A 52,335-nucleotide genomic window follows, 5' to 3' on the forward strand; every position below is an offset into this window, starting at 1 on the left:
AAATTGGACTTTTTTTACCCTTTAACAATATTTTTACAACAATTTCATTAGTTTTCAAGTTTTTGAAACTATTTTATAAGCTAAGTGTCTCAAGATATTAGATTAATTAAAAAATAGTTTCAAAAACTTGACAACTAACGAAATTGTTTTGAAAATCCTATTAAATGGCAAAAAATAGTCGTTTGAGTTTGTTATTACTGTTAGTCCTTCCATCTTTTACATCGGTTAACTATTAAAAGGCAATTTATAATGCTAACAAATTATGAAAATTTCAATTTTATTTTTAAATGCAATATATAATAAAGAGCAATTATCAATTTATCATAGGGCATATGCCATAAGTTGAAATTTTATTCTATCTACAAAAAATATGTTTTAAAAAAAGTGCTACGTCCACAATATTTTTACAATAAATCATAGGTAATTAGCTGTTATTAGTTCTAATTTGAACTTACTATTGAAATTACATATTTGCCCCACCAACAACAACTCACAATCCGCAACAATTTGCCACTTAGAATTTATTGTAAGAATATCGTCAAAATGTTGTGGATATAACATTTCTCTATATATACATTCTTGTAACATCTATTTTTTGGACTTGGATTGAATCAACAAGTGTCTAAAATCTTAATCAGATATGAGGATAGGATATGGGAGTTTTAAATAGTATGTGGTGATTAAAAAAATGGTTTACATACCATATGCTACAAGAAAATTTAATGTCTCATTGTATTTACATGTAATCTATCGTCAGAAAGGACTCCAACAAATTATAGTGGATTTCCTTTTGTGACCGTCAATTTATATAATTATTATATATCTTTAAGTTAAATTACAAAAAAAACCTAGGTTCGAGGGAATGACACTCTACCTCAAAACTTAAGACAAATGATACTCTTGTTCCTTTGAAGTACGAAAGAAATCCACATATTAGGAACACCCTTTCTAAATAACAATAATATTTTAACAATTTTGTTAGTTGCCCTGCTCCGAAACAATGTATGAAAATAGCATCTCGAGTTTCTAAAACTCGAGATTCAATTGGAACTCGAGTTTTAGAAACTTGAGTTAAGTGTTTTTGTGCTAACCTTACATGGACAAAATTGCTAGGTGGAGCCACATAGATATCGAGTTTATAAGACTTAATATGCTGAAATATAACAGATACACAGCTCTCAACGAATCATTACAAAATCTGAATGTTCAAATACACACTCACTCACTCACACCCTTTCTCTCCGCCCTCTCAAACTCACTCACTCTCACTCACTCACTCATTCATTCATAAAGCAAATTCGTGGCCCTAATCTGAAGCAAATTCGTAGCCACTGTCGTGAATCAAGCAATCGGAGCTCATTCTCAACGCCGTTCGTAACCCACCGTGCTGAAGGTACTCTCTCTTTCATCTGAATGCTTTCTCGTTTTTGCTTCTTAGATTCCTCTGTCTCTCTTTCTCCAATTTTAGATTTTGGAATTTCATGATTTGACCTAGGGTTTTTCGGATCTTTTTGGGTTTTTTTTTTTTTTTGTGTTTTTTTTGTTGGTGTTCTGAGAATATGGTTATGTTTTGGTAGTGACATTAGTTTTTTGTGATTGTTAGAATTGAAAAAAAAAAAAAAATTTAAATGTGGTATTTAAAGGAAACCGAAGTACCCATTTTTGGATTTGATTCAAAGATGGCATTTTGGAACTTTGATTCACTTTTGAGGCAAATGCTTTGCTGAAATATTGTTTAAAGGAAACCCAGTGCTTTATTTCCAGCAATGACCATTTGGGAACGAGCACCCATGTTCTAAAGTTTTAGGAATTATACAAACAGATGGTTATGGAAAAGCATGTTGAAAGAATGTAATTTCTAAAGAGCACACTAAACATGTAATCCTAGATATGGGAATGTGAGATAACTTTGATTTATCATCAATGCAAGGCTAAGATATTGAATTTCATTTCACATAGTACCCTTATATTAGAAAGAAATAAACTTGTTTTTTGTTACCTTATGTTGAAATTTTAGTTCAATGGTACTTGCAAAGACTTTCTCTGCTAATTTGTAGATTTGTTATGAAGAAGGGGATTTTGAGAGCAGGGTTATAAATCTTGGCATCTTGGAATGCTTAAACATGAAATTTGGGGAATATAACGGCAAGAAAAAAATATGTAAGATTAGAAGTCTTAATTGTAGGACTCTAGAATTGTGCAAATTTAGTGGAACAAAATAAAATTCTTTAGTTGTAGGTCCATGGAAGAATAAAATCTTGTAGTCGTAGAACTACAACTATTGAACACAACTACACTTCTTACAAGAAATATATCAAAGACTTGACTGCATCCAGCGCAACCTTACTTTTAGACTGCGTCTATGCTTTTCTCTCCTAACCAAAGATATTGCCTATCTATGTTGTCCTGTTTGGCATATCACAGTTTCTTTAACAAGTACCTTAATTACAAAACAGTAGAAATCTTGTACTTTGAATTTCTGTCATTGTGACAAGCACTTAAAATACGAAACAGTAGCTCACACCATGATTATGAGTGCTGGGTAAAAAAAAAGTGCCAACACTTGACCCAAATGCCACAATCCCCTATCAGACATAAATTCATACCTCAAAGGCACTCATGACGCAAGTCATGAGTGGCAAACCTATAGAACTATCAGACACTAAGGCCTAAAATATACATGAACTCATGCAAGAATCAACATATGACAGAAATATTTTTTTTTAACAACATAAATCTTTCCAAGAAAATAAAAAAGTAGATAATCATATTGGATTCTAAATTTTTTTTTTTGGGGGGGGGAGGGGAAAGGGGACAAAATGCACTTACAATCCACTTAGAACTTTGATGGTGTCATAGAATAACCATTGCAAAGTGATAGCAGGTCCAACCAGCATTATCCTAATAGGAAGACTTCTTGTAAACAAATTGACAAGGCCAATTTTCTTCACTACCTGCTCATGTGAAATTGCAAATTAAACATTGGCCCCACTAGAACCTTTAAATTATATCAGCACCAACTTGGAATAACTTCAGGATATAATGTTTCAAATCTGTATCAATTACTGCAGAACCAACTAGGAATTTGTTAGAGTAAATATTCATACATGCAGGCAGCAGTGTGTGCCTATGTATGTATATCCTTGGACCCCCAAGTGGACAGGTCAGATGAATATATCACCAACTATGCTCAAAATCCTTGCCCAGGTACTTCAATTTATGCATCTCTTAAATTTAATCCCCATATCAATTGACCAGTTCAATGTGTTTATGTGGCAAAACCTCTTTAGCTAGAGAAAATGAACATGAAAACTTGCAGTGACCCAGTGATAGACGTGTTTCTCCATAAAGATTAATTATATTTCCCATAGAGGTTTTTAAACTGAAATCTATAAACAAAAGAAATTGCTAATAAGACTAGATTGCTTTATATAACACAAAAAAGCAAGAAAAGGGAGCTAGCACTCTTAATTAGACGAAGAGTTCTTCTTCACCTCAGTCTTGCAGTTGTCTTGAGATTTTTTTTTAATACTTCTCTCCTTCACGTTTCTTCATTTTATTCTGGAAGAGATCTTCTTCTCTTCCTCATTTTTTAAGTTAAAAAAAGGCATAATTGCATATGCTTCATTTTCACATGCATGCACATAAATACAAAGAGAGAGAGAGAGAGAGAGAGAGAGAGAGAGAATGGCTCATACCTGAATAATTCTATGCCATTCCTATTCCTTCTCAAGAACAAGCAATGCCCTCTTAAGAGATGCAATAGGAAAGTTTTGCTCCCATGCAACCCAGGCATCTAAAGTGCCATAAACAACCTCTTTACTATCCTTAATATCAAGAAGCTGCAGAATTAGGGTTATTTTAACAACTTGTCTAGATAGGCCTTGTAAGAGGTAGAAAAAAATAAAAGAAAAATAAAACCAAGCTCAATCTTTTGAACAACAAAAAGAAAAATAAAACTAACATACCATTATGACAACAAGGAGAAAATGTTTGGGAAACAGTAAAAATCTCACTGAAAAAATCAACCAAACATCATCTTATAAACAAGCAAGAAAAAACTTATAACAACAACATGAAAATATATTTGAGCAGAACTTAAGTGCAACAATTTGCTAATACATTTCAGCATTTCTCAAGAAAATAAATTGCATGTACATGGAAAAACAAAACATATTTGTAATAGTTACTATATATTAAGAACAAATAATAGTGATATAAATATATAGTTGACATATGAAGGCCTCAATCACCAAAACATAAGTTGTCTAATACCTTAGCCAAAATACACTACTGGTCTCTGAATTTTAGCCCAAGAGTGATTTTCTCCTTGAAGTTTAAAGTAGTCACTTTCAGTTCCTTAGATGACTTAGCCAAACTTAAATCTAACACATCATCACTTTATAGAGACTAAAAGTGATCACTTTAAGTTCATTAGAGACTAAAATTGACCACTTCAAGTTTTTTAGGTAGTAAAATCAACCTCTTTAAGTTTGTTAGGGACTAAATATTATCAATTTGCACTTCATTGACTAAATTGCTCATGGGCTAAGTTTTAGGGACCAACAGTATATTTAAGCCTACTTTTTTAATTGTCAAATCCATGATTAAGGACTGAAAAGCTACTAACTAAGAGCGTAAGTGTAATTCTAGTGAATTATACCACTTTCTAAACAACATAGAAAGTCCAGGTAAACTGTCTAAGCATAAGGATAAAAAGAGTTGTAGATGAAATCGTAGCAAAGCCTTATAATCATCCCTTCTAATGATCATGATACATTGTGTGAATGGATTGACAGGCTCTGCTGTGATTTACAATTGTTCCAACAGCTACAATGCATCATCCTGAATGGAACAATCCAAGAAAATTAAAGTATGACCATACCATAGGATTAGTTTGAGGTTTTTATGAAATGATATTTTTCCAAAGAAGTAGTCAAAAACAGAAAAGAGAAATAGTGACAAATAATTTACTTTCCATTTGGAATAAGCAGCTAGGTTGTGGTATATACTGATCAAGAAATGGCTGATAACATCATGTTCATAGAGCTCATTACATTCAACATATTTGAAAGATGCTTGCTACATTTCAGTTTCAAAGGTCTAAATCAATAATCACCATCGCTATCAAAAGTTAACATTCACAAAATTTCCACCCTATTAATAAAAGACCATAGACACTTGGCTATTGCGTTTATTTAAAAAAATAAATAAAAATTCATATGGTTATACTTACTGTATTCACAAGAAAATTGATCTTGTCATTTCTCGAAACGTTCTCCCCAATTTGACGCCCTTGTACAACTCCAGCATTCTGATCTGGAAACTGACTCTTAGCTGGGCTGTCATATTCATCGTAGAACATCACAAGTCATTGAGACAAACCATTAATCAAATCCCTTAGATTCTCATAAAAGCAAAATTACAAATATCCTATGAAATGACCCAAATTTTTTGTCCCAAAGCAATCTTTTTTATTTCCTGAATGAGTAACCTTTAATTAATTAATTAATTAATTTATAATATCTTTAATTGTATTATGTAGGAAAGTATCATTTGTAATGCATGACTGTTTGGTGGCAACCAATGTAGAGACTGAAAGGAGTTAGGAAATGCACAAAAGAAAGAATAATGTTAAAAAATATAATCTTATTTACTTACGAAAATAAGTTTAGAACAGGAATGTAGAAGGCCTACAAATTTTATGTTAAGGGCCATTCTCTTGCATGGTCAGTTGGTCACATTTTGCTGATGCTCTTAAAGCTTGAATGTTTCTGTAACTCTTTCTTTTTCACTTCAAATTTATGATTCCAACAAGTGTAAACTTTTATTTACCTATATGTTCTTATCTAGTTTGTATGCACTTGTAATGTTTAACTGTCATTTGAATCTTCTATATATATATATATATATATATAATTTTGAAGGTGATGGAATGAAAATATATGAACTCTTATCAGACATTGGCACAGAGAAATTGGGGTTTTCATAACCTTTTTAATTGTCTATACTCTTTGCAGTATGGAGCCTCGGATCGATGAGGAGCTAAAGATCTTGCACCTCGGTCTGCTTCAGAGGTCATTGTTGACGCGACAACCATATCATCGATCAGAGGCCATTTGGAATGGCGAGGTGAAATTTATAGTTCTAACAACTGCTTTAATTTTTACGTTGTCTTTGACTTTTAGTTAGCAAGTTCTCTCAAAGCTGTATTTCTAGTTCTAACAACCGTTATAATTTTTATTGATTTTGTAGGAGCCGGGTCCACTTATGTGCCGTAGTCGCACTAAGGAGATGGCAAACGTTCAGATGCAAGATAATCGGGTGATTGACATTATCAAATTGCTAAGGCTGGAAGGATTGTTTAGAGTCACTTCCAGAGAGATAGATCATTGCCTAATAACGGCCCTAGTTGAGCGATCGCGGCCAGAGACTCATACGTTCCATCTTCCACATGGTGAGATGTCAATCATCCTACAAGATGTGGAGGTGATTTTCGGACTTCCTATAGACGGTGAGGTCTTGGTTGGGCTGACTACTGTGGAGGATGGGGATTGGAGTCAAGTGTGTGGGGAGTTGCTTGGTTTTACTCCGCCGAATGACAATAAAACTTTGGTGGGGCAAAGAATTCTCATCAGCCGACTTGTTGAGGCCATTGCAACGCCACTGCCTCATGACGCAACGGAGATTCAGATACACCAGTATGCCCGGTGCTATATTTTAGCGCTAGTAGAGGATAAACTTTTCATGGACAAGTCAGGAGATAGGGTGCATCTGATGTTCCTGGACTTCATGCGTAACCTTCGTGATCCGCGACAGTATAGTTGGGGTAGTGGTTGCCTGGCCTGGTTGTACAGGGAGTTGTGTCGGGCAAGCGAGAAAGGGGCATCGCAGATTGGTGGGGCGTGCACCTTGGTCCAGTATTGGGCATGGGTAAGGTTGCCATTCTTATGCTCGAGGATAGAGCCCCCACTTGGATGTGATTATGGCCTATGGCCATATGCTCCACTTGCATTTAAGTAAGTCTTTTCCTAATATTTAGTGTGTTATGCAATGTACTCTTCTTAATAACTAAATTGTATTATCGTTCTTATGTTATTCGCTCGTAATTGTAGGTGGGTGCGGGTGCCAAGCTCGAAGAGTAGGCCATCCAACATGGCCTTGGTCCATTATCGCGAGCAATTAGTGACAATGCAGCTAGACCAGGTAATAATATTAAAAAATTCGATTTGCTTATGATAATTTCCCTTAAGAATATGATTGCTTCATCCTTTAACATATCTTTTGTTAAAATTTTGTTTTTCCCTTTATCTATGTATTCTCTCTTGTTTCACATTTTAAGATGCTATGATAATTGTTTTTTGTTTCTATTGGAGATTGTGTGGCAGCCATACGAGGCAGACTTCGGCTACCTTCTTGAGTTCTGCGTTGTAGGGAGGGATACGTGGACAGCAAGGGTGCCGCTTGTGTGTTTTTGCATAGTAGAGAGACACCACCCAGACCGTGTCCTTCGACAGTTTGGGTTGGCGCAGCAGCAGCCTGACGATGTTGTCTACGATGATAGACTGCATAAAATAGACTTACATGGGAAGGTGAAAAAGAATTGGAGGGAGGAGCATGGACTGTATATCATTTCATGGGAAATGAGACGACAACAAGTTTGTCATGCACCTCCTCAGATTGGTGAGATGCCCCACGATCATGCCTATTACATCTGGTACCGTCCGGTCACTCGAAAGTATGTCGACCACAATAACGCTAAATTAGATATAATGGTAATGCGTTCTGAAAGTTCAATTATGTGTATAAACACCCTTGAACGTTTAGACCCCTAAATTACAACTTAACCAATTCAAGCATTATGTCAAACAACTAGTGTGCGGAAACTTAACATAAGCTATAATATGGAATTGGTAAAAACTATCTAAGCCAAATTAAAACACAATCCACAGCAGATAATAAAAAGGCAAAGATAGAGAGAAAGGAAGATGCAAACACAAAGACAACACGCAATGTGTTATCGAAGAGGAAACCGAAGCCCTCGGCGTAAAACCTCTCTGCCGCACTCCAAGCGGTAAACAATCCACTAGAAAATACAGTTGGAATACAAGGACAGCAATAGACTCTCCAAGCCTAATCTACCCAGTGCACCTAAGCCCTCCAAGTTTCTTGCTCCAACGAGGTTGCGCCAAACCTTTTTCTTTTCTAGCTTCCCGGATTCTGCTACTAGACCGTAGCATCAACCAATGAAGATTGGTTCCTTCCTAACTGCTTCCCAGAAATCTAAACAGCTCTCTCACAGTAATGATAATGGTGAGAACCAGATTTAGTATAATGCCTCTCAAGGATTTGATAATGGAAAGGAAGAAAGTTGAGGAATTTGAAGAGACTCTAATGTATAGATTGTGGGTGAATCAATCTTGTTTTTCTTTAGGGTTTCTCTCTCAAAATTCTCTCTGGAAACTCTCTTACAATCGTGGGTAAAAGGGGTATTTATATTGGAGTGTGAGAGGAATGTGAAACGTCAGGTTTTACAAAACAGGGGTGTCTCGCGGCTTGACCTCGCAGCTTGACTAAGTCGCGAGATCCAGTCGCGAGATAACCGTATGGCTAGTTGTCCTGTTTTGTCCTGTAGTTCTCCAGCTTGCATGACTGTTCACCTTCCAGCATGCTTGGCACGTGTGCTGCGTCTGGCGGCTTGCAGCCGCGAGTCACCCGCGAGGCCAAGCCGCGAGTCTCTGTTTTCTTGCACACTCTTGAGCAAACTTCACTCTATCTCACTCACTACCCTTACATCAAATCCACCTAAATACAGGGTTACTAAATGCTGAAATACAAGCAAATTTGGTACGGAATAAAACCAATTAGATGGTTGAATAAATTCAACCTTACAATCTCCCCCTTTGGCTATTCCGTGACAAAACCCTAAAACAGACTCTAGACTTAACATGTGAGTTGGGAACAGTTGAACAAAACTCACTCACACCTAACTCTAGAAGCTGTGAAGCACTTGAATCATATGAACATAATACTCCTGAAACACAACAATACACCATGATCATTGTAAGCAGAAAATCATAAAATGCATATGAAACAGGCAATATGTGATCAAGCAAAGATGGAGTTAAGAAACAAACCATGGCTTGATCAACCAAGTGAACACCACAAGGTAGTGATCACAGTGCTCATTTACACTTGGAATGAACACAAGGACATACAAGTTAACAAGCCCAAGGCAAGATACTTGTATGCTCAACACTCAACCAATGCATAATACACAAGGTATATGCATCTAGGAACAATCCTATAAGGGCACAAGAGTGACAGTACATAAATCAAAATGCAAGACATTTAGATTAAAGTACTGATTTCAACATAGCAAAAAGACTGCATTAAGCAAGGTACATACCATAAAGCCTACAAACTATGCATAAAACATTAACCCTAAAAGCTTACAAAAGTACATGGGTACAAATAATAAAATATCCTGAATAACATCATCAAAATATATAAAAGATTAAACCAAGAGTATAGGTTAAGAGTTAGAAACAACTATACACCAAAACCACAGTGTATCTAACCCATATAAACACTAAAAGTCCAACAAAAGTAAACCTATAAGTTTAGAGGATAAGACTTAAAACAAAAGTATGTCAAAAGTATGTGTGTACTCCCCCTATCACTATGCACACTTCCTTTGAACTTTCTCCCCCTTACTGAATGCTTTATCTCCCCCTTTTTGGCACGAATAGCTAAAGGCTGTCGTCCAACTTTCGTTGAATAGCGTCTAGCTGATTCTCCATAGTCTCGAGACGCATTTGGACATGGTTGTTTGTGGAGTAGAGAATTGTCACAATCTCATCAATGCGTTTCTGAATATGCTCAAGTAAACTGCCTATTCTATCAGAATGAGGAGCAGTCTGTGCTTGCGGAATACTAGCTTGTGAAGCTTCAGGAACAGCACGTGAAGTAGATGTGGTATGTGCAGGTGTCTCTGACTCAGGGGCAGATAGAGTAACCGGAGAGATGTGAGCACTCCTTGGTGTTTTAGAGGAGTGACTTCTACTAGCTTGAAGAGTGAACATGGAAATAGGACGCTGACGGGTCAACATTTTTCCATCTGTAGGAGGAATAATGCCTTCACGAAGAATGAGCTTCATTATGAGACTGCAAAATGGAATGATTCCTCGAGCTGCAGTTCGAACCGTGGTCTTCCTCAAGGTGTAATAGATGTGAGCACATATATCAATGGGGGCTCCTGTAATAAGATCACAAAGGAATAGAGCTCTCCCAAGATTGATGAATGTAGTGTTGGATAGTGGGTAGAGATTGGTGAACATGATCAACTTCAGTGTGGTCAACTCTGGTGCAAACTTTGCGGTGCTGATGGATGTTCCTGTATTGGATACTTCATGATCGGATCCTAGGATCTGTAGAATTTCTTCAACCTCTGGAGTTCGATCATCGTAAGGAGTTAGATCCACATTCTGAGGTCTGGTGATGCCGAGAAGATCTGCGATGGAGTTTGGGGAAATGCCAAACTCTTTTCCTCTGACCCAGAAAATGAGTTTAACTCCAAGATCAGTTGCATTGGAGAAGCATTTTTTGACCAGCTCATCCATTGGATCATTAAAGTTCCCGAACAAGTTTGCCCAATCCCGTTTTTCAAAGATTCGAGGGATAAAAGTGGTTCCTAAGGTATTAAACTCCACCACTCGTTCCACTATAGGGGTTGACTTGTCAAAAATGTTTGAGTAGACGTGTGAGGTAAGCGGAGTTCTGAACCTATCCTCATTGGGGTCTTGAGATGCCTGTGATGATAGTTGAATCCTTTTAGCAACTGGTGTTGCTGGATCGTCAGCAACAATGTCTTTACCCCTGGAAGATCGACGAGACATCTGCAAGAGAACAGGCCTACAGCAAAGAACCAACAACAGTACCACACAAGATAAATGTCAACATGATTCAGTGCTAATAGAAGTAAAAAATTTCAATACATGAATACAAACTGAAGATAGTGCAGACCCAACCAAACTTCCAACAATACTAAGGAGCACAAAATGACAGGTGCAGCAAAATGGTGATAGCGCACAAAGGCATAGAGAGACAAAAACTAACAGAACTGTCAATGAGACAGTTTACCATGACCATGATATGCAAACAAATACAGCATTCGAACATTAAGAACAGATATCATAAAACATCCCACAAAAGATATGAACATGGAAATTTTTTTTTTTCAAAATGAAGTAACAGAGCACCCAAACTAGAGCACATGGTTGAGAGACACACATTATGTTAACATAAAAGCACAGTAAACCAATGCCGAAAACCAACATCAACACTCAAGCAAGTGAAATGAGCAAGTCATATAAATACCAAACCCATTTAACAAAAGATTTTCAGAATCAACAACAGGCAAAACACAGAACAATGAAAGGGAACAATGTGACCACTCAACATGAAAATGGATGATATCAACAACAAACATAACAAGTCATACCCATTACACAAAGAGAGGAATGATTCGAACACAATATCAATCCAAATGGTAAGCAAAACATCCATGAAATAGGGAAAATGAGATGAGGAAAAACAAGACCCATACCTGTGACTTGAAGAATTTGAGCAGAAAATATGCAACAATGGAGATTGGAAATGGGAGCACGGAGTGTTTGGGAAGGAGAAGATGAACAGTCACAAAAGTTTGAGGGAAAACTGAAAAAGATTTAAAAACTGCCCATATTTTTGCCAAACACGCGTTTTTCGCGACTTGATTGAGTCGCCATAGAGTCGCTAGTTCAAGCCGCCAAAACACTCGAGGACAAAAATTTGAAAAATTTTTCTAAGTGTTTTTCGCGACTAGAAGGTCTACCCGCGAGTGAGTCGCGAGCTGAGCCGCGAAAATTTCTGAGTAGCCCTCGCGACTGGACCTTCCACTTGCGAACAAGTCGCCAAAAATGACCCGCGAAGACGCGACTGAGGCACACGACTTGACATACCCGCGACTGAGCTGCCAAAACAGGGCAAAACTGGATTTTTGAAATTTTCAGATTTTTCAAACAAAATTCTTTCCAAAAACACCTAAAACACTCAAAAATCTTTTTGTGCTTGAATTAATAAAGATTGAGCATGTGAAAACACATTTCATCAAGTACAATCACACAAATGAATATGGCATTTGTTGAACATAAACTTGTGTGTTGTGTGTGGGTATCAACAATGAGATAGTCCTTAGTCTAATGTGAAGCTTCAATGATCAATTCAACCAAGACATACACAATTAGCACTAGATCATGTGACCCATCTCAATTATAGAAATATGTATATATGACCTCCCACAAAACTTGATAACATAACTTGGAGCTTTACATTTGACTCCACTTTTAATCATAACATTTGATCTTTTTGATCTTTTGAGGCAATCACCTCTCATTGTGAGAGTGATATTTGATATTTCACTTTAATGAACAAGCCTTTGGCTTTTTGAATAAACATTTTCTTTAATATAAGGTCGCTTATCCTTTTTCCTAGTCGAATACTAGAATGTGCGACAGGCTTTTGCAGCTCAATATCTCTTTTCATTTGGAGATTTACATTTGGTGAGCTCTTTTTAGCAAAACAAGTTTTGAGACAAAAACTCAACAATGTCAATCAAACTTTTTGATTTTCTAATTTTTATGTGATTTTTGGATTTTTGACACTAGAAGAAAAAGATTGATAAAAAACGAAATAAATTAAAAGTATGCACAAGTAAACAAGCTAACACCCAACAACAAAAATACCAAGCAAACAAACAAATATCGTCGCAAAGCATAGGAAGTATTAATGCATGGATATGTTGTAATGCTTATGCATGAGTACCCTTTTTCACCCACACGTCACTTGCGTTTGGGGTGATTTCCTTATAGGATTGGGTACGGGAGTTAGGGCTTTCAAACCTTCGTGAGAAGCTTTCCAAGCAATTGGTGAATGCACCAATCATCTTCATCACGTTCATCATTCCGGGATCACCATTCTGATCTCTAGATTGTTCACCTGCCCAATTTCTTCTATCATTTCTAGGTCCTCCTGACCTTTGAGGAGTTGCACTATTCTTTGCTCTCAGCTTTTGGCAATTTGGTCGAGTATGCCCTTGAAGTCCGCAATAATAACACATATAAGTTGCTCTAGGACCTCTTTGTGGTCGTGGGCGTGACTTGGCACGAGATTCAGACCTGCCCACAGATTAATTACGGGAATTCAACAACCGTTGGTTCACCACATTCTTCTTCTCCTCCATCTTGAGCTTCTCATTAGTAAGGTCAACTACAACTGGGTCTTTGGCCTTTACAAACTTCACTTCTTCAGTGACATTTCCAGATGAGCTACTTCCTCCGGTATATCCCAATCCGGATTTATCTGAAAAGCTCTTTTGAGATGAAATAACATCATCTAGCTTCTTGGTGGTGACCTTCTCTATTTTAGCATTTGCTTGCACAACCTCATGCTCAAGAAATCTCACTTTTGTGTAAGCTTCGGACAGCTCACCATTCAGTGTTTTTATCTCACATTTGGCCTCCCTATATCGGATTAGGAGACTTTTGTAGTCCTCCTTTGCCTTCTTCATTTTTCTCACAGCAGCCTTGGCCACCCTTGTGTACTCACCCGACTTCTCCAATAGTGAGTTATAATTCTCTTGAAGATTTGCTGTGCTTTCATCTTCTTCAGCATCTGATTCTTCAACAATTCCCAGTGATTCATCATCACTATGTTCTCCAAGGTCTCGTACAAGCAGATTCAACTCATCTGAAGACTCAACATGAGCAATAGTCATAAAAGCTGAATAGTTCCCCTCTCCATCACAGCTTTCTTCAGATTCTGAGTCAGATGAATCCGAGTCACTCAATGTTGTGGCATACACTTTGCCTTTCGATTTCAGATAATTCGGACATTCCTTCTTAAAGTGTCCATACCCGTTACATTCGAAGCAAGTGACACCTTGTGTAGGTTGGGATTCTTTTCCATCTTTCTTTTTGAATTCCCTTTTCTCCCTTCCAGAACTTTGGAATTTTCTTTTATCATCAAATTTGCCATTATTTTTGAATTTCAAGAACTTTCTGAAATTTTTGACAAGGTATGCAACATCTTTGTCAACCACATCTTCTCCCGATGAGTCTTAATCTTCCACCTTCTCATTAATGGTCTTAAAAGCAAGAGATTTACTCTTCCGTTGATTGGGCAGCGACATCTCATAAGTCTGAAGAGAACTAACCAGCTCCTGGACTTTGATGTCATCAAGGTCCTTGCTCTCTTCAATCGCCATCACTTTAGCACGAAAACTTTCCGGTAATGATCGAAGGATCTTCCTTACAATTTTTGAATCCTCCGTTTTCTCCCCCAAGTTGAACTTGCTGACAACCACCTCATTTAGCTTCCCATAGAAAGAGTCAAAAGACTCATCCTCACTCATTTTGAGCTTCTCAAACCGAGTGGTCAGTATTTGCAACTTGGTGTCTTTCACTTTCTTCGTGCCTTCATAGGTGGTTTCCAAAATCTCCCATGCTTCTTTGGCAACGGTAATGTGAGAAATCCTGTGAAATTCATCTGGAGACATACCACAGAAAATAGCATTGAGTGCTTTACTGTTAGCATTAGATGCAGCAAATGCTGCCTTATCCCAAGTGGATTTGGCTGCCTCAGGTCTGGTCCAACCAATCTCAACAGCATCCCAAACGGATTCATCAATTGAACACAGAAAAGCTCTCATGCGAACCTTCCAAAAAGCATAATTACTACCATCAAAATATGGAGGTGCATTTAGGGATTGAGACCGATCCATCTCAAAAGGGAGTTAAGGATCACACAATGGTAATGAAACCAATAACAGTGTACCCGCTCTGATACCAATTGAAAGTTCAATTATGTGTATAAACACCCTTGAACGTTTAGACCCCCAAATTACAACTTAACCAATTCAAGCATTATGTCAAACAACTAGTGTGCGGAAACTTAACATAAACTATAATATGGAATTGGTAAAATCTATCTAAGCCAAATTAAAACACAATCCACAGCAGATAATAAAAATGCAAAGATAGAGAGAAAGGAAGCTGCAAACACAAAGACAACACGCGATGTGTTATCGAAGAGGAAACCGAAGCCCTCGGCGTAAAACCTCTCCACCGCCCTCCAAGCGGTAAACAATCCACTAGAAAATACAATTGGGATACAAGGACAGCAATAGACCCTCCAAGCCTAATCTACCCAGTGCACCTAAGCTCTCTAAGCTTCTTGCTCCAACGAGGTTGCGCCGAACCTTTTTCTTTTCTAGCTTCCTGGATTCCGCTACTAGACCGTAGCATCAACCAATGAAGATTGATTCCTTCCTAATTGCTTTCCAGAAATCCAAACAGCTCTCTCACAGTAATAATAATGGTGAGAACCAGGTTTGGTATAATGCCTCTCAAGGATTTGACAATGGAGAGGAAGAGAGTTGAGGAATTTGAAGAGACTCTAATGTATAGATTGTGGGTGAATCAATCTTGTTTTTCTTTAGGGTTTCTCTCTCAAAATTCTCTCTGGAAGCTCTCTTACAATTGTGGGTAAAAGGGATATTTATACTGGAGTGTGAGAGGAATGTGAAACGTCAGGTTTTACAAAACAGGGGTGTCTCGCGGCTTGACCTCGCGGCTTGACTAAGTCGCGAGATAACCGTATGGCCAGTTGTCGTGTTTTGTCCTGTAGTGCTCCAGCTTGTATGACTGTTCACCTTCCAGCATGCTTGGCACGTGTGCTGCGTCTAGCGGCTTGCAGCCGCGAGTCTCTGTTTTCTTGCACACTCTTGAGCAAACTTCACTCTATCTCACTCACTACCCTTACATCAAACCCACCTAAATACAGGGTTACTAAATGCTGAAATACAAGCAAATTTGGCACGGAATAAAGCCAATTAGATGGTTGAATAAATTCAACCTTACACGTTCTAATTAGATTTTATTGTCTATTTCGTTTTACTTGAGTACATGTATGAACGTAGAATCAATTTCTATGAATTTTTCAACAAATCTGGTTTGAGTTGACTGACATCCAATTAAAGAGTTTCTGTTACATATAGTATTCTAATAAAACTGTTAGTTTTTAGTTAAGTATTTGAGTAGATTAATAAGTACTATATTATCCATTCATTAATTGATACATAACTGTCTCAAATATGATTGTACTGGTTCTTTCTCCGTTTCAGATTCAAAGCCATTTGTGCTGTTGGAGATGCTTCCTGAAGGCAGCCAAGCTCACAACCATGTCCGGCGTGTCCTAAATAATGTGGCTGGCCTTGGTGGTGGTCCTGTAGCAAATGGGCAGGCAAACAATGGGCATGAGACTGAACCAACAGCTACTGCAACCCCAAGCACAAGCACAGCACCCGTAAGTACACGGACCCGTGGTCAGCGTGCTATTGCAAGCCCAAGCCCAAGCACAAGCACAAGTGTAGCTAGGGGCCGTGGTCGGCCTGCTACAACAAGCCCAAGCACAAGTGCAGCCAGGGGCCGTGGTATGCCTGCTACAGCAAGCCCAATCACAAGTGCAGCTAAGGGCTGTGGTCGGCGTGCAACAACCCTTTGGGTTGTAAGTAGTCCTGAGATGCCTGCACCCATCCCGCACTCATCTCCTCAGCCTGAGGTCCTACCACCCATCCCAGATGCATCTCTTTAGTCCGAGCTCCCTTCACCCAACCCACCTTTGCAGCCCAATTTTGATCTCAGTATTGATTAAAATTTGACCCCTCCTATACTCCCCGAGACACCCTCTTACCCACCCACCAGCTCTACTGCACCCACTCTTGGCCTCTACATAGAGCATTATTACCCACCTACCGCATCCTCATCTGACCCTCTAGGACCTCCGGTTGGAATTGACACTCTACAGCCACATACTGATGTACTGGACAAGCATTCCCCTCATCAGCCCTCACCCCCACGAGGTAGACCATAGCGCACTAGAAGAGCACCCATTTTTGGGATAGGTGGACACAAAATAGGACACCGAGGCAGCTCTATGGTATGATAACATTAATTAGAATGTAATAATATATTTTGTAGTTTACTTTATTCTTATCATTATACCGAATATTGATTGCATGCATCTAATGGAATTTGCAGCACGATGATGAGCCTAAGGATGATGCCCCGAAGCCTCCTCCCCTGCCCAAACATTGTTGGGAAAAATTCTATATTACTATGAATAAATTTTAGCAAGCACAGCGGAAGCACAACCACACAAAAACACAAAGATTTACGTGGAAACCCTTTCTCCTTGAAGGGAAAAACCACGGGATAAACTCCGAATAATTTCACTATATAAAATAGAGATTACAACACTTAGATACAACTTGAGTAAAAAAAAACTCTCTTTTTCTTTTTACTCACTGCTCTCTTCCTCACTGTGTATTTTCTCTTACTTTCTCTATTTTTCTCTTCTCTCTTGCTTGCTCTCACTCACGCAGTTCTTCAAGACTGCACTAGTCCTCACCACACTCTTGGGACTTCACTTCTTTTCTTCCTCTTTGGGACTTTACTTCTTCAGCCCCATCTTCACTGGCCGAATGGCCTCTCTATTTATTTCTTCATCTTTTCCTTCTTTTCTTCCTTTCACACTCTTCACATCCAGTCACAATAAATGGAAGCCAACTTATCTTGACTTTGCTTCAACCAATTTCTTTTCTTCAGCTCTTCCTTAGCCGAATCACCCTTGCCTTTTGCTTCTTTCTTTTCTTTCTTCCTTCCAACGTGTCTCACAAGTTTAATATCACATAATCATTTATGTGGCTTGACTTTTGTACATCCCTTCATAAATGTTGATAGGCTTTTGTACATAATTATAAAGGAAAAGATGAACCCAATTTCTTCTCTTTCGGACAAGCTCCTCCAGCAAGTTCAATTTGCTTTGTTGACTTCTTGCCAATTTTTCTACAAGCTCATTTAATGAGCTAAGACAAAGTGTGGTCTGGAACATTGTGCAGCGCACCCAACAATCTCCCCCTCCAGCCCACTACGGAGGAGATCTTCGATCCAACTCTTCAGTTAGAATTCATTTCGGCCAAGTCAACACCAGACTCAACCTTCTTCATTATCTTCACTAACACTGAGAAAATTTCATCAGAATTAATTCCTTTCATTCTCAAAGAATTTATTTCACTTTGAATATCCTTAATCCAATTTCTTGGCTCCCCCTGCTCAAGACCTTCACGATCTTTCACTTCATCATTCTTCCTTGCATCATGATATTTTTCATCAAATATCACTTTCTCATTAAATCACTTTCAGGTAGAGAGAATTTTACTCTCTTGGCTGCAACACTATTACTATCAACTCTCAACTGTTGAGTTTTTTCAAAAACTTTGGCTACATTGGACTTTTTCTTACAAGCCCTCACATGAGTCCTATACATACCACAACAAGCACGTCCTCTTGCAATAACCAATAATCCTTTAGAAAGTTTCCATCTTCCATTGCCAAGATGGTTACTATAACTCGCTCGATCCAAAGCCAAAGTAGACAACACATTCATCCTTAAATCTGGAACATGCCGCACATCCTTCAATATCAACGTGCAACCAACATTTGTCTTGATGCACACATCACCAATTCCCACAATTTTTGAATAACTGGAGTTACCCATCTTCACAACATCAAAGTCACCTGCTTTGTTTGTGGTGAACAACCTTTTTGTGGGGATAACATGGTGGGAAGCTGCTGAATCAACAACCCACTCAACATCATTCTTAGCAACATGCTCACACTTTTGCTCTTCAAGAGAAAGCATCAGAACATCCTCATGAAACACAACTGCTGCAGTATTCTTCTCATCATCATTCTTTTCATCTTTTTCTTCAGTTTGTTCTTTATTCCAATGCCAGCAGTTTCTTTTTATGTGATCCTTTTTCCCACAATGGAAACATTCTCTCATTTCCTTAAATTGAGATCTACCTTTTGACTGTGACCTATCATTGGATTTGGCCCGATCATCAAGCCCTCTGCTTCTATTTCTGCCCCTGTTTTCCATAACAAGAGCTTGATCTTGTGCATTGTTTAAGCCAGCATCTCTTTTGCGAACCTCCTCACTTAGAATCAAATCTCGAATATCATCATATTTGAGTTTACTCTTCCCTGCAGAATTGCTCACTGCCATTCTCATGGCCTCCCAACTGTTTGGCAAAGAAGCCAAAACAATTAATGCATGGATCTCATCGTCAAAATCAATCTCTATAGAGGACAATTGATTTGTGATGGTGTTAAACTCATTCAGATGCTGAGCCACAGGAGTACCATCCACCATCTTCAGATTAAATAACTTTTTCATCAGATGCACCTTATTGTTAGCCGAAGGCTTTTCATACATGCTAGACAAAGCCTTCATAAGATCCATTGTGGTCTTTTCCTTCATAACGTTGTGTGCAACTGATCTTGTTAGAGTTAATCGTATAACTCCTAGCACCTGTCTATCAAGAAGACTCCGTTCTTCTTCTTCCATACTATCTGGTTTCCTTCCCGAAAGAGGAAGATGTAATTTCTTCCCATACAAATAATCTTCGATCTGCATCTTCCAATAGCCAAAGTCTGTGCCGTCAAACTTCTCGATTCTTGACGTCTTTCCTTCTTCTTCGGCCATTGCTCCCAGTCGAACCTACGCTCTGATACCACTTGTTGGGAAAAATTCTATATTACTGTGAATAAATTTTAGGAAGCACAGCGGAAGCACAACCACACAAAAACACAAAGATTTACGTGGAGACCCTTTCTCTTTGAAGGGAAAAACCACGGGACAAATTCCGAATAATTTCACTATATAAAATAAAGATTACAACACTTAGAGATACAACTTGAGTAAAAAAACTCTCTTTTTCTTTTCACTCATTGCTCTCTTCCTCACTGTGTATTTTCTCTTACTCTCTCTATTTTTCTTTTCTCTCTTGCTTGCTCTCACTCACGCAGTTCTTCAAGACTGCACTAGTCCTTACCACACTCTTGGGACTTCACTTCTTTTCTTCCTCTTTGGGACTTTACTTCTTCAGCCCCATCTTCATTGGCCGAATGGCCTCTCTATTTATTTCTTCATCTTTTCCTTCTTTTCTTCCTTTCACACTTTTCACATCAAGTCACAATAAATGGAAGCCAACTTATCTTGACTTTGCTTCAACCAATTTCTTTTCTTTAGCTCTTAGTCGAATCACCCTTGCCTTTTGCTTCTTTCTTTTCTTTCTTCCTTCCAACGTGTCTCACAAGTTTAATATCACATAATCATTTATGTGGCTTGACTTTTGTACATCCCTTCATAAATGTTGATGGACTTTTGTACATAATTATAGAAGAAAAGATGAACCCAATTTCTTCTCTTTCGGACAAGCTCCTCCAGCAAGTTCAATTTGCTTTGTTGACTTCTTGCTGATTTTTCTACAAGCTCATTTAATGAGCTAAGACAAAGTGTGGGCTGGAACATTGTGCAGTGCACCCAACAAACATTACACGAGGGTTAAAAAACGCGAAATTGGTGAACCTTGAGTAAGTGCTAAAGTCATGGAATTGGACCATAATATCGACTTTTCAATATGCATTAGTGATAATACTTGGGATGTTTAATGTGTTTAGTCAAGACAAGTAAATCTTTAGCATTTTGTAGTTGGACGGAATAATATACTGGGGGTGATATTGGGGTTTGTGAGATTGATTGTTTTGAAGTAACACTGCATTTTCTAAAATTGGATTTCTATCTCAATTTTCATTAAAGAAATGAAAACTCAATACGTTCTATAGTGCCATATAATATAATGGGAAGTTGGGTAAGAAAACACATGGTGGAGTGGAGTTTTGGAATGAAAAGTATGGTTAGTTATGAGAGAGTCCAGAAGATCTTTGGTGTGGGCCTTTTACAATCTTATGAAGGACTGGTTTGAATTTCAAATTTGCCGCACTTATGCAGTTAACAACTTCTGATTGTTGGCCTGCCAACTAAGAAATAACATTCATTCATGTAGATGTCTAGGTGGAGCCACCAAAATTCTAGCGTATCCATATACCATTTGATCATATGAGATTATTATGTTAAGGGTTTCTAGAATATATGGAGCAAACTAATGCGGACTGGTTAACTGAATAATTTTACTTGTGTCCATAGCAGTAAGTGCTGTATAGAGTGTAATCAAAGCATTGGTGATTGCTTGGTGTATCTAAAAAATGATTAACTAAAGTAACGTTGAACCTTATGAAATTAAGAACAAATTTGTAATTAGTGAAGTGCCATGCCCTTTAGGTATTCTCGGTTTCTATTAACTTTTTGTTCGCTGAGTTTCCTTTTTGACTCAATGATCTCTCAGCGTTCTTTCTATGTTTTATTGTGTTTACCATTCTCTTTACTTAGCAAAAGAATTAATGGTGGTTGTGGTTCCAATGTTCTAATTTTAGGACAAGTCATCAGCACAACTTGATACAGTTGGTGCATTTCAGAAGCTGCCCATGGTGATGCCATCTGTTGATATACTTTATTCGGCACTGAAAAAGGCAAAAAGGGTTTCACCTACAAAGGGTACTTGTTGGGGGCAGTCTGTTTTTCTTCATCACTGACACATCTGATTGTACATGACATTGATAAATAGATGAAACTTGGTTTGTAAAACTTGCTGCTAACCTTGATTTTTAGTTTATTCATTTTGTAGGCATTCCCAATATTGCAAAGCGAGAGAGAAATAGAGGTACAAAACAACTTGATGCACTGATGAAAGTTTGTTCTTAACTTTATATGTATCATGTTATTCTATAGAACAAACTCATTTTCTATTTTCTGCTTCCTATATGGAATAACTGTTCAATTCTGACATCATAGCTTCTTGTTTTCATCTTCAGGAAATTGCAGTTCCCTTAAGGACGTATCTGGAGAATTTTCCAAAGAAGAAATACCTTCACCCGTATGAACGATCACTTATTGAATTGACTCTTGGTGATGGAAATTATGAAGAGGTAATTGTTATTAACTCATTGTCAACAGTTTATAAAAGCAACTTTGGGCAACTTTGGACCTTTGCAATGGGGTTTACCCACTGTAAACACCCATGGCTCTTCTGCCACTTTTGAAAGGATCAATGATGATGTTCCAGTAATAGATTTATTAAAATAACCATATATATATATATATATATGTGTGTGTATATGTGCATGCGTGCTGACTATAAATATAATCTAGTATAATAATAGTATTTTCCTTTTTTATTGAACAAGTAACATGGTGAGTGTAATTTCTTCTTGTTCTTGTTTTTTTTTTAGGCTGTTTTCTTTTTATGTGGAATCCTGGTCAGCTTTCTGACTATTTACAGTGCAGGAGAATTTAACTCTAAGACATTTGAGGCATTCACATTTGTCTATACCACTAGACATGTTGACTGTGTGTAAAATTCCTTTCTATATTTGTTGATTGCATATTTACTCATGGTTTGATAGGTGTTGGGAAAGGTTAATTCCCTGAGGAAGAATGTGGTATCTGTTGGAAAGAAACATGCTTCTCTCTGTGCCAAGGTTGGAATCTTCAATCAAATCTAAGTGCTGTTGTGTCACTTGTGGAGTATCCTTATTTTCTTATGTGGTCAAATATGGGTATTGCTAATATAAGATTCAATATTTGGGTTGCTTCAAGCCATGTTGAAACCAGTACTATTGAAAAAAAAGTTATTTATTTACCTTCTAGGGTAACTTAGGGGAATCCCATATTATGCTATAAATTGATTGTTGTCCTGCATGTTGTCCCTGATGATTACATAAGACATGCACTGAATTGTAGGTTCATATATAATTTTAACTTCATATGCATTCACACGATCTTTCAGGGGGAAAAAAAAAAAAAAAAGAATGCTATGATGGATCAGACCTCTAGCACAGTTGACAAATCTTTAACCAAAAAAAAAAAAATGACAAATCTTGGGGTTTGATCACAAATGGCATAGTAATTGTCTAAAATAGATATTAGTTACTTATAGAAGATGGAGGTTATAACTTGGTTTTGATGAAGTTGAAAGGAATGACTGAACCACAAGGGGGAACTTAAGTTGCTTGTTGGCGTTGAAACAAGAGTTTTTTGCTTCTTTCCAGGAAATGTAGTGCAGTTCCAGTGAATATATGCATTTGCATACCCTCTTATTCTTAAATAAATTCAATACTTATAGAGAACTAATTGCTTTGTAATTATATTTCTATTATATAATTGTCACATGTATTATAATTTTTTAAATGTTTATTTTTTTTGTTTACATGCATTTGGTGGGCCTTGAACCCACTATCTCACCTTCCACCTTACTTTTTAGAAGGGAAGGAGGTGCCATTTGAGCTAGCTCATCATCTGCACATGTTTTAAAAGTTTTAAATAGGAACTTAATAAATTTAGCAGTCAATCTCAACAACAGATGACTAATACAGTGGGAAATTGTTTTTCTTTAAAATAAGTAACAATAAACAACGTCCTCCATTTTTGTTTTGAAACGGTAGATTGTCTAGAGTTCCCAGATACCTTGTGCTTTTGTTAGTCTTACTTGTATCTTTACTTTGTTTTTGTTTCTTTGTTTGGCCATTTTCTTTGTATACTCCCTCCATGTACTAGGTTTGTGCCCCTTTATGTGCCGCTGAGTTGAATTTTTTTATTTCTCAAACAATGTTACTGCATACAACCTTACTAGTGTCAACCATGGTTTTTTGTTTTTGGGACTTTATGCAGCTATTAAGGAGTTTTGTACAAGAACAATGCTTCTTATCCCTTTGATTTAGTGTAGATATTGACTGCAGCTTTTGCCTGGGCTGTTATGAATTTAACAATAGTATTGTAGCAGACAGGACACAATAAGTATCTAAACAGCCTAAAAGGAAAGAAAAGCAAAAATGGCTTTACAATTACTATCTTAACTATTTCTTTCCTTGCCACTTTGTGTGAGAAAATTCAATTCTTTTATGCTCTCACAGAGGCAAGAACATTAAGTAATATTAATTTCCTAACTTCACTTCCATCAAGCTCAATCTATTATTATTGCTCAAACAATAATTTGAAGATGCCTGTCTATTTGTAAATTTCGTAGTACAAACTTTCCATGTTGTAATCATGGATATGGAATTTTTGTTCCTTCCGCATTTTTTCTGTTTGTTGCCTGTTAAACATGTTTGTGTCTTGTGCAGTCTTTAACGAAGCGAGAAGCAGAGGAAAGACTGAGTGAGGTGAGCTCTTGTCTCTATGCAGAATACATTTTCCGTTCACATCAATTGATGAGGATAAAAGATGAGCCTAGCCACACGGAACATAAAGCTGACGGATTTTTAGTACAATCCTTCGGACATAAGCAGACGATGTTGTTATGGCTGACGGTCATCAGTCAGCTGGCTCTAAGACTGACGGCACTACTAGACCGACGCCCAAAAAGCTGAAGGAAGTAAATTGAGCTGACGGACCAAACGTAGGTTTACTTGCTACCCACGTTACGTATAAGGAATTGTCTTGCTTCCCACACTAGATAATATTCAAGGGATTCCTATAAGGAAAAGATCCCGTAAAATATGCCCAAGAAGACTCCTATAAGGAAAAGACTTCTACTCCAAGGAAAAGAGGGGCAACCCTCGCTACTATAAAAACCCAAGCACCCTCACAAACCAAGGTACGCATAATTTACCCTCTCTAGCACTCTAGAGCAGTGAGAATAGTTCTGACTTAACCTTCGGAGGGTGTTTGGCCGGTACCACACCGGTACTCTCTGCTAGGTCCTTTCTTTTCGTTGTGCAGGTGCCATTTGTGACGCGCGAGGACCGTGTGACTCACTAGTGGTATTTTCGGCATCATCAGTTGGCGCTGTCTGTGGGAAATCGAAGAATTTGAGCCAGATTATCGCCTCCCGGACATAAGAGTCGCATGGTACTCACTCGCTCAATGGCCACCACCAACAACGCTCAGGAAGACAAGTTACCGAGATCTACTGCATTAGAAAGGTAGGTCCAGACTCTCATGACAGCAGTAGAACAACTCACAAAGCAAAACCACGACCTGGAGGAGCAGCTACGCCAAAGGGACGCAGGACCTAACCTTCAGGAGCAAAACTAGGAAGGTAACAGCGCCGAGCGAAGGGAGTAGGAGAGGCCTGAGGGCAGCAATGCCCCAAGCGATCGGAGCGGCAAAATGTAAGCCTTCCGTCTCTCATAGATTTCGCCCCACCACCTATCGTCGTAGAGATGCAGGCAATGAAGGAGCAAATGGAGGTCATGATGAATGCCCTCAAGGGACGGGTATCTTCTGATCTCGACGACTTGGTGAATAGAACCGACTCGCTATTCACCGCCACCGTCAACTCCTACCCCCTACTAAGTAAGTTCCGCATGCCACAGATAGACAGTTATGACGGGGTCAAGGACCCTCTGGACCACCTGGAAACCTTCAAGACCCTAATGCACCTTCAGGGAGTAGCAGACGCAATCATGTGTAGGGCCTTCCCTACAACGCTGAAGGGCGCAGCAAGAATTTGGTTCAGCCGACTGATACCAAACTCCATCAGCACCTTCAAAGAACTCAGTGCTCAATTTACCGCACACTTCATCGGAGGCCATCGGTACAAGAAGTCTACGGCTTGCTTGATGAGTATGAAGCAGCGAGAAGATGAAACTTTAAGAGCCCACATATCCCGCTTCAACAAGGAGGCACTCTCAATCGATGAAGCCAACGATAAGATACTTGTTGCGGCATTCACGAATGGCTTGAAGAAAGGTAAGTTTTTGTTCTCCCTATACAAAAACGACCCAAAGACTATGTTGGAAGTACTTTATCGTGCCACAAAGTATATGAACGCTGAAGACGCGCTGTTAGCTCTAGAAGAGAGGCTCAGGAAAAGAGAAAGGCAGGAAGACACTCGGCAAGACCAAGGCCGAAAGAAGGCAAGAACAGGAGACCGAAGGGACGAGAGGCGCCCTAAGCTCCTGGGGGGAAAATTCACGAGCTTCACTCCGTTGATAGCCCCGATAGATCAAGTCCTTATGCAAATCAAGGACGAGGAGGCTCTGACGTTCTCGGGAAGGCTGAAGATTGATCCCAACAAATGTTCCAGGGATAAGTATTGCCGTTTCCATCGCGACCATGGTCATGATACGGCTGATTGCTATGACCTCAAGCAGCAGATTGAGGCCCTTATTAGACAAGGAAAGCTGCATAAATTTGTTAGCAAGGAGAAAACGGATCCTCCCGCACAAAACCAACACCCCCGATGGGATAATGAGCGACCGAGGCCCCCGATTAGGGACATAAGGATGATCGTAGGAGGAACGGCTGTCGCCGGGTCATCCAAGAAAGCCCGCAAGACCTATCTTCAGATGGTACAAAATGTTCAGCTGACGGGAGTCGTGCCGAAGATAGCATGGAGAGAAGGCCCCATAATCGAATTCTCAGAAGAGGATGCGCGACGCCTTCACCATCCACATGACGATGCGCTCATCGTTAGCTTGCGGGTAGAAGACTACAACATGCACCGGGTGCTGGTCGACAATGGCAGTTCAGCAGATATTTTATACTACCAGCGTTCCAGCAGATAAGGATCGACAGGGAGCGATTGATCTCGACAAATGCCCCGCTCGTTGGCTTCGGAGGGAGCCGGGTATTCCCACTGGGTGCGGTCACATTATCCGTAATAGTGGGCGATTACCCTCAACAGATAGCCAGGGACGTGACATTCTTGGTAGTCGATTGCTCGTCTGCCTACAACGCTATTCTCGGGCGACCCACGCTCAATTCATGGAAAGCGGTAATTTCCACCTACCACCTGATGATAAAGTTCCCGACTGACTACGGAGTAAAGGAGCTGCGCGGAAGTCAGATGGCCGCGAGCGAATGCTACATAGCCATGATGGAAATGGAGGATCAGGTTCAGGCTTTAAGCATAGAAGAGCACCGGACGGTAACGGAGCCGGTTGAGAAGTTAGAAGAGATATCCCTTGACAGCTCCGATCCTGGCCGAACGACCAAAATTAGAATGCTCGCTAACCCCATGATCCGTCAGGAGCTCATAACCTTCCTCATATGCAATTGAGACGTATTCGCTTGGGGTCATGAAGATATGTCGGGAATAGATCCTTCAGTCATGGTGCACAGGTTGAATGTATCGCCCGCCTTTCCACCTATCCGACAAAAGAAGAGAGTGTTTGCCCCCGAGCGAGACCGAGCCATAGCAGAAGAAGTCCGAAAGCTACAGGAAGCGAGCTTCATTAGGAAAGTATATTATCCCGACTGGTTAGCAAACGTAGTGATGGCCAAAAAAGCGAATGGGAAATGGCGGATGTGTGTGGACTTCACCGACCTTAACAAGGCCTGCCCTAAGGATAGCTACCCCCTCCCGAGGGTCGATGTCCTAGTAGACTCAACGGGCCGACACCAGTTGCTGAGTTTCATGGACGCTTTCTCGGGGTACAACCAAATCCGAATGCACGAAACCGATCAGGAAAAAACGTCGTTCGTGACCAGCCAAGGCCTCTTCTGTTACAAGGTAATGCCCTTCGGCCTGAATAACGCAGGCGCCACATACCAAAGATTTATGAAACAACAGATTGGGAGGAATGTCCAGGTCTACGTGGACGACATGCTAGTAAAAAACTGGGTGGAAGATCATCTAGGAGATCTCAAAGAAACATTCGACACACTTCGCTCCTACAACATGAAGCTCAATCCAGGAAAATGTGCCTTTGGAGTAACGACAGGAAAATTCTTAGGATTCATGGTATCTCAGAGGGGAATCGAGGCAAACCCGGACAAGATCCGGGCCATTATGGATATGGCACCACCAAGAAATGTGAAGGAGGAGCAAAGCCTCAACGGAAAAATAGCGGCACTAAATAGGTTCGTGTCAAGGGCAACGGACTAGTGTTTGCCCTTCTTCCGAACATTGAAGAGATTCTTCGAGTGAACTAACGAATGCCAGCAAGCATTCGAGGAATTGAAGGCTTACCTCTCCTCCCCACCATTGCTGAGCCCATCACAGCCAGGAGAAGAGCTTTTTCTCTATTTAGCTGTCTCTCCCGCAGCCGTTAGTGCTGCCTTGGTCAGAGAAGAAGAGAAAGTACAAAGCCCGTGTACTACGCAAGCCGAGCGCTTCGCGGTGTCGAAGAAAGATACCCGCCCATGGAAAAACTTGCCTTTGCATTAGTTACGGTAGCCTGCAAGCTCAAACCGTACTTCCAAGCTCATACGGTGAACGTCCTAACTGACAAGCCCTTACGGCGAGCAATGAGCAATCCCGAAGTTGCGGGTCGATTGGCGTTATGGGCTATAGAACTGAGCGAATTTGATATTCAGTACCGCCCGCGGACCGCCATCAAGGGACAGATCGTCGCCAACTTCATAGTTGAATTCATTCATGACGAAGACAAGGGGGTAGTAGAGTCCCCTCAATGGAGCATATATACGAACGGATCGTCCAACAGACAAGCCGGAGGGGCCGGCATTGTGCTACTATCGCCCGAAGGAGACACCATTGAATGTATGGTCCGTCTCGACTTCCCTGCCACCAACAATGAATCAGAGTATGAAGCGCTGATAGCAGGGCTCGACCTCGCCAAAGCAGCAGGAGCCGCGAGGGTAGTCATCTACTGCGACTCCCAGGTCATCACTAACCAAATAAATGGAGACTATGAGTGCAAGGGCCAAAAGATGAAGAAGTACCTTGATGAAGTAAGGGCGAGAGTGGATGACCTAGAAGCCAAAATCGTCCAAATTCCCAGAGGAGAAAACGAGTGAGCCGACCGCCTCGTAAAGGCCGCTTCAGCAGAACAAATGGTCATCCCTGATAATGTACTCTCTTTCGTGCAGCTTTCTCCGCTAATAGATCTCAGCAACGTGCAGGAAATATGCTCTGACAGTAGCTGGACAACGCCGTTAGTTTCATACATGAAAGATGGGGTCTTACCAGACGAAAAGGAAGCCGCAAGGAAACTTAAGGTCCAGGTGGCGAGATTCGTCCTAATAAAAGACGTCCTGTACAAAAGAGGCTTCTCCCGACCATATTTGAGATGCTTGGGTACGGAAGAGGCAGACTACGTCATGAGAGAAGTACATGAAGGAATCTGCAGAAACCATTCAGGGTCTAGATCATTGGTACACAAGCTTGTGCGAGCGGGGTACTATTGCCCCACCATGCAGAAGGACGCCGAAGCCTATGTCAGGGCCTGTGACAAATGCCAAAGGTTCAGTAATATTATTAGACAACCAATCGAAGAGCTGACCCTGATGACGGCCCCATGGCCGTTCGCATAATGGGGATTAGACATTATGGGACCATTCCCTACAGCCGCACGACAGCTGAAATTCCTGGTAGTGGGCATTGACTATTTCACGAAATGGGTGGAAGCTGAAGCTTTGGCCACAATTACAGAGAAGAACGTGCAAAGCTTTGTCTGGAGATGCATCATATGCAGGTTTGGCATTCCTAGGGTCTTTGTCTCGGACAACGGGAGGCAATTCGACAATGACCCCTTTCGGGACTTTTGCTCACAGTTAGGAATAAAGAACCACTACTCCTCCCCCGCCTACTCTCAAGCTAATGGCCAGGTCGAAGTCACGAACCGATCCTTGCTCAAGATTATCAAGACTCTTCTCGAGGGGGCAAAGGGTATATGGCCCGAAGAATTGCCAAGTATACTATGGGCATACAGGACGACGGCAAGAACACCCACAGGAGAGACACCATTCCGACTGACGTACGGAGGCGAAGCAGTCATCCCGGTCGAAGTTGGACTCACAAGTTACAGGGTGCACAACCATGATGAGAACAAAAACGACGAGGCTATGCGATTACAGCTCGACCTAGTGGACGAGATCAGAGCAGCAGCAGAACAAAGGCTCGCTAGGTACTAGGACCGCATGGCCAAACACTACAACTCTCGGGTCCGACATAGAGACTTCCAAGTTGGAGACCTTGTTCTTAGAAAGGTCATGGGTGCCGCTAGGGACCCTACCCAAGGGAAACTCGGCCCCAATTGAGAAGGACCTTACTGAGTTACGTCGTGGCAGAGGAAAGGCACTTACCACCTGGAGACGTTGGAAGGACAGAAACTGCTACACCCATGGAACACCGAGCACCTACGAAAGTATTACCAGTAGGAGCGGCAGCGTGAAGACCAACCTTTTTTTTATTTCAGCAAATTTTAGTTTTACTCCTCAGATTTATCATTTACTTTAGTTTTTTGCAACGATACCTCTCTTTGTTTTAAGCCCAAAGGGCAGAATTTGGTTTTAGAATTACTTTTATTTACAAATGCATGGCAATAAGAGGAGTTTATTCAGAAATTGCTGAAGTATCTATTTTTAGAAATCTACGGTTTAAAGTCCACAGAAGTGGGCAACTAAGTTCACAGCCAAAACGACCAAGTCCATAACACACGGACTAAAAAGCCGACGGCCCCATAGATGAAGCTATCATCATGTGGACGGGGTCCTAAAACCAACGGACCTACAAAGATGACAAGGTCATCAAGGCTAAGGCCAAAAAGCTGACGGTCCCGCAAGGCTAAGGCTAAAAAGCTGACGATCCCATAGATGAAACTATCATCATATGGACAAGGTCCTAAAACCAACGGACCTACAAAGATGACAAAGTCATCAAGGCTAAGGCTAAAAAGCTAACGGTCCCATAGATGAAGCTATCATCATATGGACAAGGTCCTAAAACCAACGGACCTACAAAGATGACAAAGTCATCAAGGCTAAGGCTAAAAAGCTAACGGTCCCATAGATGAAGCTATCATCATATGGACAAGGTCCTAAAACCAACGGACCTACAAAGATGACAAAGTCATCACGGCCAAAGATAAAAAGCTAACGGTCTGACCAAAGAAATGAGACTTTACTCATATAAACAAGGTTCTCAAACCAATGAGCCTGTAGAGATGACGAGCTCATCAAGAAAAAAGGCTAAGATAAAAAAGATAACGGTCTCATCAAATGAATGGGGCCATAAAAATTAGTCAATAAAGGGATGAAATAAAAACCGACAGATTTGCCAAATTCTCAAGAGCAAATTAGTCCCCAAAGATGGCGGACGAATGCAAACCTAGATAGCAATATGTTCAAAGTGACGGATATCAAGTATAATAAAAAAAAAAAAAAAAAAAAAAAAAAAAAAAAACAACAACAGTGCGTACATGTTCAAAGCGACGGATACCAAGTGCCATAAAAAAGGGGAGAGGGGGTTACAAGTAAAAGCCCAATAAACACAAGGACACTTAAAAACATTGTTCAAAAATTAAAATAAAACGCCAGAACTAAGTGACAGGAACGTCCTTAGAGGCCCCGTCAGCTTTATCCTTGGCAGTTTGTTCTTTATCTGGAAACTCGGCAGGAGTGTTGACGGCAGGCTGGGCTAAAACAACTCTGTCATCATTAAGCAAAAGGTCCAAATTGATGGGTTTGTCAGCTTTGTCAGCAACACGGTGTCGCTAGCAGGAGTCATCGGCACTGAGACATCCATGGTAATTCCAGATAGATCCAACTCCGGATAAACTGATGCTACTTGCTTCAGACAATCATCGAAACCAGTGTCATAATAATCAGCACAGAAATCAATGAATGACTGGGTTGTCTTGAATTTTTGGACCACATCAGTCCCAGCCGTCTCTACCTGCGCGCGTAAAGATGACAGTTCCTCCTCAAGCTTCTCCTGCTGACGCCCAGCCTCTCCTAACTTCTCCCTCACGTCCTTCAGATCAGCATTTAAAAGACGGACGACCTCCTTATATTGCGCCTACTGATCCATCAAGATGGAGTTATGCCTCCTAACCCGAGCGGCGACACCCTCTTTAGCCACGCACCGGTCTTGGAGTGCTTTAATGCGAACCAAGGCCTGAAGGGAGTACAGTCGTCAGCTATTAACCAAGGCAAGATCAGGATATTCAAGGTAGGAAGCATACCCGTGCTATATCAAAGAAAGCTGACATTCCCAGGTCCTCCGTCCCTAGCTGAGCACAAGGATCCAGATCCGTCTGTTTTATAAGAGATTCTACCACTTTAACAATATAATCCTTGTGAGTCAACAAGCAACGGGGCCCCTTGATGACGGGGCCAGAAGAGGTCATCACTCCTTTCCCAGCACCGTGACTAGACTTGGGGGACGACCTCTTGGAGGGCACATCCCCAAGAGTGACGGCCACCTTCATAGAGGGAGGATCATCCTTTCCGTCAGCCTTTCTCTTAACTGAACCCTTAAAAGCAAAATGAGGGGTTGACGAACCAAGGCGAACCAAGGCCTGAAGGGAGTACAGTCGTCAGCTATTAACCAAGGCAAGATCAGGTTATTCAAGGTAGGAAGCATACCCGTGCTATATCAAAGAAAGTTGACGCTCCCAGGTCCTCCGTCCCTAGCTGAGCACAAGGATCCAGATTCGTCTGTTTTATAAGAGATTCTACCCCTTCAACAGTATAATCCTTATGAGTCAACAAGCAACGGGGCCCCTCGATGACGGGGCCGGAAGAGGTCATCACTCCTTTCCCAGCACCGTGACTAGACTTGGGGGACGACCTCTTGGAGGGCACATCCCCAAGAGTGACGGCCACCTTCATAGAGGGAGGATCATCCTTTCCGTCAGCCTTTCTCTTAACTGAACCCTTAAAAGCAAAATGAGGGGTTGACGAGGACACTCCTTCCTTTCCCTTGGCCTTCTCTTCCTCCTTCTTACGAGCCGCGACGGCCCTCACCCTTTGCTTAGCAGCTTCCATCTCTACGCAAAATAAATTGACAGGTATCAGTAAAGCAGACGGAGTAAATAAGCCGACGGATTAAATGAGGCGTCCACTTACGTTTCCGGGAAAATTCCTCCAACTTCCGAGCTTCAGCCGTCGGCTCTGGACCCTCACAGTATAGATGAAGAGTGTCTAGGGTGATCAAATCCCTACACTTCCGTTGCTCAAGCGGGATGCCAAGTACCCGACGGATGAATTCCCTTTGTTCGTCAGATATTTCCGGACGAGTGCTAGCTGAAACAAAATGGAATAGACGGTGTTAAAAATTCCCTGATAAGTGAAAAGAGACGGTGCTCCTAAAAAAAAAAAAAAAAAAAAGAGCGTAGAAAGAAAGAGAAGGGACGACCTGAATCCCTAATATAAGCCCAAGTGTTATCAAAATAACCACCGGACAGTGTATCCCACTCATCCAGACGGCACACCCAGTCCGTCCCCTTAACAAAGAAAAATCTACTCTTCCAATTCCTATTTGAGTCTGGCATATCAGACACTAATCTTAAGCTCTTCTCACGAGGAGCAAAATGGTATGTCCCCTTGGAAGATACTTTATGCTGGGGCCTGTAGCAATAAAAGAACTCGTCTAGCGAAAGGCGACGGTTCCCCCCACTCAATTGACCCCAAAGGATCTCAGCACCAATGAAGATCCTCCAGGCATTCGGAGCAATCTGGCTGACGGACAATCCCAAGAAATCTGCCAGTTGACGGTGTAAAGCCGTCAGTGGTAATCTAAGGCCTGCTGCGAACATGGCATCGTACATCCCAACATCTGCAGTCCTCCCTGTATAACACCTCTCATTTTTTCTAGGGAGACGGATGGGAATGTGATCTGGGATTTGGAAACGGGTACGTAACTCATTAAAAACTCTGTTGCTCATCTTTGGAAGGAATTTATTGACGGCCCACTCCTCCGGAAGAATGAAGGGACGGTTACCTCCAGAACTCCCTGAAGTTCCCTCACAAGACTCCTCGTCACCTTCATCCCCATTCCCGTCACTATCAACCTCCTAGTCACCTTCATCCCCATTCCCGTCACTAACAATCTCCTCGTCTCCCCCCTCGACCTCAACCTCACTTAACACTTTCTCCCTAACTCCCTCAATATGGTCTTCTACGTCAATACTAGGGGATTGGGCTGACGTTTCTTTTCCTGACGACTCAGAAAAGCCGTCAGACTCTTGACCTGAGCCAAAAATTTCGTCGTAGCCCGCTCCATCGTGGACTGACGACTGGTCACTCGATGTGTCACTTGACATCTGACTACTTACAAGTGACGGATCCACTTTAAGTGCCTAGACTGACGTCCTTAATAAAAAATTGTTCAGGCAAAATAAAAGAGCAAAGAAAAAGGGAAGAAGAACTTACAGGTAAACAGATCTTGAATAGATAAAACAACCTTGGAAGTGACGGTGTTGATAACAGCTGACGGATCAAATCAGAAGTAAGGGCGACGGGTTCTCTCTTGAGAAGTCAGCAAGGTTGAAATAGAGAAATGAGAAAAAAGACATGATATATATATAGAAGGAAAATGCACGGAAGGCGAGGCGACGCCTGTGCCCAGAAACGAGGCCAACGAAAGCGCACCACGTATCCTTGCATTTAATGGCTCGTGGCTCGAGGAATCGTTCATAAATGGTTTTCTCGCCTCTATGAACCAAAAGATAATCAAATCATAAACTCCACATGCTGACGGTATGAGGCGTCGAGCACGTAAAGTAGGGGACAGCTGATGAGGATAAAAGATGAGCCTAGCCACGCGGAACATAAAGCTGACGGATTTTTAGTACAATCCTTCGGACATAAGCAGACGATGTTGTTATGGCTGACGGTCCTCAGTCAGCTGGCTCTAAGGCTGACGGCACTACTAGACCGACGCCCAAAAAGCTGAAGGAAGTAAATTGAGCTGACGGACCAAATGTAGGTTTACTTGCTACCCACGTTACGTATAAGGAATTGTCTTGCTTCCCACGCTAGATAATATTCAAGAGATCCCTATAAGGAAAAGATCCCGTAAAATACGCCCAAGAAGACTGCTATAAGGAAAAGACTTCTACTCTAAGGAAAAGAGGGGCAACCCTCGCTACTATAAAAACCCAAGCACCCTCACAAACCAAAGTACGCATAATTTACCCTCTCTAGCACTCTAGAGCAGTGAGAATAGTTCTGACTTAACCTTCGGAGGGTGTTTGGCCGGTATCACACCGGTACTCTCTGCTAGGTCCTTTCTTTTCGTTGTGCAGGTGCCATTTGTGATGCGCGAGGACCGTGTGACTCACTGGTGGTATTTTCGGCATCATTATCAATGAAATTATTTTGTTTACTTTGACTTTGACTGCAGGGTAGGAAGAAAATTGAAGAGATTTTCAGTCATGAAGGAAAAGCTGTTAATGCTTTATTACATATTGACAAGGAATTCTCCCTTCTGAAACAGGACTCTTAGATGAAGAGAAAAACTTGAATATATCTTTAATTCTTCCAAATAATATTTTTTTTTTGATAGGTAAGAAAGATTTAATTCTTCCAAATAATTATACAACTTTGATGCCCAAACCTCCCTTGTCAACATTTTTTGGCATTATTTATAATACACCAAATAATGAGAACACAAATGACTGTATCTCCCAGTGCACAAAGCTCTCTTGCCACTGAACAGTGGATTAAAGGACGATAATTCCTTTTTTCTTTCAACTATTCTTGAACATTCAATACCAATCAACAATTAACAACTTTCTCTACAAAGATTATCTATTGTCAAAATCTTTCCAAGGGAATTTCAGAAAAAGTGATTAGACCCTCATACTCCCCAATTAAATGATAGGACCTCAAATTTTCCAAGCTATACCAACCTCCAACATATTTCATCCTCACCTCAAAGGGAAGTTAGAATACAATAAGTCAAAGAAAGTACTTATAAAAAAAAAGAAGTAGCCGTAATTTTAATTCCCAATCCTGAAAGGCATGAATTAACATGAATATGCATGTCTGACTAAAGGGACAGATGATCAGGGCTTTACAACATTTTGCCCTTTGTTAGTGTCATGACAATATTGCAGATATTTTATACAAGAGAAAGTATTACGGTGCCTGGAAAATAATAGTGGACACGAACATAACTTTATTTGGACAGAATTCCATTGTAAACTTACGTAAAAATTGATGGATATATATTAATTTTTTTTTTTTGGGAAATATATCATTCATTAACAAATTCAATTTGATGCACAGTTCAGTCGAGGGAGGAATTTGAGGACATTTACTGCCTGCAATGAATGATATGTTCATTTTGTAGTATTTTTTTTCATTGATTTCTTGTTGCTTTTTGCCTTTTCTGGATGTCCACATTTTCAGTTTGCTTAGTTTCTTCTTACTTGTTCGCTACATTTCAGTATCAGTAATGCATTTTAAGAGCTTATCAGCTTGAAGTTTTTCAATTTTCCCCCCATAAGATAACCACTATGTGTGTAAGTATCTATGTATTAAATTTGCCTGACTAATGAGTCATTAGTGAAGTTTTTTTCTTACAGTGTCTTGTTTACAAATTTTTAATTGATAAGTTACACACACTACGTGGTCTTGAACGTACGGCTTTACGCTCCATCCCATAATTGAGGGAGGAGAAAGTCCCATTTGAACTAGTGGTCATTGGCCTGACGGTGTCTTTTTTCATAATGTATAACTTTTGTAGACTCTACGGGCAATGCCTGTCGTTGATCTGGAAACACCAACACTCTGTCTTGTTGGAGCTCCTAATGTGGGGAAGTCATCTTTGGTCCGGATACTCTCTACAGGGAAGCCAGAGGTTGTAGCAGAATTATTGATGGTTATATGTGCTCATTTATTGTTTTGGTTACACATCCTTAAAGTTAATGCTAATGCTTTAAATAAAGAGTGTTAACAAGCTAAGTTCAAGCATTCTTAGATCTTGCAATTAAAGCAATACTATAAACATTGTTGTGTAGATAGCACCCCGGGACTCAAATCAATAACAGTAAATAAGCGGAAATTAAATAACAAGCACATACAAAGAACACAAGAATTTACGTGGTTCGGCAAACTGCCTACCTCCACGGAGACGACGGAGAAATTTCACTATAAAAAATAGGGAGATACAATAGTGCAAAAAAACACTCTCAAGAAACCCAAATCCCAATACACCCTAACTCTCTCTCACCCACAAGATAAGAAAACACTATTCTTCTTCTTATGCGGCTGCTGCTAGGGTTTTAGGAATTACTCTAATTCTCTCTATGTATTTTTATTCAACCCAAACCTAATATATATATATATATATATTATAGGTCGGCTATTACTAGGAATTATTTTCCTAGTTATATTCGGTTTCCTAATACTACTTGTATTTGATTTAGAAAACCAAATTGGGCTTTGGCAATTCAAGTCACACGGTCCACATCAACAAATCTCCACCTTGGCTTGAATTGATCAAGCTATACGAGCAAACTTCTCCATCGCCTTCACCTTAGCCCTTTAGGGCTCACAAGCTGCAAACACCAATCAAGTCCAAGCAGTGCTTGAACTTGTCTATGGGAATTGGCTTTGTTAACATATCAGAGGCATTCTCACTAGTGAGAACCTTCGACAAAGAAATATCACCAGACGAAACCCATTCTCTGATCTTGTGATACCACACAGCAATATGCTTTGTTCTTGCACGATATACCTGATTCTTCGCCTAATGAATTGCACTCTGACTATCACAATGTAGCACCATGCTATCCTGCTTGAAACCAAGCTCATTAACCAGTCCACTAAGCCAAACGGCTTCTTTTCCTGCCTCTGTCATCGCCATATATTCTGCTTCTGTAGTGGATAAAGCAACTACATCTTGTAGTGTCGACTTCCAGCAAATTGGGCCACCAGCAAACCTAAACACATAGCCTGTTGTGGACTTTCTAGAATCAAGGTCCCCTGCATAGTCGGAATCCACATAACCCACAGCTTCTGTACTAGCTCTCTGATCAAATAGGATACTGAAATCACGAGTGCCTGTAAGATATCGAAAGATCCACTTTACTGCATTCCAATGCTCTTTGCCTGGATCTGCCATACACCTACTAACCACACTGACTGCATGAGAAATATCAGGCCTTGTGCACACCATCAAATACATAAGACACCCAACTGCATTTGCATATGGCAATTTAGACATATACTCTGACTCCTCATCAGAACTTGGACACAACTGTGAGGACAGTTTAAAGTGGGCAGAAAGCGGTGTACTAACAGGTTTTGCATCAAGCATACTAAACCTCTCTAACACCTTCTTAAGATATCCCTTCTGAGATAACCATAATTTACCAGCCCTTCTATCTCGGTGAATTTCTATCCCAAGAATCTTCTTGGCAGCTCCAAGATCCTTCATGTCAAATTCACTACTCAACAAAGACTTCAACTTCACAATTTCTTGCTTACTCTTGGCAGCTACTAACATGTCATCAACATATAGAGCAAGAAATATATAAGAGCCATCAGCAAGTACTCTAAAATAAACACAACAATCATACTCACAACGCATGTACCCATGTGTGATCATGAATGAATCAAACCGTTTATACCATTGCCTGGGAGACTGCTTCAAGCCATATAATGATCTCTTCAATAGACAAACATAATCTTCCTTGCCAGGTTCTTTGAAGCCTTCGGGCTGTTGCATGTAAATCTCTTCTTCTAAATCTCCATGGAGGAATGCAGTCTTCACATCTAGCTGCTCTAACTCCATGTCATGCATTGTCACAAATCCTAGGATTACTCGAATTGAGGTGTGCTTCACAACTGGTGAAAAAATCTCATTATAATCAATTCCTTCTCTCTGTGAGTAACCCTTTGCCACTAACCGTGCCTTGAATTTTTCACCTTCCTTTTCTGACAATGCTTCTTTGTTACGGAATATTCACTTGCAACCAATAGCCTTCTTTCCCTTGGGCAATTTCACTAATTCCCAAGTCTTATTCTTCTGTAGTGACTCCATCTCTTCTGACATTGCTACAAGCCATTTATCATTGTCTTTCCTATTTGTAGCCTCATTCAAAGTGAATGGATCTCCACCGCTGGTTACGAGAGCAAAACTAACCATGTCTTCAAAGCCATATCTCTGTGGTGCTTTGTGAACCCGCTTCTCTCTACCTTTAGCAATTGAATAAGACTCTTCTTGTTGCTGCTGTGGATCAATCTCAACATCACCCTTATCATTAGGTGAACTATTCTCATCAAGCTCCACCTCAACAGTTAATTTCTCCTGTGGACTATCATCACATGTCTCTGCTTCATTCTGTTTCAACATAAAGGCTTCATCCTGTGATCTTCACGGTACCAATCCCAATAACTGGGCATGTAGCATCATTATCCATTTGGACCATACCACCGTTGTAAGGCTTATACGTGTCAAACCAATCTTTCTTTGGAGTCATATGATATGAGCATGCTGAATCTAAAACCCAAGATTCCAGTAGAACATTGTTACTTGATGAAACTGAAAGTAAATCTGCACCAACTTCACTATCATCTGATGTTTCTTTAGCAACACTAGCTGATTCTAGGGGCTTCTTTCCATTCTTCTTCTCCTCTAAATGCTCTTTCAACTCTTTACACTGATTCTTATAGTGCCCTTTCTTGTGACAATAAAAGCACTCTACGTCTTTCTTTGCACGTGATTTAGACTGTGATTTGTTCCTGTTGGAGTTCCGTCCTCTTGACCTACCTCTACCTCTATTGCTTGACTCAGATTTTACAATAAGTCCATCAGCCTGAGAACCATTACCATCTTGCTTCATCTTTATATGTGACAAGAGAGCACTAGTCACCTCCTCGAGTACTATAGTCTCTTTCCCGTACATCAACGTAGTCACTAGATGATCAAAAGAAGTAGGAAGCGACGCTAATAAGAGTAACGCTTTATCTTCATCTTCATAATTCACCCCAAAACTTGACAATTGGGTGTTCAACATGTTAAATGTGTTGAGATGCTCCAACAGATTAGAACCCTCCTTCATATGCAAACTATACAGTTGCTTCTTCACATACAACTTGTTCGTCAGATTCTTTCTCATATAAAGACCTTCTAGTTTTTCCCAAACCTCCTTTGCGGTCTTTGCTTCTAGGATGTTGTGAATGACCTCATCACCTAGGTTAAGACGAATAGCGCTAGCTGCTTTCTCATCCATCTCTACCCATTCTACATCCTTCATCGTTTCTAGTTTCTTCTCCTTTCCAGGCAAGGCCTTATGAACTCCTTGTTGAATTAGGAGATCCTTCATCCGCCTTTGCCAAAATGAAAAATTTCCCTTACCACAAAACTTCTCTACATCATACTTTGTGCTTGACATCTTTACTGTATTCAAAGGATTGAATCCTAACCTGGCTCTGATACCACTTGTTGTGCAGATAGCACCCCGGGACTCAAATCAATAACAGTAAATAAGCGGAAATTAAATAACAAGCACACACAAAGAACACAAGAATTTACGTGGTTCGGCAAACTGCCTACCTCCACGGAGACGACGGAGAAATTTCACTATAAAAAATAGGGAGATACAATAGTGCAAAAGAACACTCTCAAGAAACCCAAATCCCAATACACCCTAACTCTCTCTCACCCACAAGACAAGAAAACACTATTCTTCTTCTTATGCGGCTACTGCTAGGGTTTTAGGAATTACTCTAATTTTCTCTATGTATTTTTATTCAACCCAAACCTAATATATATATATATATATATTATAGGTCGGCTATTACTAGGAATTATATTCCTAGTTGTATTCGGTTTCCTAATACTACTTGTATTTGATTTAGAAAACCAAATTGGGCTTTGGCAATTCAAGCCACAGGGCCTACATCAACAAACATAATGGCCAAAAGATTCACACTGCATTCTTATTATTGGTGCTCTAATTTTCATTTAAGAACTCTAGTACAAAGTTTTTAATTGCTATATTTTTAACTAGTTAGTCAAGATTTTATACCAAAATATCATATTTTGCTGCTAACTGTCAACGTCTTTAATTTCCCCCCCTCTTTCTTCCCTCCTTCTGTTTCAGATCTACAACTATCCTTTCACGACAAGAGGAATACTAATGGGTCATATAGCTTTTAACTACCAGAATTTTCAGGTCATCATTCATCTAAGATGTGTAATGCTATTTTTATTCAAGATATATTCATTTTTGGTAACATCTTTAAAATCAACCACAGGTGACAGACACTCCTGGCCTACTGAAGAGATGTGATGGTAAGACACTTGTGCTTCCTTTTTTCTTTCCTCGCAATGAATGTATAGTGTGCCTTTGTCACTGTTCTTGTCAGTCATAGTGGAGGAGCATCTATTTTGTATGTAGAAAGAAAAATTAGTTGTTTTTCTGTATACATCTAGTCGTTTCAAAAGCATGATGGCTTATTGGAAAATCTTCAAGGTTTGAAGGAGACTCAGATGACCATGTCTAGTCTTGAGTTATTAAGGGTCCTACGTTTAAGATAGTTAAAGTTTGATATTTATAAAAAAAAAAAGATAGTTAAAGTTTGATCAAATTGTTTAGCTTTGCTGCCAATTTGATTGATATATGAGTATACTTTCTAATTGTTTGAGAGGAAGTGTAAGCAGAGTATACAGAAGCTAATTAATTTTGATGTATATCTTAATTTCTAGGTTATGATGACATTGGAAGTACTTTAAATTGCAAGTTGCTTCTTTTCATTTGCTAAAATAACAGTGTTGGATCAACTATTCAACTTTCAAGTAGCAACGACTTTTAAAACCATGTCTCATATTCTCATCTGTTTATTACTTTATTGACAATAAAAGAAAGTTGTGCTTCTATTTAAATTTTAGCACTTTTCCTATCATGTGTGGGCTCAGACTCCTCATTAAACAGGGCCCAAGTCGTTGATTTTTCACTTTTAAATGAAAAGTAGAGTGGAGATAGGGTTCAAACTTAGCACCACCTACTTTGATATCATGATGAACTACTATTAGTCCCAAAAGCTTAAGTCCATCATTTAACCATTATTCTAATAGGGTCCATTGTTTGACCAGTTTTCCATGTGATCACTGGTTCTTCTATAGTGCATAGCTTTTGTGTGCTAGGTTTTTAGAAACTAGAGCCCCCTTTTTAAGGTTACTGATGCAGTTAAATAGTCTACATTGTTGAGGAGTTGGATGATGCTGAGATAACTGAAACATGACCAAAGTCGGTGAATGTTTAGTTTCTTGTAGGAATGAAGTTGTTTCATTCTGTTCTGATGGCATTTGAATGATTATATCCAGTTGCAGGAACAGATCAAATTTTGTGTATTTATTGAAATGCTGTAAATTTGGTACTCTTCTAATTATGAGCATCATGATTAGTTTCCTTTTGTGGAGTCAGGCATACATGGGATAGATAACTTTTTCTTTGAGTTCAAATGTTTTTGTTCCCCTTTTTTTCCGAAATTTTATTTTATTCACCCTTGATCTGTCAGTATATCCTTATTCTTTACTTTCCAATTTTCCATTATTAGAACAATAGTTTGAATTGTAAATCTAACTTGCCTTTATCTCTTCATTGTTTTGTTGTCTACTCTCGGTTACTTATCATGGTTACATGTGCATATGTGCCTTTGTTTGTATTTATGCATCATGTATTTACCTTCAAATTTGCTTATGCCCATTTTTGGAGATACCTGCTTATTATTTAAAATGGTTGATGGTTGTCCTTATCATTTGTAGAGCAACCTTATGACAGCATCCCAAATTTCAGCGCTGCCGATGCTTTGCGGCTTACAGGAATCTGAAGAAATGAATTCATTGATATCATGAACAAGTGCAGATCTAAGGTAGTGGATAGGTTTGGTTGTATGTTTACGGATATTTGTGTATATGCACACAAAGTTAATTTGTATCATAAGGTTTCAGTAATGTGCACATATGTTACTAACATGATACAAATGTTACTTTTTACATGAGTTATAATATAGGTTCCTTAAGAGAAACTAATGAAGCTCAAAGTTAGATAATTCTTTATTAACGCTTTTTAAGAGGACTAGCAGCGCTAGCCATAATTATTATGTTCTAAGCTTACTTATCAACATTATTATGTTCTAAACTTCAACTATCTATTTCACATTTTTCTTCCTCTATAGCATGGATCTCTTTTCATCTCCTTGCAATTTCAGTCTTAATAAAGCTTCCGTTTAAAAATTAATAGAATTTTGATCTGGTTCATTGGGATGGAAGTATCTAAAGAGAAGGATTTGGATTTCAATTTTTAGTTTAAATCACTTCAATAAAGTATGAAAGGGATTAATTTTTCTGTTGATGAAATTTATGGATGGATTTAAACTTTTACTAATATGTGAATTTGAAATAATTATCTATAAAATATTATTTCAAATCCATGACATTACAAGTTTTTATGTTAGATCAAAATCCTCTAAGCTTAAATTATCACGTCTTGTTAAATTCATATCAAACTATTTATACTACCAATCTTTCTTCAATTCGACTACACAAATATTATGAATGGTTTGTTATTGTAATTTTTCTTCAAATATCTTGATTTTAAATCCTCATATCCAAATGGAACCATATTGTTTATGAGGATATTTTCATTTAGTTGTGCTTGATTAGTGTTATCTAATATCAGCTAAGTGTATGAATTAAAGATGGACATCTTATTGTGCAAATATATCTTCAGTTTCATGGATTTTGCCTTATGCTGGTATAATAAGTCATTTGCGCAAGGCATATTTGTTAATTTTAAAGAGTTGTACTATTATCTGTATTTGCAGAAAGGGATAGGGTCCTTCAAGATCTTCAGGATGCCTTGGCTAATCATGATAAAGAACTCAAAGAAAGGTGCTGATACGGTCTTGCCGGCTCTTTTTTTATTTTATTTTTATTGCTTTATTCTATATGGAATTGGATAGAAGGCTTTATTGAGTTGATTTTTTTTTTTTTGGGGGGGAGGGGGGAGTGTGGTCATTAGTTCAGTTTATTTCTTTATATGAGAAACTTTCATTACTTTTTTACCTACAGTCTGGTTTACTTATATATAAATAAATAAATAAAACTCTCCTTACTTTATCTGCCGATAATGTTGGTATAAAATATTTTCCAAAGCATGAAATAAATGATGAGCAATTGATCCAAAGCTGACTAAATTTTACATTAGCTGTCAACCTACCTTAACTCTCCTCCTTTTTCAGGCCTTGGGACCAGCTGTGAATAAAATAATAATATTTTATGTAAATCCTTGTTCGCAGATAGGAACCTTCACTAAGGCTGTGAATCTGGCATTGGAGTGTTTGAAACTCTGAAAGATCCCATGAACGTCCTTGCTTTAGCGAAAACAAAAAAACAAATAAATAAAAACCCACTTTCAGGAGCTCTTTCACAGTTTCTCTAACCAATTGATCACAAAATCCAAATTGAGCAAATATGCGTCAGTTTGTATTTTGTGATCAATTGGTTAGATAAGCTGTGAAAGAGCTCTTGAAAGTGGGTTTTTATTTTATTCGTTTTTTTTTTTTTGTTAAAGCAAGGACGTTCATGGGATTTAGTTGTATTTGACATAAATAAGGTGTTTTTGACTTCAGTCGTACTTGCTCAAGGTTCTACTTCAGCGTTGGTTCTACTTCAGTTCATGGACTACAACAAGTGTATTCATGGTGTCCCTCGTATTTTAAAGGTATACTCCTTGTATACTTTGGTTATGTCTTATTTAGGTAGGAGGAGAGCCTTTATTTTTCACTTCTTTTATTTTATTGTTGAATTGTTCTGGCTTGTCCTACATCACTGAAAATATACAAATCATTTGATGTTGATCTTTTAGGTGTGTGACAACATAGTGATGATAAACATGTGTCCATGTTAGATTTTTTTGTAAATGATGCTTTTCAAGTTATAATGATTCTATACTCTTACTTATATTAACAATGAGTTAAATAAAATATTAGTGTTGATCCACCTGATGTAATTAAGATTTATCCTTGTGCCAGAATGGAGTGCTGGATAGGTGCATTTTAAGTTGCTGATTCCTTTCTATTCTTGTTGTTTTATTGTATGCGTAGCAGTTAATATATTGTCATCATATTTTACTTCTACTTCGGTTGGTCTCTTAAGGCAGCTTTTTGGTCTGAGCTAACATATGCTGTACTTCCAAACACTTTTTTAGCTATTTCTAATAAATTGTGATAGAATTTTTGTTAGTGAGTCCTTAAGTTCTTTGCCAAATGTTTTTCTTTCATTGTAATTTATTTATTATTTGGTGAGGTGTCCTGAGGAGGTTGTAAATGGTTTTCCCAACATATTGGAAATAGCTACTATAAATTCTATTAGAACTTTAGAATCTTTATTTCTTTATTATAGCTTGTAATTTATTTATTATTTGGTTAGGGCTTCTGCTGTGTTTGCACTTGGTACCTTGCTTGATATGGGGGGTGAGTCGTGTAGAGATGGTGTTGGTGTAGATGAAGATTGTGATGATGATGATACTGAGCATGGACAGCTAACTCCGCAAGAGTTGAAGACTGTCGATGCCATTGTTGAAGCTAGGTGAATATGGGGCAATTAATTTACTCCAATGCTTTTTGGCCAGTTGTCATCTTGTCTTATATGCTATTTTTTTTTTCTCTCCAGCAAGTTGTTGGCTTCTGTGCTTTTGAGGCTTGTGTGGGAATATTTTGGCCGTCCATTATGAAAATGCTCTCAATATTTTTGTGTGCATTGTGCTGTACAATGTATGTTTGCTTTCCTCTAAATACTTAAATATATTGCTTGATTTGAGACTTTATTGGCTAGGGCATGTGTAGATAGCCTCCCACTGTTTGTCACTGACTAGTTCTTTTGGTTTGTCTTTAAAGGTTAATGTGTTCCCCATCACGGTTATGTTTGGCATGTGCTCAATTTTCCTCTTTGTAGCATGTTTGTTGCAGAGGCGGCTCATGGTGATAGCAGAAAAGCCAAGTATAATTCCTAAACTATATAGTCTTGCTACTTTTATTCAACTTTAGAATTGGATTGTATCATACTTCATTCAGGCTTGTGTTGTGTTGTAATTGTCCAAAATTAAGTCCATGAATTACAATATAACCTGAATTCTAATCCAAACTCTAAATGTATATTCCTGGATCATCTGATACCCGTTACTTATCATGGTATTTTGGTGCTTATAGTTGACTGTGTCTGTATTTTTTACAGAGACACAAGACTGGACATCATTGAAGGAAAAAGATACCGAGGCAGACCCATTAAACATCTAATTGATTTTGAGCAACAGAACTAGGAATTTTCGAGCGGTCAGAAGCGGCTGATTGAGGGTGTATTCATTTTATAGTGATGGCTATGTTATGTAAAGATAGTGCTCCACCCAGATAGTGTATTCATCTTATCTTAGGTGTTCAATTCAATGTTGATGTCATTATTTTTTATGTACAAATTTTTTATTATAAGTGGAAGGGAGATCACAATTCTCCCTTGTGGTATGCCTTATCAAACATTGACAAGTTTCATACAACCAATCATATATCATATATAATTATAAATCGCTCAATCAAGAGCACTTTGATTTTGTGCCATCTATCCTTCTAATGCCCTATTATTTGGAGCAAAGTGTGTTTAGATTTTAAAAACTCCCAAATTTTCTACCAAGTGTCCTAATTATACTCTAATTGTTTGTTAATTGTATTTACATGCAAATTCAAGTTTCTTAATGTAGAAAATATAAAAAGACTATTCGAATATATTATGCTTCTATGTAATACCATGAATGTGTATAGTTTATTGTTTATTAGGTAAAGACATTATATATATACAATATCTATATATATATATATATGTATGTATTGCAACCTTGGATTCTCATCCATTTATCAGATTAATTCATAATAAATTTATAAAAATATTTTTGGAAATGTGGCCTTCGAATCATTTGACTAAATATCTATGCTTTTTATGCGTTTGATTGTTGTCATATTCTCACCAATTGTACGTGGTCCAATGTGTTTCTGCATCTACACTGGAAACTACGCAATTTCTTAATGTAGTGTGGGGATTGTTATTAAAAAGGAAAAAAACAAAGAAAAAAATAGAATAAATTATATGGATGGGGCTTTCACATGTATGGGGAGGTATTTTCCAAATTATTCTAAGCATTAGTGAGGTTAATTGAAATCAATCAAACATTGGTTTGGCTAAGAAAAATAATAGATAAAACATCGTATTTTCTATCAAAATAGATGGTCAGTGCGAGCTTAATCCAGTTCACCAATTAATATCTGGTTAACTCTAATTTACTCTCCTTCCCTTCTCTCTCAATCTACACAGCCTATAAAACTCTAGCTTGTGTCAGTACCATTTTCTGCATATTATATTCCAGGAAAGGGCTACACGGACTGGAGACTAATAATAAAAAAGGATTATGTGAAACCAAAAAAAAAAAAAAAAAAAAAAAAAATTCTTTTAAAATATTCAAATTTGTATGATGTACAATGAAGGAACAGATAAATTTCTGAAGGAAGGAAGCATATCATTGGCTGAGCCAGTGTGATCATGGGTTGGCACCTTCCATCCTGGTTTGGTAGACTATAAGCTATGCGAGAGTTGTGCCAATGTGATTTCTTTTGGTTTTTATTTTCACTTCGAAACTCTTTGATGATTTCTAGCGTTTTCATTTTCACTTCAAAACTCTTTGATAATCTCTAGCGTTTTTATTTTCACTTCAAAACTCTTTGTTCTTCTAACACTGATTTTGGATTTATTTATAAAATTCAGATGGACTACAGTTCTGAAGAGTCAGATATCAGTGAATCTGAGATCAATGATTACATCGATAGACCATATGAGGAGCTGACAGCTGGAAAGTTTAATGTCAAAGGTTTGAATGGCAACCTTAGATGTCCATTCCGTGTTGGGAAGAAGAAGCAAGATTGCAAGTACAAGGACTTGCTTCAACATGCTTCAGGAGTGGGTAAGGGTTCTGCCAACAGATCTACAAAACAAAATGCAAACCACCTTGCCCTAGCAAAGTATTTGGAGACTGATCTAGCAGGTGAACTAGACCTTTAGCAACGTCCAATTCTGCCACAACCTGTTGCTCTGCTTCCAAACCTTGATGATCTTTACGTATGGCCTTGGATGGGCATTGTTGTTAACATTGTATGTACCAATGAGAATAAAGACAGTTTACTTGGTTCTCAACATTGGTTGACAAGGTTCAGGAAATTTCAGCCGGTGGAAATTGTAGTATTCCTGGATGAGAAGGACCTCATAGGACAGGCCATTGTAAATTTTAGTAATGATTGGAGAGGTTTCATGAATTGTGCTGAATTTGAGAAATTGTTTGAAATTGAGCATCGTGGCAAAAACGAGTGGAATGCTCACAAAACAAATCTTGGCCCTAATTGCTATGGGTGGCGTGCACGCGCTGATGACTATGATGCTAGAAGGCCGATTGGTGATTTTGTTCGCAGTAAAGGGCAGTTAAGAACAGTTTCTGACATTGACAGGGAAGCAGCACAAAGCACAATCAATGTTGTGGCAGACCTGGCCAATGAAATCGATATTACAAATGAAAATCTGAATGAGCTACAGTATAAATACAATGAAAAGACCAGGTCCTTAAGTAGGATGCTTGAAGAGAAAGACAGACTTTCTCGTGATAATGTTCATAGGATATTCGAAGAACAAGAAAAACTCTTGGAGACCAAGAAGAGGAGACTTGATTCATGGAGCAAAGAATTTAACAAACTCTTGCAAAGACATTAACTGTAGCTCAACTTGCAAGTGTGCGAGAACAATTCACATTATTAATTTCAGCGCAAAATATGCTGCTGGTTTATATGTTTTAGCCCATTACCAATTTTAGTCCTTCAAACAAAAAGTGATTACATTTAGTTCTTAACAATTTATAAATATAATTAAATCGAAAAGAGAGCTTCTTTTTCTATGCACCCAATTTTTTAAGGCTAGATAACCTTCTTATTTTCTTTACTTTTTTTTTTTTAAAGAGAAAAATAAGCTTCTTCTTAGTAGTTTTTTAGAAATAACAATATCATGATCAATAACTTCAAGCAGATGTGATTTAATCCTTGAAATACCTCCATCAAACTTATGTTCACAATACTTACATTTCAAAAAAAAGCTCATTTCTAGAAAAGGAAAAAAAATGTGAGGTAAAAAAAAATAAAAAATCACAAAAATTTTAAAAGATGTCGAGTATTTAACACTTGAAAAGAGCAATTGAGGAAAAAAAATTTCCCCAGTAGGAACTCGAGTCTTTGAAACTCGAGTTCCACTAGGGATATTTTTTTTCCCCAAATGCTCTGTTTAGGCTGAGAGCCTACAAAAATAGAGCATTAAAATTTCCCCAGTAGGAACTCGAGTCTTTTAAGACTCGAGTTCCTACTGGGGAAATTTTTAAAAGACTCGAGTTCCTACTAGGGAAATTTTTTTCCCCAAATGCTCTGTTTTTGTAGGCTCTCGGCCTAAACAGAGCATTTGGGGAAAAAAAATTTCCCCAGTAGGAACTCGAGTTTTAAAGACTCGAGTTCCTATTGGGGAAATTTTTTTTCCCCAAATGCTCTGTTTTTGTAGCCTCTCGGCCTAAACAGAGGATTGAGGGGAAAAAATTTCCCCAATGGAACTCGAGTTTCAAAGACTCGAGTTCCACTGCGGAATTTATTTTATTTTATTTTATTTTTTTTTTGACTCCCCTGGACATACAAAACTGCTCAATAGGTAAAGTAGAAACTGGGAAATTGCTGAGAATGTAATCCATAAACACTCATTGAGAGGCAAAGAAGCCGAGAATGTAAATGCACTTAAATTACATCAAAAGGCACTCTCAACAGGCACCAAACTATAGAAACTTTTACGCTCTCTGCATAAACATTGTTTTACAATGCAAATGCACTTACATCGCAGCAAAAGGCATTCTTAATATCAACATTCTAAACCTGCCCAACCATGCTTAATTTGCAGTTCTAACCATACTACTCAAATCACAATCTTCATAGAGGTACATTGGATAGAGAATTACAAGTACATTCAACAAAAACCAAAAAGTTCACATAGAGCCAATACAACGTAGTCGCTTTTCCAAAGATCGCCGATCTGCACGACAAAAACGTCATCCATGGAAGCATGCCTGAAAAACATAGAGTAATCACATTAAGAGACAAGATAGTAAACATTAGGTAAACATGGAATGAACAACAATTATTTAACCGATGCATAACTTTTTGCCATCTACCTACCTACTGTGGAACATGACCGCTTGTGGAAGCGCCACGGGACTGCGGATATTTTCTACAGTTATGCCCGGAAGCATGGCACAGTCCACATGTCTTCTTGGGTTGACTCTGTATCAAATCTGCGTCCTCCCTCCGCCATCCCAGTTCTCGATCCTTATTCCTCACTCCATCTATCTCATTCCTTATTCTCGACTTCACTAGTCGACCTTTGGCCCGCAACAATGCTGGATTAGGCAACCACTTTGGCCCCATGGGATCCCTCCACAACGACTGCGACTTTGGAACCACAAATACATGCTCATAAGTGTTAAGGGCATTGTTCAAACCATAACATGGGTGAATATATGTGGTCAAATCAATATGTAAATAGTCACATACTCTAATTGCATGTGAACACGGGATCCCTATGTTTTGCCATTTCCCACAACTGCATGTTCTTTCCTGTAACCGAACTTCATAATTGTGGTTTCTCCTTCCTGTGCTACACGTGTTAAGTTGGGTAACTACTTGAAATATCAGTTCTTCATTGCTAAATGGCTTAAGATAGTGTTTCTCAGATTTACGCTTATTTCCATCCCACGTGGAGAAGGCATATTCACTCCATTTCTTACCCTCTAAGAACTCAAAATGGTATTCTTTGCGTCGGTCGTGGAAATATTGAACAAGTTTGTTCCAAGTGAACTCAACCAACGTGGCAATAGGAAGACCCCGTGCACCTTTCAGTACACCATTGAAGCACTCTAATATATTGGTTGTCATTGCCCCAAAACGTCTCCCACCATCATTTGATTGGCTCCACATATCCACAGACTCGCCCATTAGGTATGTGTATGGAAGATAATCTTGATTCTTTTCCTTGCCATCCTTCTCCTTCACCTTCTTCTTATTCCTAATGGCCTCAATTTCCACCTGCTTAATGGACTCCATTATGGCATCAAATTTCATTACCTGACTAGCATATCCCGCTTTCAACGCCGCTGACTTTAGAGTTGAGTTCTGAAAATGGGTGTTGAAGTTGCTAACAACATGTCGAAGGCAATATCTATGAAATACTGGTGTACTTCCATCATCCCTTCTAGGCCAGTTTGCAATGGTGTTTTTGATACTGAAATGTTAGTAAGAAATTATGCAAATACCTTCCTTAGGTATCATGTGGCCAATCGTATCTCTGAGGCACTGTAAAAACCACTTCCAACTAGACCCTGACTCACAATCCACAACAGCAAATGCAAGAGGGAATACCTTGTTGTTAGCGTCGGTTGTCATTGCGACCAACAACTTTCCCTAATATTTACCATACAGATGGGTCCCATCAATACTGATAACCGGCTTGCAGTATTTGAATCCTGATATGCATGGACCGAAAGACCAAAACACATAATGCAACAATACGGCGTCATCTTCATCGGTGGATGTGATACGATAGAACACTTGGGTAGTCGGGTCCTGATCAATATATGCCATTAGCAATTTTTGCAACCTTTGGTAAGACTCTTCCCAATTCCCAAACATCTTCGCAATCGCCTTTTGTTTCACTTCCCATACCTTGTAGTAAGAAGGCTTCTGGCCATTATATTTCGTCTCTATCATAGATCTGAGATGCTTAACTGGGGTAGTGTGATCCTCACATAACTTCTGATGGATGTCTGATGCAATAAAATTACAACTCATCATTCTACCATCATTTCGCACCCCAGTCGGTATACACGTGTGAGGACCCACATACACGGTGAATAGTTGGTGGAGATCGGGCTTCATAACTGCGCAGACATACCACTTGCATGACTCATGCACGCATTTCGCACAAAGTTTTTTCGTCGTCGACCTAATGATCGTAAAATGTTTGTTTTCCTTGACGGCACAAATTGTTAATACGCGCTTCACCTCCTCTTTATTGGCAAAAGTCAACCCTTTACACAAATTCATCCCCTCTCTCCAAGTAGACACAAATGACATATCAATATGTGAAGGATCAACCATATTTTCTCAAGTATTTGTAGAGAATGACAATGTAGGAGGTGCATAGGCAGAGATTGTATTCGTAATGTTTTGGACACTAATAACATTGTCTGCATAAGATTCACTATCATCCAATGTCTCATCGTCATCAATGTCCCTCTCAAAGTCCCCAAGGTCTCTGCCAATCGTGTCTTCATACTCATCTCTATCCACAAAATCTTCACCGTTAATGGCAATATTCTCATCAACATAGTCATCATCATCATCGTCATCATCATTGTTAATGGCAGTAGTCTCATCAATATAGTCATCATCATCATCATCATCATCGTCGTCATCATCATCATCACCGTCATCATCATCACCATCAGCATCATCACC

The 52,335-nt window shown here is 39.2% G+C and overlaps 2 protein-coding genes and 1 pseudogene across 9 annotated transcripts; 2 read left to right on the forward strand and 1 right to left on the reverse strand.

The window, feature by feature from the left end:
- Positions 1-1,160: 1,160 nt before the first annotated feature.
- On the forward strand, positions 1,161-46,313 carry LOC126725753 (serine/threonine-protein phosphatase 7 long form homolog). 8 transcript variants are annotated; one of them, XM_050430652.1, is made up of 21 exons: positions 1,174-1,393; positions 6,021-6,132; positions 6,256-7,019; positions 7,116-7,206; positions 21,438-21,558; positions 21,689-21,753; positions 21,876-21,989; positions 22,467-22,541; positions 24,183-24,221; positions 35,096-35,165; positions 36,441-36,556; positions 40,809-40,880; positions 40,963-40,999; positions 42,473-42,579; positions 43,534-43,600; positions 44,008-44,025; positions 44,356-44,432; positions 45,140-45,298; positions 45,383-45,483; positions 45,607-45,709; positions 45,944-46,313. In XM_050430652.1, exons 2-14 carry the CDS (start codon positions 6,022-6,024, stop codon positions 42,535-42,537), a joined length of 1,740 nt encoding a protein of 579 aa, XP_050286609.1. In that variant the 5' UTR covers positions 1,174-1,393; position 6,021; the 3' UTR covers positions 42,538-42,579; positions 43,534-43,600; positions 44,008-44,025; positions 44,356-44,432; positions 45,140-45,298; positions 45,383-45,483; positions 45,607-45,709; positions 45,944-46,313. The 8 variants fall into 8 exon arrangements, with proteins under 8 accessions (XP_050286607.1, XP_050286605.1, XP_050286610.1 ...); XM_050430654.1 differs by lacking the exon at positions 35,096-35,165 and having other exon boundaries at positions 36,443-36,556; positions 44,008-44,432; XM_050430656.1 differs by lacking the exons at positions 22,467-22,541; positions 35,096-35,165 and having other exon boundaries at positions 1,173-1,393; positions 36,443-36,556; positions 44,008-44,432.
- A 1,164-nt stretch (positions 46,314-47,477) lies between these two features.
- LOC126725760 (factor of DNA methylation 5-like) lies at positions 47,478-48,610 on the forward strand (annotated as a pseudogene).
- Positions 48,611-49,789: 1,179 nt separating this feature from the next.
- On the reverse strand, positions 49,790-51,975 carry LOC126728093 (uncharacterized). The gene is made up of 4 exons (XM_050433964.1): positions 51,388-51,975; positions 51,182-51,279; positions 50,003-51,100; positions 49,790-49,889 (listed from the first exon to the last, which is right to left on the reverse strand). The coding sequence occupies exons 1-4, from the start codon at positions 51,973-51,975 to the stop codon at positions 49,790-49,792; spliced, it is 1,884 nt and encodes a 627-aa protein (XP_050289921.1).
- Positions 51,976-52,335: the final 360 nt, after the last annotated feature.

The sequence above is a fragment of the Quercus robur genome, chromosome 5 (genome assembly GCF_932294415.1).
Source record: "Quercus robur chromosome 5, dhQueRobu3.1, whole genome shotgun sequence".
Classification (NCBI taxonomy): Eukaryota; Viridiplantae; Streptophyta; class Magnoliopsida; order Fagales; family Fagaceae; genus Quercus; species Quercus robur.

Bases quoted from the DNA above. Each gene is read 5' to 3' on its own strand.
- LOC126725753 (XM_050430650.1), top strand. From the start codon at position 6,022: ATGGAGCCTCGGATCGATGAGGAGCTAAAGATCTTGCACCTCGGTCTG. The intron at 6,133-6,255 runs GTGAAATTTATA...TTGATTTTGTAG, and splicing joins AGGCCATTTGGAATGGCGAG to GAGCCGGGTCCACTTATGTG. The intron at 7,020-7,115 runs GTAAGTCTTTTC...TCGTAATTGTAG, and splicing joins TATGCTCCACTTGCATTTAA to GTGGGTGCGGGTGCCAAGCT.
- LOC126728093 (XM_050433964.1), bottom strand. From the start codon at position 51,975: ATGGTTGATCCTTCACATATTGATATGTCATTTGTGTCTACTTGGAGA. The intron at 51,280-51,387 runs GTATTGTTGCAT...GGTAAATATTAG, and splicing joins CCACCGATGAAGATGACGCC to GGAAAGTTGTTGGTCGCAAT. The intron at 51,101-51,181 runs GTTTTTACAGTG...CTAACATTTCAG, and splicing joins TCAGGGTCTAGTTGGAAGTG to TATCAAAAACACCATTGCAA.